At 34.6% G+C, this 60,948-nt stretch overlaps 6 protein-coding genes, 1 long non-coding RNA gene and 1 pseudogene across 7 annotated transcripts; 3 read left to right on the top strand and 5 right to left on the bottom strand.

The window, feature by feature from the left end:
• Window positions 1-11,100: 11,100 nt before the first annotated feature.
• Window positions 11,101-12,806, bottom strand: LOC146907199 (uncharacterized). Its single transcript, XM_085727247.1, has 2 exons — window positions 12,415-12,806; window positions 11,101-11,384 (listed from the first exon to the last, which is right to left on the bottom strand). The coding sequence occupies exons 1-2, from the start codon at window positions 12,527-12,529 to the stop codon at window positions 11,185-11,187; spliced, it is 315 nt and encodes a 104-aa protein (XP_085583373.1). The 5' UTR covers window positions 12,530-12,806; the 3' UTR covers window positions 11,101-11,184.
• A 974-nt stretch (window positions 12,807-13,780) lies between these two features.
• On the bottom strand, window positions 13,781-16,020 carry LOC146907198 (transcription factor HY5-like). The gene is made up of 4 exons (XM_085724457.1): window positions 15,804-16,020; window positions 14,648-14,843; window positions 14,121-14,277; window positions 13,781-14,000 (listed from the first exon to the last, which is right to left on the bottom strand). Exons 1-4 carry the CDS (start codon window positions 15,916-15,918, stop codon window positions 13,953-13,955), a joined length of 516 nt encoding a protein of 171 aa, XP_085580583.1. The 5' UTR covers window positions 15,919-16,020; the 3' UTR covers window positions 13,781-13,952.
• Window positions 16,021-19,524: 3,504 nt separating this feature from the next.
• On the top strand, window positions 19,525-25,766 carry LOC146907197 (Leucine-rich repeat protein kinase family protein). The gene is made up of 16 exons (XM_085723839.1): window positions 19,525-19,648; window positions 20,051-20,591; window positions 20,993-21,444; window positions 21,742-21,859; window positions 22,236-22,304; window positions 22,395-22,463; window positions 22,544-22,612; window positions 22,723-22,794; window positions 22,922-22,990; window positions 23,190-23,425; window positions 23,503-23,708; window positions 23,948-24,074; window positions 24,178-24,246; window positions 24,337-24,526; window positions 24,609-24,741; window positions 25,267-25,766. Exons 1-16 carry the CDS (start codon window positions 19,573-19,575, stop codon window positions 25,483-25,485), a joined length of 2,715 nt encoding a protein of 904 aa, XP_085579965.1. The 5' UTR covers window positions 19,525-19,572; the 3' UTR covers window positions 25,486-25,766.
• A 52-nt stretch (window positions 25,767-25,818) lies between these two features.
• On the bottom strand, window positions 25,819-30,433 carry LOC146907196 (uncharacterized). The gene is made up of 10 exons (XM_085723840.1): window positions 30,218-30,433; window positions 28,603-28,941; window positions 28,005-28,077; window positions 27,790-27,902; window positions 27,621-27,705; window positions 27,040-27,112; window positions 26,854-26,909; window positions 26,453-26,518; window positions 26,260-26,325; window positions 25,819-26,170 (listed from the first exon to the last, which is right to left on the bottom strand). Exons 1-10 carry the CDS (start codon window positions 30,385-30,387, stop codon window positions 26,090-26,092), a joined length of 1,122 nt encoding a protein of 373 aa, XP_085579966.1. The 5' UTR covers window positions 30,388-30,433; the 3' UTR covers window positions 25,819-26,089.
• A 1,739-nt stretch (window positions 30,434-32,172) lies between these two features.
• LOC146907195 (mitogen-activated protein kinase kinase kinase YODA-like) lies at window positions 32,173-33,818 on the bottom strand (annotated as a pseudogene).
• Window positions 33,819-36,311: 2,493 nt separating this feature from the next.
• On the bottom strand, window positions 36,312-37,605 carry LOC146907194 (uncharacterized). The gene is made up of 3 exons (XM_085727518.1): window positions 37,076-37,605; window positions 36,702-36,975; window positions 36,312-36,631 (listed from the first exon to the last, which is right to left on the bottom strand). Exons 1-3 carry the CDS (start codon window positions 37,361-37,363, stop codon window positions 36,447-36,449), a joined length of 747 nt encoding a protein of 248 aa, XP_085583644.1. The 5' UTR covers window positions 37,364-37,605; the 3' UTR covers window positions 36,312-36,446.
• A 10,442-nt stretch (window positions 37,606-48,047) lies between these two features.
• On the top strand, window positions 48,048-50,024 carry LOC146907193 (scarecrow-like protein 8). The gene has a single exon (XM_085729707.1). It carries the CDS (start codon window positions 48,048-48,050, stop codon window positions 50,022-50,024), a length of 1,977 nt encoding a protein of 658 aa, XP_085585833.1.
• A 2,413-nt stretch (window positions 50,025-52,437) lies between these two features.
• Window positions 52,438-53,741, top strand: LOC146907192 (uncharacterized). The gene is made up of 2 exons (XR_015019957.1): window positions 52,438-52,784; window positions 53,610-53,741. It is a non-coding gene; the product is annotated as an uncharacterized LOC146907192 (long non-coding RNA).
• Window positions 53,742-60,948: the final 7,207 nt, after the last annotated feature.

Below are 60,948 nucleotides of genomic sequence, written 5' to 3'. Positions count from 1 at the left end.
TTCAGACAACAACATTTGCCAACGTGCAATCTTTCCAGTAACAGCAGGCTTCTCAAAGATGTACTTGATCGGATCCATTCGGGATATCAACCAAGTTGTGTGATTCACCATATAATGACGCAGGCGTTTGGCAGCCCAAGCTAAAGCACAGCAAGTCTTTTCAAGCATTGTATACCGAGTCTCACAGTCGGTGAACTTCTTGCTCAGATAGTAGATAGCATGCTCTTTCTTACCAGTCTCATCTTGTTGACCGAGAACACAACCCACTGAATCATCTAACACTGACAGATACATAATCAAGGGCCTTCCTTCCACTGGCGGGACAAGGATAGGTGGTTCCAACAAGTATTCTTTAATGCTATCAAAAGCTTCCTGACATTCATCATTCCATACAATAGGCTGATTCTTTCTGAGCAATTTGAAAATTGGTCCACAGGTAGTAGTTATGTGAGATATGAATCTTGAAATATAATTCAGACGTCCGAGGAAACCTCTGACCTGCTTTTCAGTTTGAGGGGCCGGCATCTCTCTGATGGCTCGGACTTTGTCAGGATCAACTTCAATGCCTCTTTGACTGACAATGAAACCTAGCAACTTTCCAGATCTTACACCAAATGTGCACTTGTTAGGATTCAAACGCAGCTTGTACTTTCTCAATCTTTCAAACATCTTTTTCAAATATACAACATGCTGCTCTTCATCACTTGATTTCACAATCATATCGTCAACATATACCTCAATCTCTTTGTGAATCATATCATGAAACAGAGTGGTCATACCCCTTTGATAGGTTGCACCAGCATTTATCAAGCCGAAAGGCATCACTTTGTAACAGAAAGTTCCCCATGGAGTGATGAAGGATGTCTTTTCTCTATCTTCAGGAGACATTCGTATCTGGTTATAGCCAGAGAAACCATCCATAAAAGAGAACACTTTAGACTGAGCAGTACTGTCAACAAGCACATCAATATGAGGCAATGGGAAGTTGTCTTTTGGACTGGCTTTATTCAGATCTCTGTAATCAACACACATTCGAACTTTCCCATCTTTCTTTGGCACTGGTACAATGTTGGCAATCCACTCAGGATATTCAGCTGTCATGAGGAAACCCGCATCAATTTGCTTCTGCACCTCAGCCTTGATCTTAAGAGCCATGTCTAGACGAGACCTTCTCAATTTCTGTTTGACGGGAGGACATTCAGGTCTTGTCGGTATCCGATGTTCCACAATCTTGGGATCCAGAACCGGCATATCTTCATAGGATCATGCAAAGACATCTGGATAATCATGGAGAAGCTGGGTAATCTTCTTTTTCACTTCTGGCTCAAGTGCAGCACCAATCTTGATCTCTCGCTTGTTTTCTTCAGTACCCAGGTTGATAAGCTCAATCTCTTCCTGGTAAGGTTGAATGGCTCTTCTTTCTTGTTCAAGCAGTCGAGTGATCTCATATGGTATCTCTTCATCATCTTCCTCATCTTCAGCTTCATACACAGGGAATTCAAAATTTGGAGGAACCATAGGGTCACTGTGTTCAACGGGTTTATTATGGTTCAATCTGCATAATATGATTGGGATGATTTTAGAAAAATGTTTTTTCATGCAGATTTTTGAAATTAATAAGAAAATACAGATGATTTGGTTTTTTCTGGCATTACCATTATTTCCAAGAAAAAGGCACTAAAAAGTATAAAAACAAAGAGTCGCGGAAAAGACGACAACTTTTATTGATAACGGCAATGCCGAAACAAACATGCCCTTACAATGATATTACTTTCGCCTTGGGCAGAGCGAAAGGATTGTTATTTTGAAAACAAAAAAGCATGAGCAACAAGACACATTACATGGAAGCATGCATGACTAAAGGAACATCAATGGCCTCCCAATTTCTCACAGTGCCTCCTGGTACAACAAACGTAGGCACATAACTACTCTCAGCAGCATCTTCAGCAATAGCATTGATAAACCCAGCACTGTAGAAAGTTCCAGTTGAAACGCCTGAGATCAGGGAGAATCCAAGGCCCTCTTTACGCTTGTTTTCCAAAATCTGTATCACTTTGCCCCAGCCAGCAGCTTGTCCCTCTTGAACAGCTTTTTGGGCGTCTTTCAGTGAAGCCATACTAGCACTAGCTCTCCAGGGTTCTGCACCTTCAACAGTCAAGCCTTGAAATGACGTTCCTTCAACGGACCCTGCTTCAACACAAGAGAAAGATGACACTTGGCTAACCAGATACGCTTCTTCACCATGCACAGTGACAAGCTTACCATTCCTCACAAACTTGAGTTTTTGATGTAGAGTAGAAGTTACTGCCCCAGCGTCGTGAATCCACGGCCTTCCGAGGAGACAACTGTAAGAAGTATTGATGTCCATGACCTGGAAAGTAATCTGAAACGTCTCAGGACCAATGGTAATCGGTAGATCCACCTCCCCAAGAACATCCTTGCGAGATCCGTCGAAAGCCTTAACCAAATAGCTACTTCCCCTTAGAGAAATTCCATGATGACTCAATTGTCTCAGTGTAGACTCAGGCATTACGTTTAAGGATGATCCAATGTCCACCAACACATTGGTTATCATGTCAGACTTACAGTGCACGGAGATATGCAAAGCTAAATTGTGGTATTTCCCTGCTTCGGGGAGCTCATCGTCACCAAACCCCAAGTTATTGCAAGCAGTAATGTTACCCACTATTCCATCGAACTGATCCACGGAGACTTCATGATCAACATAGGCCTGTTCCAGTACCTTCATCAACACTTTTTTGTGAGCTTCTGAGCTCAAGAGCAGAGACAAGATGGATATTTTTGACGGAGTTTGCAGCAGTTGGTCTACGATCTTATAATCGCTCTTTTTGATAAGCCTCAGAATTTCGTCCAGATTAGACTCGTCAATAGATTGGCCTGATGGGCTGGGGTTCTTGTCAACAAGAGGAGCAACCGGTGGAGTTATTGTAGCAACAGGCGTGACCACCTTCTTCTGGAACAAGGGTGAACGGACCTTTCCGCTTCTCAGAGCTGTAATTTCTCCCGCAACATTATCAACCGTAGCTGGGGATACCAGAGGCACTTCCACCCCATTCTCAATCATGGTTGCATCATACTTGTAAGGGATTGCCTTTGTAGAGGCATAAGATATCGGACCAAGTAACCTGATCACCAAAGGTTCAACATTCCTTGTCTGAGATGTACTTCCAGCAGGAGAGTCATGAAACACTGGCACAATCACGCAAACATCACTGGCAATCAAGTGCTTGTCATCCATCAGGCTCTGTATATCATCTTGCACCACACAACAACTGGACCGTCATGATATTCCTAAAGAGACTTAAATGTCCTCCAGAAAGTCCACTTCTTTGTCATCATCACTTCGCCTTGTCCTAAGACTTGTGCTTGGGGGGCTGTGGACCGTCATAATATTCCTAGGGTCCTAGAAGACCTCCAGAAGGACTCCAAAACCTCCTTAAGGGGCGTAGAGCCTCCAGAAGGGCATGGGCGCCCTCCAGAAAGACCCCCCAGGGCCTGGCGCGCTCTGCTAAAGGCGTTGGCCCATTGGCCTTCTAGAAACCGCCTAAAACTCACATAAATACATAAATACCCCTTCGTACTTGGAAACCAAGTAACCAAAGCCCAAGCCCACGGCAGGCTATAAATACCACTCTTGGGAGCATTCCCAAGGAATCTAATCATCAGTCTAAACCCTGGCATACGATTCTGAACCCTAGAATCCCTTACCGTACTTTTTGCAAGTACAACAACCCATAGGACTTTGAAGACATTCTGAACAAGAAGCATGATTGTGATTGAACAAAGAAGCCTGGCAGAGTTTGACATGTAGCGGTACCAAGGGAGTAGCAACATTACGGACATTCAACATGGGAGCCCCTCTGGGAACAGGCACTCCTTCGAAAGCTTCAATCATGTTAACAGCAGCATGGTTTGGAAGTGGATGGTCAAGAACATGAGGAACACTATTTTCAAAGGTCAACCGTCCTCTATCCATCAGGTCTTTTACAATATACTTCAGAGCATAGCAACCTTCAACATCGTGGCCTTGAGCGCCCTGATGGAATTCACATGCGAGATCCTGTCGGAACCTAGGAGGCAATGGTGTAGGCGGAGGCTTGCCTGGTCTGGTGACGCAGTGGCCCTTAGCAAGTAGAGTTGGGAGCAGATCAGCATACCACATTGGTATTGGTGGAAAATAAGTCTTGGGTCGAGGACCCTGTTGTTGCTGCTGCCGCTGTTGAGCAGGAGGCTGTTGTTGTACTTGTTGAGCAATGACATTAACGGGCACTGGTGGTTGACCCGGTGGCAGAGGATATTGCTGGTAGAAAGGCGGGAAGAAAGGATGTTGAGAGTACTGCATATACTGGTAGGGCAGGGGTAACTGAGCAGCAGCTGTAGACTGGTTACCAGATACCATCCCTACTTCGGATTCTTTCTTCTTATGGTGGCCATTACCATACTTCTTTGGTGCACTGGCTGAAGATTCACCCTTCTCAAGAACAATGATACCCTCTCTGACAGCCTCCTCTAGACGAGTTCCCATAGTAACCATGTCGGAGAAGTTGTTTGGAGCAGAGACTATCATTCTTTCCTTATATTCCTTCTTCAGAGTTTTCAAGAATGTCTGTGTTAATTCTTCCTCATCAAGCCGAGGAGAAACACGGGCAGCTGCCCCTCTCCATCTCTGAGCATATTCACGGAAGGTTTCATCTGACTTCTGAGACAAAGACTTAAGAGAATCCCTATTTGGCTTCAAGCGGGTATTGAACTCATAATTACTTTCAAAAGCAGCGGCAAGTTCTTCAAAAGTATGGATGTTGTCTTTGCTTAAACCGGTATACCAGTCTGCCGCATCTTCCATCAAACTATCCTGGAAGCAGTGGATCATCAGCGCATCATTATCTGCGTAGTTGGCCATCTTTCGGACGTACCGAATGACATGGCTATGTGGACAAGAAGTTCCATTGTATTTGTTAAAATCTGGCACTTTGAATTTCTTAGGGACCTCAAATCGGGACACCAGGCATAGATCACGAGCCTTAGCAGAAACACTGTTCCCACGGCTAGCTTTGACCTCACGGAGTTCTCCAGCCAACTCTCTTAACTGTCTTCTCATAGCTTCCATTATAGGGTCTTGTCCACGCGGAGTATCAACATCAATTACCTGTTGCACAGTGAGTACAACAGGGTCGGTAACAACAGTAGTCACTTGAGGCATAGAAGTGGGTGTAGTAGCAAAAGTTGTCACAGGGATCTGTCCTTAATTGCCAATACCAGAAATAACAGCCGCAGTATTAGGAGCATAGAAAGCTGGGAGTCCATAAGGATGTCCATTGGGCATAACAAACCGAGCATCAGTCATCACAGTAGATAGTGGAATAGATGGAATCACTTCAGTAGAAGCTGGAACAGATGTGGTTGGTTGTTCTTGTGCAGCCATCATAGTGGACATAGCGTCATGAGCCTTAGCCAAGTCTTCTTTCATAGCAGCCAATTCGGCACGGAGCTGAGCATTCTCTTCTTCAAAGTTAGCCATGTTTCTTCTCTTGTACAATCTTGTTTGATGAACTCTATCTGGTTGGTAGACCTTACGAGCACGAGCCACTTTTCAGACTGCGGCAGAAGAACCAGGAGGCAATGAGCACGAGAGAAGTCTTTTGTGACCAATGAATGCATATGATGCATGATATGTGTTAATGCATATGCAAAAAGACTCTTTTTTTGTTAGAAGACTTGTCAAAGTGGTTGTGAACATCACGGAGAAACACGGTTTTATTTGAAGATCTTGAGCAAAACTAGAAGTTTAGTTGAGATGGTATCACTTGGTGTTCACATCCGTGATGTTCAAAAGATGACTTGTCTAAGTCCTCCGATAAATGCATGAAAAAAGTTTATGCATGTATGCATGTATGCATGATCACATTCAAGTACGGAGAAAACATGGTGGGTTGAGGTTCAAAGTCAAGGAGTCATGGGTGGACACGGTGTCCGGTGAAACTAGGGCTTTGGATAATAGTAACCGGGTTCTAAAAAGGTTCCCAAGTTGCAACCTCTCCGACGTATATCATGGTGTCACGAGACAAACACTCGTTCCATGATTATCCGTAAGAAGGTCTAACTTGAGTGTAGTATCGCGTGACGACTAAAACTCGAGACAACACTTGGTTTAGCCTCCGCACTACATCCTAGAAAATGGCCATGGATGGGTTTGGTTATCTACGGTTCATAGCGTCATAGAACAATTAGAAGTAAAGTGCCTAAACGCGACAACACGCGCCGACAACATTACCCCCAAAATGCCTTAGCTATGTGGGATTGATCGCATAATCCAAAACACGAGGCAACCCCCGGAATGAATTGTCGATTATATCCCTCCTAAATCCTAAGTTCACTCAGCCCGGGTGTAGGACTTTTGATATTCTCACCCCACATGTTTGCAAGAAACTAAACATTTATTCACATAAGAAAGCAAGTAAAAGAAACAAGTAAAAACGAAGCGCAAGCGTGGAAATAAAGACTAGGCGTAACTCTCGAATCTCCCCAGTGAAGTCGCCAGCTGTTTTATCTTGGTTTTCGGGTGTCAAACATTGATTACGTTTGAACCTTTTTAACCGGTGATATCTCATTTTTTCTTGGGAAGGGAAAAAATAAGCAAAACCCTTGAGAATCGAGGTCCGGGAGTTGTTTTCGCTACGGGAAGGTGTTAGGCACCCATAACGACTATAGTAACCTATAGGAACCGTCTTTACTTTCTACGCGCGCGCTTTATTTTTAAATGCTATTTGAAAAATGATATTTACACCTAAGGGTTTACTAAGTGAAGAATTGGAGGGAGAAGAAAGTGTTTGAATTTTTATTTTAATTTAATTGAAGGAATTTTGATTCCTTGCCTACGTACCCTTTTAAGGGATCAAATCCACCGTAGTTCTCTTCCAAAAAATGTTTTTTGTTTTCGTTGATTGATTTTAAGTTTGAAAATTGGAGTTTGAAGAATGAGAGAGAGAGGCCTCAAGGGCATAAGATTGTGAAATGGTGAGGTTTGATTAGTGATTTTGGAAAAAAAAAAGTCAAGTATGATTAAGATTCATTAAAATTTGATTAAGAAAATAAAAGAGAAAATGCAAAGGAGTTTTGACTCCTATATTTTTTGGAAAAAGGTTTTCAAGTGATGTTGTTCAAGTTTTTTTGGAAAATTGATTTTTTCTAAGTGTAAATCCTAAGCATTCATCTAAACATTCAATCCTAAACATACATCTAAACATGCATATCCTAGCCATACATCTAAAGTAACCAACTGAGGTGTGTGCTAGTGTCGGTGTGAGTGTCGGTGTACATATTAAGAGTCCATTGTCCTTTACATTGGCCTAGATACATGCTATGGTCTTGCAAGGAATTGAAATTGCATGGAATAAAAGTACAAAAATCCCTAGGTTTTTTACATGCTAAGTCTTAGTAAAATTAAAATGCAAGAAATAAGGAACTAAAAATATAGGATGGAGGATGGAAAGCTTATGAATGAATGAAACATGAAATAAAAGAGTTAGTAGGACAAGATGTAAAATGAAATGGAAGCAAACAAAAGAGCATAGTAAAGTAACTAGAATTTAACAAGGAAATAGCCAAAAAACTTAACCAAAAGAAAACATGGTGAAATGGTACTTAAAACTACTAGAATTCTAAGGCAAAACTAAGGCCTATAATCCTCACATCAATGGCAATATTCCAAAGGTTTTAATTCAATCATGATATGAGAAATCAAGGGAAATTAGCATGCAATACAATCATAGTATTTTCAAGCCTATTTGTACTTTATTTAACACAAGAAACCCACATTATTCACATGGTGAAGGACCCATAACAAGAACAGCAAGCATATACTAAAAAGAAGCAAAATCACTCCAAAGAATGACATACTCAAAGCCACATTTATGTACCAAGATTCAAGGACAAAATCACATCACAATTTTCACAAGAAACATAACAAAAAGTAAGCAAATACAAGAATATATCCTACATATTTTTGAAGTGAATTTTTACATGTAATTGCCTTCCAAAAGATAGGTCTCAAATGCTAAAATTACTCACGCAAAAACTCACACAATTTTCAAAGGTTTTTTTCACAAGTGCTTAGCAAAATAGAAAAAAACAATGAACAAAATATTTTCCTATACATCTTTAACCAAGATTTAACATGCAAGAATTATCAAGGATCAAAAAATATCAAAGGAAAACAATACGTATTTCTTGGAATTTTTAACATAGAAAGAAAAAAAAAACATGCAGGAGGTGTATATAGCAGTTTTCAACAAGAAAAGCAGGAAGCAGGGGGGTACACATAGCAACAGATCCTTCAGGCACACAGAATGGGCCTTAGGGAGAGTAACGGGCCGGGTAGGGTACTGGCAACGGGTCGAACCGGTTCACAGGCCTATATAAGGCCTTGAACCGGTTTTCTCTCATTTTAGTCCCTTCTTTCTCTCTCTAAAGTTTACAGACTCTCTTCCTCTCTCTCTCTCTCTCTAGGACTGGTTGAACGGAGAAGATGAAGATAGGTGTTCCGGCGCGGTGGCAGCTGGTTGTTGACGGCGGCGCCGCCGCACCGGAAGTTTTAACTTCCTTTTTTTAAAAAAATTTTTACACCATTCGGAAGCTCTCTTCATCCTCTATTCAATTTTGAAAACGGTTTTCGAAAATCAACAACAAAGTAGTGTAGATCTAAACTTTTAAAATCAAACACAACCACAAACAAAACTTCTACCTTCTCGAATCTGAACGCGCTTGCTGCCGTTTGAGGTTTTGAGTGGCCGGTCCAATACGTGACGCTTGTGTTGACGGTTTGAGCTCGGATTCGTTTCCGCTATCACATTCCTCTTCTGCTCGATCCAGTTCCGGTTCACACTACTTCTTCTTTCACTGATTCGATTCAATTCGGATCTGTTATTCTTTACGATTTTGATTCAGCTCGTCACAGACCTTCTTTGTTCGATCCGATCCGATTCCGATTGCTTCTGTTTGTACCGATTTGACTTGATTCTGGAACGGTTGGAATGATTGAAACGTTTACAGTGATATGTTGGACGGATTTAGTTTTGAGAAGTTAATTTGGTGATGTTATGAGTCTGTTAGGGTGGTGGAGTGACGGTGGTTGAAGGTGGTTATGGTGGTTGGATGAACATTCAAGAGTGTTCTTGAATGTTCTTGAGTTTTTTTTGTGATTTTTAGTGGAGTTTGATCGAAAATGCAGAGAGAGAGAGAAAAGAAAATATGTTTGTGATGATGTGTACTGTAATGAATGGATCTGTGTGACTTGGCCTGTGACTGGGCTATTTATAGCTGATGTGTATGATGACTGGACCAATCTGCTGATGCCATGTGGCACTGGACTTGTAACAAACTTTGACCAACTTTGACCTGCAAAAATAACAAACTAAAAGGACCAAAATGCAAATAACAAAACTTTAAGGGCTAAAATGCAATTAGTAACAATTTTTAGGACTAAAATGAAAATAAAAAATAAAATTGAATTAAAATTGGTAAAATGGAAAATAACGTAAAGTGAAACGATTAAAAATGACAAAACGGACTAAAACGAACCAATTACTTAAATGAGGTACTTTAAAGTAACCTCTCTTTGTCAAAATTTCGTGTGAAATGACCAAAATGCCCTTGGGGACCAAAACGACTCAGATGCAATTTTAAAATGGATTTTATCATGAAATTAAAGCAAGAGTTTATTCAGACAAATTGAAAAAGACTCAGAGACAATTTTTAGAAATTAAACAGAGTTTCAACACATGAAAAGACTAAAATGCCCCTAGGGGCTAAACTGACTCAAAATGACTTCAAATGCAATTTTTGAAATGGATTTTGACATAGAATTGAAATAAAGACTTATTCAAACCAATTGAAAAGACTCAAACAATTTTTAAAGGACTAAAATGAGTTTGAATGCAGGAAATGACTAAAATACCCTTTTTCATGAATTTTGCAAACAATATTGAAATAAAATGCAGAGAAAGATGCAATTGATCAGAGACAATTTTAAATGAATAAAAATGCAAGAGAAGAAGAATTGAGCTAGTCTTTTTAGGTCCAAAATTAGGGTATAACAGTTTGCATGTGTTTGGACGGTCTGAAAAGAAAGAAACAATCGGATTTTCAGCAACCAATTTTTGGAGCTACATCAATTTCTAGATTAAGTCAAATTACTTTCTTTTAGAAGGCTCAAGGCTAAATCGATAAACTTTTCCTACACTTACCATGAGTGGCTGCGACACCCATTAGTATGTATGGGCATTTCTATGTAATTACTTCGTTGCTTTGCGGCAGCTCACCTTTGCTTTTGGCTTTGCTACCGTTATACTAACTCTTGTTGACTTCCCTTAGCAAACCTTGTGTGGGAGGAGGTCACTTTTCCTGTGTTAATATATATTTCATTTTGACTTGTTAAAAAAAAAAACTTTACAAAAAATGTGGTTTTTAAAAATATTCTTTTTTCGTAATCATATGATTTTTCCTTTACATAACAAGTCGTTTATACATTTATGTTCTCATTTTACTAATAATTATTATAATAAACAATAAATAATTGTTATTTTATTCTTATTTTATATATAGGCAAACCAAAATATGTTGGGTGATAAATAATTTTGTTATATGCATTGACAATAATTTGTAAATAAATTAATTTACGAATAATTTCCATTAATAATTAAAAATTTAAAATTTGTAATCAAAATTAAAGAAATAAATATAATAAAATATACACACACGCATAGTAAAAAGAGAAGACAGATGGCCACTACGTCCCCGTCCTTCCGCTATTAATAATTATACTAATAACTCCTAAAAAAAAATATAATAAATTCTTTTAGTGCTAACCTATGATTCTTATCATTTTCAATGATTCATAGTGTAATTTGTAAATAAGTTTTAAATTACAGGGAGATATTTGCCCATTTTTTTTATAAAAATTATAAAAAAAAAATCAGTTACCCCCTATGACGTGGCATAACGTTCATTCCACATGTACATTTATCTGTCACGTCATAGGGGTTAACAACCAAAACAAACGGAGGGGTAATTGACTAATGTTTGACAATTTTAAGGGTTTTTTGAAGTTTCTTAAAAGTCGACTATAGGATGTAAGGTATAGCTAAAATTTGTTTTAACTTGTGTCCCTCACCTTTCGAGACTTCTATGTTCCTTGTCTGCAGGGTTTCTTCCACGGCGGCGCTTGCCGGGGAAGCCTGCTTGAAGTTGAGCATCAGTTACATTGCTTTGATTGTGGTTACTATTTTGATTTGTTGCTTCAGACTGGACACTTTGACATTGTGTACCTTCCACATCCGGAACTTCAAATAGATCTTCATCGCTATCGTCTAGGATTTGCAAAAAAATCATGACTTATTAACATGACATATTTAGTATTGTAAAAACAAAACATGTCACGTTTAATATGGACTAGATTGAATTGGCTTACAATGTCAAATTAAAATTTGAAGGGTCATAATAACTATATTGTGTACTAATGTTAAAAAACCTAAAAGTAACAATTTTGGATTGATAAAAACAATATTTTGACTTTTAAAAAGTTGAATTTACAAATTTTTATATTATGAGTACATTAACATGTGCTAACATTAGCCAAATTTGAATTGCCATTTGCTTGTGGTCGACAATCTCCTGCATTCAATCATACCTAAAGTTTGTCAGTGAAGGCTGGATCTAGATTGGAGCTCCAAAATTCAATGCAAATTTTGATTAATTTTTAAAACTAAAATAAATTTAAAATCTAGACTGTTCGATCTCGATCTAATGATAATCGATGTATCGATCACTGTGGATATGGATAAAATCCCTAATATGATATTGTAGATAATCTAAATTTGTCAAATTGTTGATCTAAAAACGGTTTATACATACATTCAATCATATCTAAAAAAGAATGTGCAATGAAAGTGTAATTGTTATAAATACTCCCTCCGTCCCGCAATAGATGACCCATTTGAAAATGTGTAATTTTGACCTAACTTACTTTGACCATATTTTTCTACTAATATACAAAGATAAATAATATCATATAAGATGTCGTTAGATTTGACTCGATGAGTATTTTCAAAATATCAAATTTTCATAATTTTTTCTAATATACTTAATATTCTTCTTAAGAAAAACAATATAATTAATATTTTTTTTTTTTTGACAAACTTTATGAAGAATCTAGTAAGTTTGGACTTTGGATTAGTTTATCATATTTTTTTAATAAAATATTAATAGACTCTTGACTTAGGATTATGTCAAAAATAAAAAAAAATAAAAAAGACCTTAACTTTAGGATAAAATATGAGTCAAAAAAAACTTTAGCATAAAATAAAATAATAATAAAAAAAAAATGAAAATGACGCTTACCAAATCTATGTGGAGGCATAGGAGGTAACCTATTCCATGAAGAAGATGAAGATGAAGGTGCTCCTGTTGTTGCAGCTTCCTTCATCTCAGTATCATTGGCTCTTGAAAGAGACATCTTTTGTTTTCTATTATGATTCTCTTGTTTATGATACCTCAAAGAAATTTCAAGTAACAAAAAGAAATGTGTGTGTGTGTGTGTAACATGTTAATGCACTTGCAATGTTGGGTTGTGTTGAAATGTTTTACAATAATTAATACATATATTTTACCCTCTTGGGGTAAAAAGTTATTTTCACCCTCTTCGGTATATGTCAATAGCTCTTGGGGAAAATAGTGATCAGTCCTGTTGGAAAAACGACATCAAGATCCCTTGAGGTAAATTTAAATTTGGTTCCTTTTATACCTCCGTGATGATTCTTTTTACCCACGGTAAAAAGATTTTGGGAGTAAAAGGAAGCAAACCTAATTTTACCTCAAGAGATGATGTCTTTTTCCCCAACTCGAATGACCACTATTTCCCCCAAGAGCTACTAGTATATACCTAAAGGGGTATAAAGAGCCTAGAGACTAAAGAAGCAAAAAAAAAAAAAAAACAAAAAGAAGAGAAAAAGGGGGAGAGGGTGGGAGGAGATAATGTGAGGAAAAGAGGAAGTTTGTGAGGGTATTTATAGGTAAAAATGGTAACCTAGTTTGTATCTACCATAAATATGGTCAAAAAAAACGTGTAAAAATGGTAAAAAAAAACGTGTAGATTGAATGTTGAAAACTGACCAAAGACCAAAAAACGTGTGTTCTTCAATTCTGATCACCGGCCAACTTACGTGAGTTAACTCACACAAGTGTTAAACCCATCGCGAGTTAACTCGCTCAAAAATTTTGAACTTGCGTGACTTAAGTCACACTGACTTAGTTTTGCCATCCAGCACTTTCTCACTTGCGTTACTTAAGTAACGCAGCTTTACTTAACATACGCAAATTTTTATACTTGCGTTAGTTAACTAACGCCAGAGTAAAAATGGTATTTTTACTGGGCGGGAGCAATATCTGCTGGGTGAAGAGCAGAATTCCAACAAATTAGTTGGTCAAATGAAGCGATCAGAGTTATCTTTCCCAATTTTATAATGAAATCTAAGCATTCAATCATCTAATAATAAACACAAAAGTCATAGAACACAAGAGGCATTCGTGTGTAACCCCAATCCTGAAGCACTCACCAAACAAATGCAACTGCCGTCAAAGGAGTAATTAAACCCAATCCATTGTTTGTCAATAACTTAAATTGTTCATAACTCCCCTAATTCGCATTCTTGCTTCAACATAATTTCATCAAACAAATGCACATTCTTAAATACAATGAATTACACAATTTAAAAGTAAAAACGTAAACCATCAATATTTTTGAAATATAATACCAGTGTTCATAATGAATTGGCTAATGAATTGCACAATTTTATAAATATGTAATAGTGGTACACATGTGAGGTACATAATACTGCCTCACAAACAACGCCCTAATTTAGAAAAACTTATATCCCTGTCTAACCTTCATTGCTCTCATCAACTTTGGGTCTAGTGTTCATAAGAACCTGTACAAGTAAATACCATCGAATAAATTTCCATTTGATCAACATGATGTTATATAATTCTATAGTAAATAGTAAGTGACAAACAATTTGTTAAAACATATTTAGTTCAGATTATGTTACCTTTCGGAGCATGGCGTTCTCATTGATCAAAGTTGAGATACGTTCTTCTAAATTAGAATTCTTATCTTCAAACTCTTTAGCTCTTGATTCTAAGTCATTCACGTACACTTTTTTTCTTTCACGGGCTTGTTGGGCCGAGACCCTATTCCTTAGCAACCTATTTGTAACATAAGTCATTTATTAGTTTCAGATAGTTTAATCCGAAGATCGGCGCAAAGATAAGTAAAGTTAGATTAAAATTGTTTTGATCAAGTATCCTGAATGATTCATCTTTCACTGACGTTAAGTAACCGTATGAGTTCAATAACTTAATTACTCTTGAATAACATTTTAATTGTAATATGTATCAAAATCTTCTTAATGTGACATGTATGATAATATAATGTACAAATTAGTACAACAGTCTATATTATATATCAAATACATCATCAGTTATTCAATGAATTTAAAAAATGATTTTTTTGTTTATAATAGTGATTATAGGGTGTATAGCATAGCTAAAATTTGTGTTAACTTATGTCCCTTACCTTTTGAGACGTCTATGTTCCTTGTCTGCAGGGTTTCTTCCGCGGCGGCGCTTTCCGGGGAAGCCTGCTTGAAGTTGAGCATCGGTTACATTGCTTTGATTGTGGTTACTATTTTGATTTGTTAACTCAGAATGGACACTTTGACATTGTGTACCTTCCACGTCTGGAACTTCAAATAGATCTTCATCGCTATCGTCTAGGATTTGTAAAAAAATCATGACTTACTAACATGACATATATAGTATGGTCAAAACAAAACATGTCACGTTTAATATGGAATGTCAAATTAAAATTTGAAGGGTTATAGTAACAACTAGTGCACGAATTTTGCATTGATAAAAATAATATTTTGACATTTAAAAAGTTGAACCCACGAATTTTTTAAGACAAATATTTATATTTTGAGTACATTAACATGTGCTAACATTAGTCAGATTTGAATTGTTTGTTTGCAATCAACAATCTTGTGCATTCACACCTCCAGTTTCTCAGTGGCGGTTGGATCGAGATTGGAGCTCCAAAATTCAATACAAATTTTAATTATTTTTTAAAGTTAAAATAAGTTTGAAATCTAGACCGTCCGATCTCGATCTAATGATAATCGATATATCAATCATGAGAAGGTGTATAAACTCCCCTGATTTGATATTGTGGATAATTCCAGACAAAAAGAAAAGATATTGTGGATAGTCTAAATTTGTCAAATTGTTGATGTAAAACGGTTTATGCATGCATTCAATCATATCTAACAAGAATGATGCAATGAAAGTATAATTGTTAAATAAAAAATTTAACGGGTAGAATGTTAGACCAATTTAATATATTGTGTGTATATTATAAGGGCGCCCTTAATATGGACCAACTTATGTCATATATATACCTCTACTTTTCATGAAACAAATTGTTTTTAAATGATCGGAATCCAACAATATACATAATATTATTTTATTTTGACAAACTTAATACTTTATGAAGAATTTTGTAAGTGACTTTGGATTAGTTTATCATTTTTTTAATAAAATATTGATAGACTCTTGACTTATTATGTCAACAATAAAATAAAATAAAATAAAATAAAATAAAATAAAAGAATATGAGTAAAAGAAACGTTAGCATAAAATAAAATAATAAACAAAAAATTGAAAAGGACACTTACCAAATCTATGTGGAGGCATAGGAGGGAGCCTATTCCATGAAGAAGATGAAGATGAAGGTGCTCCTGTTGTTGCAGCTTCCTTCATCTCAGTATCATTGGCTCTTGAAAGAGACATCTTTTGTTTTCTATGATTCTCTTGTTTCAAAGAAATTTCAAGTAACAAAAAAGAAATGTGTGTGTGTAACGTGTTAATGCACTTGCAATGTTGGGTTGTGTTGAAATGTTTTCATCATGAAACATTGTCTTTGAAAGAGTAATGGGGCCTAACAGATTTTTGGTTCAGAAATGAACACGTTGATGTGCATTGAACCAAACCTTTCTTCTCTGTTTTACGTGTTTCTGTAGCCTCATTTTACTCTATTATTATATTATATTATGCTCTTTCCCTCCCTTTTATAATTACGACAATTTTTTTCTTTTTGGTATAACAAAATTGACTTGTTTTTTTAAGGGAATGAAAAAGACTATTGCTTAGCATTTTTAGGGTGTATTAAAAAAATAATGACTTTTATTATTTTATAAAATTATTGTTATTAAATTTTTAAGGAGAAATAATTGTCATAAACACATAGTGAACTATAATGAATTGAGAGTAATTTATTCACAATATAAATTTTGAAAAATAAATTAATTGTATCTTTTTTTATCAAGTAATTTAAGGACTAAAAATTTGCATTTAAGTTGAATACGAAGTTCGAACGCGAATATGGGGTTTGAACCCGGAACTCTATGTATATATAATGTGATGTCAATGTCAACTGAATTATGCTTTCGAAATTTAATTGTATCTTGAAAACACAATACGTCCAAAAAAAATTATTTTAAATATATTTCAAAAGAGAATCATTCTTTTTTTCAAAGAAAATAATAATCGTTAACAAACAAAATTGATGTATTTGTTCAAATTTTTAACCATATAACATCAATTTTGTTTGATATTTTCTTTTGTTTATAATTTTTGTTCTTTTATTTATATTTGAGACTGGGTATGGTGCACCTCTCATATAGCTTTACCACGACTTAGTTTGAGTCTAGTTTTGAAAGCTCTTTATAGTCATGTAATCATTCCAACTTCAAAATCAATTTTTAAGGTAATGAATGTTAGCAATACATTATCTAATACATATTTTTCAACGTTCTTTTTGTACAATGATGAGCACTCTCCATTGCCAACCACCTCCGACGCAAAACTCTTCCTCAGCTACCACCGTCAACCGTACTTCTTTTTATAAAAATAAAAATCATTTATAATTAAACAACCTTTATAATTAAACAACCTCCATCGTGCTTAATTATGATATTGATGATTTCACTAACTTAGAGTCTAATTTATAATCACTTTGCCTCGTTTAGACTACAATCAGTCTATCAACTTGTTTCAAAATCATATGAAAATTAACAAAGCGACTAGACACAATAATTCAGTAACTATATACCGTTAAAAAAAATTACACTCTAAGCTAAATGATATTTTACCAATCCTACCATGCATTAATCAAATATAGATCTTAAAATTTTTAATATTTGTACATGCTTAAGGTTGAGTAAAACAAATGCTAAAGTAGTAAAAATATGGTAGTTTAATATTGGGATAGCTCATATAGTCATGTCATATTCTTCCTTTTTCTTTCTGCAACCACTTCTTTTTCTTTTGAATCTAAATTTTTAAATCCGCAAGTCTTTTTCTTTTGAATCTAAATTTTTAAATCCGTAAATCTTACATAATTTTAGTGATTGATCTTTAGTATGAAGAGGGGTGATATGAACACTTTCTAACGCTCTCTCTAATAGTCATTCATTCATTGAATGAAATTCACGTGGATACCATACTTTCAAAATGAGTATCATATAAATTGGTGAGACTCGAATGAATTTTATCCAATAAAAAAGTGGGTATTAGAGAAAGTGTTAGAGAGATATGATGAACGAACGCTTAATGTCGATAATATGAAGTTGTATAACAAAAATAGTGATTCGTACAGTCATAAAATATAATATAAAGGACAAAAGGGCAAGAAGAGAGTTTAACTTAAAGGTTGAAAGTATAAATGTAGTATAAAATACCAATTCTGAGAAAAATATATTTTAAATGCTAATCTGGGTTAAACTATAAACATGATTTTGCCAATAATTCTTTGTTAATATGAAGGGCCAATGCATTAATTGTGCTTTGATCAGAAGTTACTTTGATATGATTGTTCAAAAAAAAAAAATTACTTTTATATGAAGGGCCTTTTTTCTACATGAATGATTTAACCCGATCAAGTACCACTAATGTTACCACTAGTCTTAGTCAAGACTTGCACTCTAAGCATTGAATTTGAAGATTAGGTAACCTTCAGAAGTAGTAATAGTTTATCCTTCTTTTATAGACCAAAAGTATAATTTATATTTGTTTTCAATTATATCTTTGGAGAGTGACTCCACGAGTGCTTTTATGGTTTTTCATAATGTATCCTTGGTCCCGATTATGATGCGTAACAGGTGGCACAATGCCCGCCATCGTGGTGTCCAGGTCATTTCATCTCATATTTTCAGAGAGGGCAACTGTTGTGCGGACAAGTTGGCAGCCATGGGACATGCAGCTCAAGGCACTGTTTGGTTAACCTCGTTACCCCCAGATGTGACTTCTGATTTTTTCAGGGATAGAGTAGGTCTGCCCAATTACAGATTCTCTTAGTCTGTTGCTTCTGTTTTCTTTCCTTTATTTTCCATATTTTTCTTTTTGGAGGGTTTTGGCCTAGTCCCCCCTCTTGTATATATTTTTCCCCTTTTTTTAATAATATTTTGAGATTGGCGGCATAGGATGGAGGTTCTCCAGGGTGTCAACCTAGTTGGGATGTTGGAGCTTCCTCTTGATGCATGTTCTTTCTCCTGGTTTATCCAAAAAAAAATTATATCTTTAAATTGTTTGCAGAGATGTATACTCTTCACTTTGAAGATATGAATTGGTAAAATAATTTATATATATATATATATATATATATATATAAAAGAGGATATTTTGGTTTCAAGATGCATTAACTAAATGATTTTTAATTTGTATCAAAAATCTTAAACAACTTTTTTACCATGAGTTTGATAAAATATCTGAAACCTTAATCAATTGTTACACATTGTAATTTGATATCTCCTTTAGCTCTATGAATATCCTAACAGGCAAATGTTAATAGTAGATATTAAACATCCATCTTCTCCGTATAACTCTTTCAATGTTTCAACCTAAACCATTGAGCTACTCTTTGGAGACGCCCGCATTTATATTAAAAATTAATTTTTTCATAAATAACACTATTCAAACTTCCTTCACTAAAAAAAAACACGATTCAAACTAGATATGGAAGATTTTTTTTTTTTTTTCAATGTTTCCAAAAGGAACACTAAGTAGAAGTTCTAGGAAAATCTAGTTAACACTTACATTAAAGAAACAAATTAAAATAATATAATAACTTTCCCATCTTCAATGACTCTACAATCCTTTAATCATCATAACCTCAACTATGCACTTTTCCTTTCTTCATCTCTATGATCAACAACTTGGTCACTCTACCAAACAAAGACACTTTCCTGAATTTACACTTAGTGTTCTTTTCCCTTCCTTAAAGCTTTATCATGTTTCTTTCGTATAATGTTGTAACAATTGTTCTTTCTCATTATTACACACACCTATGACATTAGTCACACTACTTTTATTTATATACACTTTTCTTCCTTTGTTTCTGTAAAAGATAAACACAACATTTGGAATTTATAGTATGCATCACAATTCATGGATTTTACAGATTCATGGACTATCTTCTTTCTTCTTCATAGCTTCTTAGTTGTTGCTTTCTCTGGACAAGATGGTATGTCTTATACAACTTTATAAGATAATGACATTTTTCTTAGCATGCTTTTCATTATTGAATGTTAACTTATAGAAAAATCTTTGTCCATCCTCAACATTTGGGTTGGTCTGATAGTATTGACTTGAGACCTGAGAGTGTGCATTTTCAAACGGGACAAACACCGTATTTTTGTTCAGAAGTACACATCTGGACAACTCAAAAACTACGTTTTTTTCCGAATGTGTACATCCGTAGTATCATAGAGGGTGGGAAAAGTTCCTCCCTAACTTATATACTCCTGATTTCATGGCCATTTTCTAAGTCCAATCCTTGTTGAATATTAATATCTTTCACAAAGCCTATTAGATTACAAACATGAAAGTAGTTTTCACTATTTTCTTGTTGAATTTCATGAAACAGGTTTCTTGAGTCTATCATGTGGTGGAACAACAAGCTTCAATGATTCATCAAGCATTTCATGGTTCTCAGACACTCCTTACATAACCATAGGAAAGACAGCCACCATCAATTACAATGATGGTTCCTTGTCAACAAATGTCTCGGCTCGGTTCTTCCCTCATTCCAAACGTCGTGCATGCTATCGGATACCAATGAACAATGCCACTAGTTTGATTCTTGTTAGAGCAAAATTTGTTTACAAGAACTATGACGGACTTGGAAAACCGCCTATTTTCTATGTTTCTCTCGGAACAGCTATTGCTGCTAAGATAAATCTAGCTAAAAAGGATCCATGGATAGAAGAGTTTCTCTGGGAAGTCAATAAGGATACATTGCCATTCTGTTTGAACTCAATTCCAAGTGGTGGTTCTCCTATAATTTCTTTACTTGAAATTAGACCTCTTCCGAAAGGTTCCTACACAAAGGGCAAGGAAGATTTTCCGAATAAATTACTTAGGATGAGTTATAGAATTGATTGTGGACACATCAATGAGTCTATAAGGTACGAACCAAAGCATTGATTTCTCATTATGCAACTAATTTTATAATTTAAGGTTATGAATAGTCATGGTTTAGCTCATGGTAAGCAGTGTCTTATTATGCATTTCAGTTTTATCTCGATTCGATGCAAAACCGAATACAATCACTATGAATCTCTAGTGTGCAACTATACGGACAAATCTCATGTTGAATCCTGATTCATTATGATGAATTCAGATTCACTATGATGAATCTCACTTCACTGTAATGAATCATTACCTAAATTTAGTGTAGTCAGACACTTTTTTTGTCAACTTTTTATAGTCAGACACTTTTCTTTTCTATTCATAATTCAAAAAATAAGTCTTCCGGTTCATGATTTTAATTTCGATTTGATAACATGGTTTAGCTTCTAAAAAACAGGTACCCTATGGATCCATATGACAGAATATGGAACAGTGATAGAAGTTTCATACCTTTTCATGCTACAAGTGGGTTTAAGATCAAGAATAGCTTCAATCAATCCGATATTTTAGAGAAACCACCGGCTTCTGTTCTTCAAACAGGAAGAGTCTTGGCGCGACGAAATATAATGGCGTATAACCTACCCCTTGAGGGCTTAGGGGACTACTACATTATCCTCTATTTTGCTGGAATTCTTCCTGTTTTCCCTTCATTTGATGTATTCATAAATGGAGATCTTGTAAAGTCAAACTATACAATAAAAAGATCGGAAATAAGTGCTTTATATGTTACAAGAAAGAGGATAAGAATCTTGAATATAACACTAAGAAGTATCGACTTTTACCCTCAGATTAATGCATTTGAGGTATATAATATGGTTGATATTCCACCTGAAGCCTCGTCAACCACAGGTGCCTCATCACCTTCTTTTCTGAACTTACCAACTAGCATAAGCACTTGTGAGACTGTTCAGGAGAGCTTATGGAAACAGCTTATGATATGTTCATAAGTTATTTTCAGATTATTTCCATAAGATCTCAAGGATAACTTGTGAAAGCAACTTATAGCTTGTATGAAAACAAACTGACTATATTTTATCTTTTGTTATAAAAATATCTTATACATAAGTGCTTAATTAAGTTGTTGATCCAAACAGGGTCTAACTATTATTTGTTTTATACTTACTGTTTGCTCAACTTGAATTCCAGTTTCAGCAATGCAGGTTATTCAACAGTCCACTGGCTTGGATCTAGGATGGCAAGATGATCCATGCTCTCCTTTCCCATGGGATCACATACATTGTGAAGGAAACTTAGTGATATCATTGTGTGTGAACTCATTACATTCTTTTATGATTAAACCCTATACTTAGTCCTTCAACTATTAAGTTGTCATCACATTATTTATCCAAAACTTTTGGTTACCAAATCAATCCCTTAAGAGAGTAGTAGCATATCACCATTTTAGTTCAGTTCCTCGAAGATCTAAGGCATCATTATATTCGCCGTTATAGAAGACTAAAGTGGTGACGAAAAAGGATACATATGGTGACTATGTTTAATCTTTGAGGGACTAATTTGGTGACATTACTTGACCACTAATGTCGAAAAACCTTTATCGTTAGAGTTAGATGACAAAGTAGAGTTGTGTGCTTTTACACGCTTTAGAAACAAAGATCTAACTAGTAATGAAATATTTTCAGGGCTCTCTCAGACATAAATTTGAGATCAATTAGTCCTACATTTGGTGACTTATTGGACCTTAAAACATTGTAATTATCTTTCTCCTATTTGGACATAATCCATATAATTATTGCTCATATTCTGTCTTACAATGATAATTGACCTTAATCATTTATCAGGGATTTGCACAACACGTCACTTGCCGGTGAAATCCAGAATCTGGGTAGCTTGCAAAGCCTTGCAAAACTGTAATGCTCCAAAACCATACACCTTGAACTTAGGTCTTAATTTCTAAGCAAAGATTGATAATGACTGCTCAAACTTGCAGGAACATTAGTTTCAATCAGCTGACATCCTTTGGTGAAGAACTGGAAAACTTGATTAGTCTTCAAATTTTGTGAGTCTCCACAAATACAGAATTATCACTTCAAATAAGCCAGAACATAGATTCCAAAAATTATATTAATTTTATCGCTTTTTTATACTTTCTTTTTGCCTTACATGAAGAGACTTACGAGATAATAGTCTCCGGGGAGTAGTGCCTGATAACTTGGGGGAGTTAGAAGACCTCCACTTACTGTAAGTGAGCTTACACAAAATTAGTTCAAAGATTGAAATCCTTTTTCCTTTTCATATATAGTTTTAATTTAACTTTCTGTTTCTTTTACTATTTGTATAAGTTAGGACAATGTCTTTGATTCTGCAGGAATCTGGAAAACAACAAACTACAAGGTCCACTTCCACAGTCTTTGAACAAAGACACTATAGAGATCAGGTATGGAGGTATCATTACAAAGTATAGTTGGATTCGTCTCGGTTACAGGATGGTTCCAGTAGGAGAGAAAGACGCAGCAAATAATATAATATTGCTATTTTGTTTATCGTGTCTTTACCTCTCCTACTGAAACCATCTAGTAACAGGAGAGGATCCAGACCCTAAAAAGTATGCATATTAATATCTTGATCTTTTGCAGAACATCTGGAAATTTGTGTCTTACTTTTTCCACAACCACGTGCGATGATGCATCATCCGATCCTCCAGTTGTGGCACCACAACTGATTATAATTCCCAAAAAGAAGAACCATGGACAAAACCATCTAGCAATAATACTAGGCACAGTTGGAGGAGCTACACTTACCATTTTCCTGATATGTATTTCAGTATTTATATACAATGCTAAAAGAAGATATCGAGCCTCACACATAACTAGTATGTATTCTTTGACACAATGTTTATATAGTTAGCACTTCTTTCATGTGTTAAGGTGGTACTATTTTTTGGCTTAGGGGAAGAAACTGATATGAGGAACTGGGGAGCAGAAAAAGTTTTTACCTACAAAGAAATCAAAGCAGCTACAAGCAATTTTAAGGAAATCATTGGAAGAGGAGGTTTTGGATCTGTTTACCTTGGAAAGCTTCCAAATGGAAAATCAGTTGCTGTCAAAGTTCGGTTCGATAAATCCCAACTTGGGGTTGATTCCTTTATCAATGAGGTTTATTAACTAAACTCTACTTGCATATACCATTAATGCTTTTGTAACTTGTAAGTATATCTGAATAAGTAAAACATGTGATAAGTATTGGTGTCTGAGTTGGATCCTTTGCTACGCCTCCTGCCTCTTGAATGAAATAACGTTTGTTGGATTAATCTAACGGCTAAGTGATTAACACTTAAAGTCGTCTGCACATGATTTCCTCTAATTTTTCCTTTTCTATCTTATGTTGCTCCTAGATTCATCTCTTGTCGAAAATCCGTCATCAAAATCTTGTGTCTTTGGAAGGATTCTGTCATGAAGCAAAGCATCAGATATTGGTTTATGAATACTTGCCTGGTGGATCCCTAGCTGAGCACCTCCATGGTAACAGATTCTTGAACACAAATACTTGCTAGTTCATAATCACGCCCTTTTGCTTCAGTAGAGTTTTCTGTTTACTAATGACCTTTTGTTCTCTTTTGTATAGGTGCAAACAGCCATAAAACTCCCTTAAGCTGGATTCGAAGGTTGAAAATTGCTGTCGATGCAGCAAAAGGTACTGCTTTAAGAGGGTCTGTTTGGATTCGTTTATTTAAGCCTATATACCGGTATAAACTACAACTTAAGCTCACTTCACTTTGTCAAGGATTGGATTATTTGCATAATGGAAGTGAACCAAGAATCATACACCGCGATGTCAAGTGTAGTAACATCCTCTTGGACATGGATTTGAATGCCAAGGTCTGTGATTTTGGCCTCTCTAAGCAGGTAACCAAAGCAGATGCAACGCATGTCACCACTGTTGTCAAGGGAACTGCTGGCTATCTAGATCCAGAGTATGTTATTGCAATTAATCAAGTTGTTATAGTTACCTTAAACCCTTATTTCATATTTATCATGTCGATTTTCTCTGTATAGGTATTATTCCACTCAACAGCTTACTGAGAAAAGTGATGTATATAGTTTTGGAGTTGTTCTTTTGGAACTCATTTGTGGAAGAGAGCCATTGATTCACTCTGGGACTCCTGATTCATTCAATTTGGTTTTATGGGTAACCTAAAGTCCCTTCAATTGTTGCTACAATGCAATAACTTCACATTTTTTTCTCGTAAAGGCATGAAGCACGGACATTCCTCGGATTAGGCATGTCTCAGTGTTCGACACGTGTTGTGTCCGACACCGACACAATACCGACACATATGATTAAACTGAATTATGTGATTTTCTCAAATTATTAGCAGTGTCGGCATGTCCGTGTCTGTATCCGTGTTTCATAAAGCTCATATTCCATAGGAAAGACAATAACTTCCATCTCACAATAAGTGTTGTTTTAGCAACAAAAAAAAAATCTTTGCAGAAATGTGTATTTTTCAATGTAACATTGAGTATTTTATCCCAATTTTACACTCAAACTAAGTGTGTTTCTTTCCTTAATTTGTTTGCTTATATTTAATGCATGTCTACAATTTCCAGTGTTGTTTTTCCTCTCTCTTTTCACATTTATGACTTGTGCAATGCAACTATAGTATAAAAAAATTAGGGATTTACGTCGCTGTTTCAAACTTTCCTACTGCAGGCCAAACCCTATTTGCAGGCTGGTGCATTCGAAGTTGTTGATGAAAACATACAGGGAACTTTTGATCTAGAAAGCATGAAGAAGGCGACACTCATTGCTGTGAAGTCAGTGGAAAGGGATGCATCACAGAGGCCGCCTATTGCCGAAGTATTAGCAGAACTTAAGGAAGCTTATGGTATTCAGCTCAGATTTCTTGAGTCTTGTCAAAATGAAAATTGATTTATAATGCCAAAGAAGTTTGATTCTTCTCACGGTAGAGAAACAAGGAGAGGGAGAGATCTAATCAAGTTCTGAACAGAAAGTTAGTAAATTATTCTACATAGCTTCTAAATTGTGCTATAATCTATAGATGAGTATTTATTCTGAACAGGAAAAATTACATATGCTTTACTATCTATTTTTGTAATATGGCCAACGCAATAAGCACATTGTGGCAACACGGATAAGACAAATCATATTTTAAAACACATGCTGTGTGCAGAAGAAATCATCATAAACAAGGGTTTTCTGTCAATAAGCTAATAACAGTTAGCAGTTTATCCTCGAGAAATATTAAACAAGCTAATTTTTTATTTAATACATTCAAGTACCACAAAGGGAATTGTTAATAAGTTATTCTTCATTTACAAAAGAATCTTAAATGCTGAACCCTAGACTCGTATATATGGCTAATCAACCATAGTAATTTATCATTACCTATAACAGAAATTGTTGACCTGACTGATAAGATCGAAAAAGTTCAATAAATGGATGAATATGTCACTTATCTGCATATACAACTTAGGAATCAATATTCTGAATACTCTTATATGGCATTCAAGGACTAAGATAAGTACTTCCGCCTGACATAAAAGAATAACGCAGTTGAAGCAGCCACAACATATGGAAAAATTGTCCAAATTCCCTGTATAAAATTAAAAAATAAAAAGGTAATGTTTAGTTACATCTTTGAATAAACAAGAATTTTATTGTTCAAATTCACATTATTATTACCATTACGGTTGCGACAGTAGCAAGAGCAAATATCGGCCGTTCCCTCAAAAGGAATCCTATTCCAAGCTGATCACATATGAAAAGGAAAAGTTATGTTAGTCACCGCATTAGAAACTTGCTTACTCCTTGTATATAAAAAAATTAAATTAAGATTAAAATTCTGTTCTTGTAATGATTTGTGCTTCATATTCACCTGAATGGAAAGTGTGAACAGACCCCCAAAACACACCCCTGCAAAAAACAACTCTGGAGAAATACCCTGCACTTGAAGAAAAATAATTATTATCCATATAAAAGGGCCAAGTTTTTTTTTTAACAAAATTACCATGCAAAATCATCACCATGACCAAGTTAATTATAAGCAATTTTACTTTGGGATAGATATACTCATCTGGCTTCAGCTTGGTGTCCAACTAATGATTCATTTAGCATGAATCTTTTTGTGAAAATAAACTTAATGTTGCATCTATATTCTATTTTCCAATGTATTATTCACAAACCACATTAAAGGAGCCCTTGTTAATATGATTTCTTTTACTTTTTCTTTCCACCTAACTTTATCAAATATAAAAGGGAAAACTATTAATCACTAACCAAGGCTCCTGCAAGGAAAGCTGTAGGGTTTCTCACTCCAAGAGAGAATCGTTCAACTGCAAATTCAGTCACAAGAACATCATAAATAACAAAATATTTAAGTACAATTTCACACACAAGACTGTATACTTATACATAACGACATGGGCAGGTTTAACACACAAATAAAAAGCGCTATGAGCTTACCAAAACCAATAAGATTGCCATACTTTTGTACAACGTCTGTGATTTCTGTAGCCTTCTCTTTACCAATGCCTAACTGTTGACACCACCAAAAATATTTGTGAATAAAATGAAAACATCAAAACAATTAATTAAAAGAAAATCACAGAAGTTTAAGCATTAGACCGTGTTTGGATAAACAGCTTAATTAACCAAGCGCTTATTATATAAGTTCTCATGTTTAAGCTGTTTCTATAACAAAAAAGAAAAAATAAGTCATATTATTTTCATAACTAGGCTATTTCCATAAGCTCTCTCAAAAAGGGCAGGGCAGCCCGGTGCACAGAGCTACCGCATACGCAGGGTCCGGGAAGGCGTCCAACCATTTGGTGTATAGTACGCAGCCTTGCCCTGTTTTTTACGCAAGAGGCTGTTTCCAGGAATTGAACCCAAACCTTTCAGTCACATGACAACAACTTTACGGTTGCGCCAAGGCTCCCCCTTGTTTATGTCATTAGATAAACCCCTAGTTGGATTCGATCTCCAATGTATAAATCTGAACTAAACTGATTCAGGTTCCGAAGGAAGTATTATGTACAACTTACCCTTGAAGTAACATCAGCAGATGCACCAGACTTTCTGAAAAGCTTCCCCAAGTAAAAGGGTATCATGTCACTAATGCAAACTCCCCTGAAACAATCAGTAGTTTTTGTTTGAATGTAAAACAATGTGTATAAAAGATGAAAGCAGATGTTTGATTGAGCTGCTAATTACCAATAAACCCATAGAACGGTTGATATGATGTACGGAGCATTTCTTGAGAAAGATTCAGCAAATGACTGCCATGTTCCGTCGAGAGACAGAAGCCTTGCTATTGAAGTACCAACCTATTAAATATCTTAAAAACAAAGGTGTTTTCAATTCAACGGGAAAAACAAGAAGCAAACACATAAGGATGTAAAACAGAAGTACCAGTGAAAAGCACAGACCCAAATATTTAAAGCCTCTTCACTGATGAAAAGACCGCAACCTGCAGCCATAAGCAACCAGAAGTAGATCCATCTGCAGGGAATTCAGATACATGATAGAACGTGTTAACTTACAAGAAAGTTTAAATACTCTTAACTGCAATATGATGAACTATGCATGCTACCATAATGCCACAATAGGCTGATTTTTTACATGTATCCTTTGTCGCTATAACAGTAAAATGCCTATGAGTTAACAACAAAACAGTCTTGTAGAAAGAGAGTTTTTATTATTGTCAAAAAGTAAACTTATCCTCTTTTTCTATTCTATATAAGAAATAGTTGTCATGCTACTTCAACTTTGGCGTGTTTAGTCTCTAACTGCTAGTTCTCGATGCATGGATGAATTACAAGTGGCAGACATGGTAAACAACAACGCAAAATCTTAATCTACATGAACACAAAAATATGCAGAAATATAATGAAGAGATTTTCCATAACTATTAAGCAGTAGCTCAACCACAAATAAAATTGATATAACTTTAAGAACAGCTAAGTGTAGCTGCCAAACTGTTGAAACAAATGACAAAGAAAGCAATAGAAGAGGAAGAAGGGGTACCCTGGTGCACATTGCGGAATTATAACGCTGAATCCAAAAACTTTGAAAGTGAAACCAGCAGCAACAGGAGCAACTGCTGAAGAGGAAGAACCTTCTGACAGAATCTGCAGACCAGACGGTGATCCTAGAATAGGCTGTTGGAGAATGGATGCTATTGTAGCTAATGCGGCTATGCCTAACGCAATCGCAATCATAGCCAGGAACGGGATCTCTGTCTTGTTAAGTCCCTCTTTACCATCTGTTTGCACCTCAATTCTACCTTGTGTATCTGATACATCCTTAGATTTTAACACCTCGTAATTTTCCTCACCCTCATGTTTAGAGCATTTAATTCTGCTTCTGTAATGCAAAGGTGACTTCATTATGCCAAACACAGTAGAATCAACTAACAAAGAAAGGGAAGCTGAATAACAAGGAAATTACTAAAAGGGCCAAAATCCAAAACTTCATTCTGAAGGGGATATGTCATATAAACAAACTCACTTCTTTCACAGATACACCATAGACCAAACATAAATAAAACATAGACCTCAAACATATGTCCTAGAATTTCAAACTTAAATTTTTTATAAAACATAGAGAGGAAAACAAATTTCAATGAGCTAATACAAAACTTAAAACTCATATATATCTCAAACATCCTAAGTCAAAGTTTGTAATTGATATGAATAACATCTCTGAAATGTGTAACCATAGATGAGATTAGTACTCATATTTGGAATTGTTCTGGACCGGCTAGAACGTCCAATCCCATAAAGTCACGTGGACTTACTCCTCAGAATGAAACAGAACGTCCTGAGGGAGCACACTAGTTCCGGTGTGGATCACCGTCCTGGAACACGGCCTCACCTTTCCTGCACCGTAAATGTGGCCTCCAACGGCTCCCTGATGAGGCGCCGCATTTCACAGAAGCTGTTAGCGCTCTCGCCTATATAAGGGTGACTCAGCATCACCCTCAAGATACGATTCATTTGCACACACACTTACACATATTCAACCTCATTTTTCTCACTGACTTGGGCGTTGGAGTGCCAACGTACTCACAGGCACATTTCACTTCGCCATGAAGACTACTCCGCCACCATGCCGGAACGCCGCACGAGGCCGTTGCCTCTATCTGATCACTACTGGACAGATCAGGAATCAATAAGCTAATATCTACCACAACATGTAGAGGAGAAAAGTTGTTCTACCCATGTTCTAACCAACATGAAAAATCTATGAATTTAACTTAGGTCAAATTCAACCCCACAAAATCAGCTAAAAAAGTACACTCCTACAAGTAAACATACCCCTACACATATTATGTCGAATGTGAGACTTTCAATACACCCCTACTGCCCTACCCCCAAAACTAGCCTTTGCAGCGAGCGGAGTCTAATATAACTCTGATTCCATCTTAAAATTTCGGTATGTTATAACTTAAGCCTGTTTTAAGGTGAGGGAGAATATCCACTTGTTAAAGAGTCCCACATCGAATAATAGATGGTCCCTGACAATGTGTTTATAAGTCGGGCAATCCTCACCTCACAAGCCGGTTTTGTGGGGTTGTGTTCGGCCCACAACTCAAAAAAATCACATGCATCAACAAATAAATGAGAAGCTAGTTAGCTACCTGAAGAGGTGAGAAACGTGTGCATTTGTATTCCAATTTGCAAATAACCTATGAGGGAAAGCTAAAGAACTAAACAGTCTAACAGTGACAGGTTTTGTTCCATAACCTCTGAGATTGGTTGTGGGAATGTTTAACAATGGCCCACATGAGAAAACAGGGGTTAAAGACATTGTTGGAGCTCAAACAGCAGCTCCTGTAAGTGACATTGATGATGATGAAGATGATAGGTTGGAATAAGGTGAGTATGTATGATGATATTGGTGAAAGGTGAGTTTTTGTGGTCCATGTGGTTGGATGAGACTTGAGAGTTATACCAATTTTGGGAATGTAAGGAATATGCCTTGCTATGTGGTGTGGTTCCAGTTGGTCAAACTTTAGTCATAAATAGCTAGCTACTTCCATGACATGACACATAAATACATAAAAAAAGTTTGAAAAAAAAAATGATAAAATCATAGTACTACAATATAATAAAGCAATGTTATTTCTTTTGCAAATTTTACATTTGTCATCTTTTGAGAGTTTTGTTATTTTTTATGGGTTAAATATTTTCTGTTTCTATAAATATATCAACTTTTTGTTTTAGTTCTTTTAAAATTATCCTTCGACTTTTAGTCAATAAAATTTTCAATCACCGCTTTTGGTCCATATTTTTAAAACAAATCATGTGTAGCTTTTGTATTTTTCAATGAAATTGTGCAAAAATGCTTAAAATATTGTAAAAATCTCTCCAAAAAAAATTAGAATATTTTAACAAAACATAAATTAAATATAAATTTTTTACAGCAAAAAATATAAAAATTCATATTTATTTCAGGTTTTGTTAAAAAATTCTAATTTTTTTGGGAGATAGATTCTTATAATATTATAAACTTTTTTTGCAAAATTTTATTCAAAAATATGAATTCTACGTGAGTTTACGTAAAAGAAGGGACCAAAAATAAAGATGAAAAAATCTTGAAAGACTAAAAGTCAAAAAAAAATTAGAGGGACTAAAACGAAATATTGATATATCATAAGGACAATGCATAGCATATGCAAGGTCTGGGTTCGAATCCGGCCACCACCAAAAAAAAAAATAAGGACAAAAACATATTTAAACTATGTGTTTATTGGTGCCTGTTTTTTTAAAGCTGCTGCTGCTAATAAAAATTTTCTGCAGATCAGCCCAAACTAAATGTGCACTTATCAGAATGGCCACAGCTTCCATTGTTATACAGAAAACTAAATAAATAAATAAATAAAAATTATACCACCAAAAGTATATTTTTTTTCCAAGAATTATCCTGACCAACATATTCAATAAATATTATTTCAACTATAATATTAAAAATGTAAGAATGAAAACTTTGATACGTCAGTTTAAATATTTATGGTGTTAATTGAAACTGTGACAAGTGCTAGTTGTAACTTGTAAAATCACCTAATTTTGGAACAAACAAATACATTAAACCAATCATGGATAACCATATGAAATTCCTTAGATTTTACAGTTGAAATGTACAGAAAAGATACAATGACAGTAACATAAGCTTCTACAAATTTTTCACTTGCCATGAATAAAGCTTCCATCTTCTGTACAACGATGACTTACCTACCAAAAAAAATAGTGTACAAGTTAAAAGTTGTGTCAATTCATCTTTGTTTTGACATTATTCGGTGTTCCGAAAAATGCATTTGTCATTCGTTGCATAAACTCTATCATTTCTAGTATCGTAAGCACACGACAGAAATCTATGCTCCTGGCTTCTCGCATGTTGATGCTGCATCTTCAATATGTTGCACCCAAAAACAAATTCCTCTTGCTTGAGATCAGGAAGTTTCATTATATCCTTACAAATATAACAATGAACGGATCTGTGTAACTGAAGGTAAGTTTGGAAACTTCAAAAGCAGCTCAGATTAGAAGTGGTCAAGGTAAGTTCCTGATGTAATAAACCATTTGTCCGGTTGAGCTACGACGAGCTGGGACTTGGATCAAATGATGGGTTAATCTTAACATGATCACCAAGAAGCTGCTGGCCAACACGATCAGCCAAGACTGACTGAAAGTCATATGGTTCTGCATGAGGAGACCTTACGAAATGTTTGCCGAGAGCATCATTATCACTGGAGATTAGTTCTGATTTAATGTGAGGCTCGATTTGCATTCTTTGAAAAATGTCAATATTTGAATCGTGGTGAGAAAGAGGTTAATGTAGATACCATTTGGGGAATTTGACATGCTTCCGAGACACTCTTGAAAGTAAACTGATTGTTTTAAGTGGTTACTGAATCGAATGGCACAACTGCCGCCAGTGAGAGGTGTGGATGCACCGGAAATAACAAGATTTATATTACTCCTAAAATAAATTATATTGAACTTTCGAAATAACAAAATTCTCCAGCCTAACTGAATTCCATGTATATACTTAAACTTGACATGAAATTCTAGCCTCATCTAATGAAAAGGGAAACCAATTTAAAAACCCTAGAACTTTATCGTGTTCCAACCAATATCCCACTACCCTCAACCTAAATTATGTCTTGAGCTATCGTCTATGCTTTTCCCTTATGTGTCATCCATGCTGCCTCATACAAAGAACAATTTCCTTAATAACATACACAGAAAAAGGAACGAAAATATAGATCACACAATTGACTCGATATTCTGGACTTGATGCATCAAAATATATATATTTATGTATTGTTAACAGCATGAATAGCCTATAAAATATACACACCACAGGGCTACCCCTACTAGGTATTGGAGAATACTCAGGGCTACCCCTACTTGGTTGCCAAAATAATGGTCCTAACATGCCTGGAATTGTGACCAGAACCTGGACTAGAGCAGTGGCCAGATCCGACGAAATTGACCTCTGGATATGGCTTTCCAGCCCAAAAAGCAGAGTTGAACACCTGATCAGTACCAAATGCCCTCAATGGACTTCTTGATGGACTTGACAAGGAACTGTTGGGACCCACTATAGAAAACACCACGAGGTGGAACTTGAAGATTTGGAACATGGTGGCATAATGGCCTCCGTTTTGATGAAGTAGAAGGTGTGTGATTACTAAGAATGTTTGCCGTTTCTTTTACTTCTCTCGAATTCGGTTGAGAAACAGCAGATGATTGATCCTTGAGCACCAAGCTTCATAAACAGGGAAACTTTTGAGTGAAGTTGAAAAGATACATATTTCTAGTGCAATCAATCACATAAATAATTAAGGCATGCATGAAGGTTTTGGAAGTGGAAGAAATAATGACGGCTTAGAGGGCTTTTCCAGTCTCGATTTCGCTGATATACTAATTTCAGAATCACTCGACCTAAACTTGAAAGGTGCAGATCAGGAAGCGGAAGGGGTTGAGCATGAGGCCTTTCAGCAAAACTTTGACACCTTGCTACTTTGGAAGGTGAAGGGGATCTTGATTCAGATGGAGAACGGTCCCCCTTCCTGAAATTGTGTCATTGCATCATCTACGAGATCCTCTAGATATAGTGCTTAGTTTACCCTCAGATGGAAATTTAAATTTTCGGTTCAATGTGTCAATAATACTTTCCTTACATGTTTTCTTCTTGGTTTCTTTTGATGATGGTTTTCCCCACCATGTAGGCATATTTGTACTTCATAAATTGAGATCTCACAAGAAGGTTTCTTGGAAGGATTTAGTTCAAAAAATTTATCATTTCACATCAAAAAACGGATTCTTAAAAGGAATGATCCAGCCATAGGACATTCACAAATTCCAAAAGCAGTAACATTAGAGTGAGACAGCAATCAGATATGGAAAGTTATTGCAAAAAACCTGCAGCCAAGGAAAATGTGTATTTTCAATAAGTAAAAAATGAATATATCATATATATGAACGTATTTTGATTCTTAATCGGTAAATCGCTCGCACGACTGTCTAAAGTGATAAACTGTATTTGTTCTGGTCGAAGAACCTAACAATTCAATGATTCTTGGTATACACATTAGTCCCCTCCCCGGTGTTTTTACCGGGAACACCATACACCTGATCTAACATGACAGAGGTTAAACTAAGCATTTTAAATTTGATAATAATTCAGCTCCATTGGCTAATACTAGGTCCCCCAGTCTCCAAGCTTGATGCAACAACCCTAAAATTTCCTTAGGGCTGAATATAAATTGATGCAACATGCAATCTAGGGCTGAATTTCTATTGCATATAGATTATAAAATTCCCAAAACTTGAATAACTTTGAAGACGGAAACATTCTTGCACTACTTGTTATCGGCTCAAGCAACCTCAAGGGACGAAGTTCATATGCGATCAGGACGTTGGTAAAGTGGTCATCCATGTCACTTTATGAAGGACATATACATTTTTCGGATTAGATGTGTCTCGGTGTCTGACACGACACAAACACATAAAATTACACTGAATTATTTGATTTTCTCAAATTATTAGTTGTTTCAGCGTGTCAATGTATGTGTCGTGTTCGGTGTCTGTATTTGTGTTTCATAGGTGTCACTTTTTTTTTGTCAACTAGCCTAGTGGCTGGAGGGGTTCGAACCTCTGCCCCTACATAAATTACGCATTAACCCTACCAACTGATCTAAGCTCACGGGGACAGTGTCACTTTAATTAATTAATAATAACAATAGTTTTTGACTTTTTCAATTTAAAAAAATAGATATAAATATTCCTTAATGGATGGCAATTGAACACAGGCCTGATGGGTACCCACAAAAAATACTCACAATGGATAGGGTAAAACTCCACTTTCATGGATCCGAGCTTGGGTCCGAGTATTACCTGCAAAATTAAATTGGTAAGGGTACTATACTTCCTAACTCTGCAACCCGAATATACATATTTATATAATATGATAAATAATTTATCTATTTTTGGTGTATAATTAATTAATTTATTTAGTTATTTAAGCTTAAGCTTAAGCCTAAACCTAAAACTGCTTAATACAATAACCGATCCTTCTTGCTGGTATACAAATTTTGAAGGATGTTTTGGATGTTTGTTAAATACTACGATTCGTACTATTTTATAAGTTGATTTGAAAAATTTTGAACCATAGTTTTATTTCAATTGTGATATTTTTATTGTATTTTCATAATTAAAGTGCGGGTAATGAATGCGGGTATGAGCTCATAGGGCATACGGGGAAGGACACTAAAATTGTTACCCACGAGGGTATGGGCTCAGATACGAGTATTTTTTATAAACGCGGGTATCGAAAAGGGCATTGTAGTATCCTACCTATAAGATACCCATTGCCATCCCTATTCCTCATTATCAAAGTTCTAAAGTCAAACAAACCCCACTTAATATCCCAACCCCAAAGTCTTTTCTTGACTCTAAAGTCTAACCAAAAAAGGGTGAGAAAAAATTTGAAATTATTTGACCTTAAAATGTTATAATAAAAATCCAAAATTTCAAATCCACTCTTTCTAACTCCACCAAATTTCTTAGTTAAATCAACTACCCAGTTGATGATAGAGTGAAATCATGCAAAAGGGTAGTCAAAAATGTAAAAAAAATTGAAACTTACTTGAATTAATGAAATGATTAAAACTGAAGTTAAAAAATCAGTGTTGCTCAAATCTGAGTGATGAAGCGGTTTGGAGCTCGTAGAGAGGAGTCCATCTTTGCTCCATTTATGTTTCCTCAATTTACCCTATTTCAAATCATAGATGTGTGACATGTGGAAAAAATAAAATCAATGGTTGTGATTAAAAGGTTTGGAAAAAGCAAATCTTTAATGAAAAAGAAGCTTATGCGCGCGTGTTCATTCTACTGTTTCATCTCAACTTCAACTGTGACCCTTCTTCTTTCTCTCACCCTCATCACTGTTTCTCCCTTTCCTTCTCGTCGGCGCCACCGCCACACATTAAAATGAACATGACAATAACATTTTAGTAAGTTCACACTTCATTCATACCACAAAGTAAATAAAATCTAAAAACGATCCATATCCATAAAATACTTTATTTTTATTGCCTATGTCCTAAATTCTGTAAACATTTGTTGTGCATGTGCATCCCTCCCTTGAGTCCATTGGCTGCTAGGTTCAATAGTTTCCACTACATTAATGGGTTCCTCATTCGCAGGTACCTCATCTTCTACTAATGGAGCAAATTCTTCTGGATCAGATGCCATGTGCATGCGGATGAAGTTATGCAATAAACCACAAGCAAGGATCAGTCGGCATTGTGTCTTAATGCGATAAAATGATGGACTTCTTAATATAGCCCATCATTTCTTCTATAGGTCAAAACATCTCTCTATTACATTCCTTGCTCGAGCATGCCTATAATTAAATAACTCTTCACGATCTTGAGGTGAACGTCGACCGACACCCCACTCTTGCAAGTGATATCGTTTACCTCTATACGGGGAAAGAAAGCCTTCCCCGTTAGTATATCCACCATCAACAAGATAATATGAACCTAAAAATATTAGAAACTATTAATTGTTAGTAATCACGTTCATCTAAAAGAAAATAAGAATGTATCTTACCAATTGGAACTACCAATCCATTTGGCCTTTCTATTGCATTTCGTAATACCCTAGAGTCTGAAGTTAATCCTTCCCACCCTGCTGGTATATATATATATATATATATATATATATATATATATATATATATATATATATATATAAACATCATATCTCTTGTACAAACACCTAAAACATTTGTTGCAAGACCACCTTTCCTCGTACGGTATCTATCTCTGTCAGAAGCACTTGGTGTAACTTCTATATAAGTTCCATCTAAATCCCCTAAGCATCCCTAGAAAGTATAATACATGATTCAAAGATAATTAGGTCACTTAACTACAATAATATGAGGTAGCTAGGTGCACATTTTTGGTTATTGAGAAATGTATTACCTTAAACCACTTCCATCTTTCATCAGTGAAATCTTGAGGTATTGGTTCAGGTTTGGCAAGTAAATCTTTACGTAACCTCAAAACTACAACCAACACTCTATGACAGTACCTGCTTATCGTTTGTCCTGATCTAGATAGTCTAACTTGAATACTTCTATTTTTTGTGTGATGAACGAGTACATTTAAAAATACTGCAACTTGCTCTTCAACAATCACTTGTCTAAGTTTCACTAACCCTCCTCGTACCCTTAAAACCTCACAAAGATGTGCAAATGTATTTCTACACATTCTTAGTTCCCATATGCAATGAGAATCACTTGCACTGATGATAGAGTCCAAAACATCCCTCCTTGACTCATATCTAATTAAAGCTCTTTCATTCAAAGATCTTCTCTCATATTCATCCCTAAAAAAGAAATTCAAGAAGAAAAAAAACTAGCAGCATATATGGCCAAAATATGGATATACATCCTCCATAAAAGAGAATAATGAAAAACATGTTCATCATCCATTACAATTTACAACTACATAAAGAAAGACAATTAAAAAATTAAATATAAAAAAAATACTATATAAAATAAATAATACTATATAAAATAAATGAATCAAAGAATACATTTTTAAAAAAAACATTACGCATGCATAAAATAGGAATAAAACAAAAATCAAAGAAAAGATTGTATCAAAGATGAACATGTCTAGTGTGAGTAAAAATAAAAAATAAATAAAAAAGGTGGCTTTTGATCTTTGACAAACACGTGATTCTCTATTGAAGGAACACACAATACACATAAGACTATGTACAATGGTTTCACAATTCAACACCCTCCTTTTTTACTTTTTACATTCCACATCATCTTCTCTCTCTAATTCAACACTCATTCAACTTTTACTCACTACAATGGTTTTGTTTACAAAAAATTCAACACCTTACCCCACCATTTTTATTTCATATTTTCTTTTATGTTTTTGTTTTTGTGATTATATATTAATTACAATTATCGATTGAAATTAAATTAAAATAATTAAGAGTTAAATTTATTTGAATTTTTTTTAATTTTATATTCTTAATTAATTAATTTTTTCTTGCAAATAATAAAGACGAGATATAAGGATAGTCATTATTAAAACAAATAAAATTACAAAAAAATTAGAGGGAAAAATGTCGTTTTTTTTTCTATGTCCAAATCAAATGAACCAAGTCTTTATTTATAAACAAAAAAATGATGAATTTTGGTGAAAAAAATAATTTACTATGAAATAATTGACCTCGAATGATTAGGATGAGATAAAAATCTGAAAATCACAACAACCAATAGGATTTTACCAAGTGTATTAAATTAAACCAATAGGAAATAATTGGATCCCACACCCTCCCCCACTATCTCCTCATTCAATAGTTGAAAAAATTCAACCTCAAATAATCTACATGTTTTTCAACATGCTTTTTAACATGCGGACAAAAATGCTGCTACTTGTCCTGTCCTTGGTTATTTATTTTGGGGTTAATTATGTTTCTAGTCCCTATAAAATAGCGACCTTGTAAGTTTAGTCCTTACTTAATTTTAATAGCATTTTTAGTCCCTAATTTTGTTTTTTTGCCTTGAGTATTAGTCCCTACTCAATTCAAATTTGTTTAATTTATGCTTAAACTCTTAAATTTTTGAACAATTTTTTGCAGACATGTTTAGAACATTACTAAAAATTCCTCCGCAAAAAATTATCGCAAAATTTGATTTCTACATCCAGATTTTATTACTTTTTATCTTTAACTTTTGTCCTTTTAAAAAATTCATATTTAATTCATTTCATGTCTGAAAATTCTAAATTTTAGTAAACGAACCTTTCATAGTGTTCTAATCTTGTCTCAAAAAAATCGTTCAAAAATTTAAGAGTTTAAGGATAATTAATCAAACTTTGTTTTAGCAGGGACTAAAATTATAAGTAAATTTTTTTTATAGGGACTAAAAATGCTATTAAAATTAAGTAAGGACTAAACTTACAAGGTCGCTATTTTATAGGGACTAGAAACATAATTAACCCTTTATTTTGTGATGTCCTTTTTTATTTTAACAAATCAAACGCGGTATACATATTTTTGTCTTGTCCAGTCCCTTATTTTTTTTAACTAATCAAACGCGCCCTATCAGTATTTTAAGATGTAAATATTTAGTACAAGTATACATTGTCCAAGTTATAGTATAAAAATATATCGATCTCACATAAATTGGGCCGCTATAGCTCTCTATAGCTTTCCGATAGAAAACTTGTTTGCAAGAAAATAAAATAAATCATTTGTGACAACAATAAAAATAAAAGTTAAAGGTTGGGAAAACATTTAAAAAGATTTTGAAATTCTCAAAGTAAAAAGTGTAGTTTAAACAAAGTTCAATTATGACAGAGCTTTACTACGATCTACGGAGCTATAGCTTTCTATGGCTACCTGGCAACCTGGTGGCCATTGGAAGTGTTTCACACTCAGCCTTCATATTAAGCCTGTGAAGACTACTTCCCGGTGTACAATCACACAAAAACATAATAGACAGCGTTGCTAGGTTAGGATCTCAACATTTCCCACCAAAGTGTTTTTTTTTTGTTGAGCCTTTGGTCTATGACAAGAGTCCTAATTAGATCTTAGCGCATAAAGCCTCCTTAAAGATCTAGTACTCGTGCAAAGTAGTCTCTTTTGATCCTCATACCTCCTGATGCATAGGAACTAACTCATATCAAACAAACATGTTCCATTCTCATACCCTTCCAGTTTTAGGAAACTATAGCATTTGAAGTAAAAGCGGTCAATTTTTGCTTCTAAAGATTTTGAGTTAAATCAGTTTGTTTGAAAGAAACACGAAGTTATAGCTTTATATATCGCAACTAAAGTGTGTCATAACTTCACCATGTCTAAACCATAAGAAGGGGTTTAGCTCATGGTGTAACACACTATTTTCCGTCGATAAATATTAATAATAATAATATATTTAATAACAAGGATGTTACACAACTCGACATTATATAACCGAAATAACATAATAATACTTGCTTAATAATAAATTTACCGTAAAAGAACTAAGCGGAGGGCAACCCTCATCTCCACCTTCTAAACGTCCCACAACTATTCCTCAAGATACAGTCACCACAAAGGAAACAACACAACAAAATAAGGGGTGAGAAATCCAGCCATAACATAGTACTAAGGAAAAGCATGCACATTAAATAAATATCTTAAGAATAAAATTTCCATCATCACACCAATCTCAACATTTATTGTAGGGAAACTTATTATAACATCCCCTTAGTTCTCGCTAAATATAACATACCTCCCCTCTATTTGTCCAAGCATCATTTACCTCCCCTACCGTTACATCCGTCAAATTGCCGTTAGGAGAAAACACATTTTATTCTTTCCAAACCTTTTTGCTTTCCCGTTCACAACACATGCCTAAACTTGTGTCAAAAAAACACATGCCTAAACTGAAACCTTTTTATTCTTACATTACTTCCTCATCCCGGCTTTTGTCTTCGTCACTAATCGTCTTCGTTTTTGTTATTGTTCTCCTTAAATGTTGGTGTTGCGCTCTTGTTAGGTTAAGCGTATACGCATAACCGTTCTCGCCATTCACTTGCCACTGGCAACTTCATTGTTATTGTTCTTGCAGTGGGAATAGTAAATTGGTTTGCAGAGAAGAAAGTCAGAGAAAACATATCGAAAAAGATTATTGAAAATCTGGCATAAACTAAAGCCAACATATCTGCCTTCTATTGTCCCAAAGTGGCTGCTGTCATTCACAGTTTTGTTTGGGTCCAACAGAGTTCTAATAGAAAGTTGAAGCAACACAACAATAGTAGTATTATATATTGAAATTCGGTGCCGCTTGTTGTACTCAATAGCATGTGGAGGATCTCTAATTTTAGAGCAAATTAGAGATATGTGTCTAATGTGAATGAATCCTCCTTGTGTTTGACCTCTCTGTGCTCTATTTTGAATGTATTAATTTCATGCATTTAAGTGGTTTAACGGAAACACAAACAATGTTAACCAAGAAGGGAGGTTTCATCTATTTAATGAGAACTTAAGGGAGGTTAGTGTGCATTTGAAAACTAGGAGAGGTGTTTGTTTCATTTAAAGATATCTTAGGGGAGGTTAATGTAATTTGTATATTTCTCCACAATTCACACATCACACCGTCTCATCAATTTCACACTTAAACACCAATCATAATACATCATCATATAAATGCACATGGACTCTCCTAAAGACCTACATGAGCGTGGTACCACTCATATCTCATCATTTCGCCAGAGTTATGTTACTGGACTCTCGTCATCATAGTTTGCCAAAGTTATGTTACTGGACTTCTTCATCAGTCATGCACTCCATCAGTCTTAGACTCTATATGATTGCATAGATATAAATTTGACAAGTACCACACGTATACACATATTCACATAGTTCACATATTGATACAAGACTCCCCCTAATATGCACGACTCTAATGCAAGCACATAAATCATCACCACTCTCATCATATCATTATAATATAATGTCAGCAACTCTCTCTCTCCCATAACATCATATATAAACATCATTCTCCACACCATCATGACTCTATGCGACTTCGTTATCATCATCTTAATTATATATATGTTTTGTCGTCATTCTCATCATCAATAATTATTAGACATCATCATATGCATCATCAATATAAATTATACATCATCAATCTCACCATCAACATATATATTTAACAATTTAATTCATCACTATGCACGGGGGTCTCGACTCTCGTCTTTCACCATCTTAATCTTCTCCTCGCATCTCTTTCTACATCCTTCTCTTACTCTCTTGAACTACTCCATGTTATAGATACACCGTTGTTTAGGACTCACTCTTAGGACACCTAAATATACTTCTCCTGCATAATTATTATACTTTCACAACTTGATTTGATGTTTACATCGAGCCCATAACATTTTTGGACGGCCAAGGGGTTCTAAAAACAGCAAAGTATGAAGACAAAAAATGGTTTTACATCATCGTGTCACGATTCTGCAAATTGTGACACGATTTTATGTCCAGAAAATTATTGGGCTACTGCCTACAAAATTGTGACACGGTTGCCAAAAATCGTGATATGATTCTAGCAGCATCAAAACACACAGGTTTTGCGATTTTTTGCAATGGGAACTCTCCTTTGATCCCAACACACCCAAATCGTCCCTAAACAGACTCATTTAATGCGGTCAACATTAGTTGACTTTTTACTTTGCAGGAATTGAAGTTTTTTTCCTTCAACTTGAGAAGTTCGACGAGATGTGGACTTAGCGTGAAAGGGTCTAAAATCCCTAGAGTTCGACAAGATGTGAGTCAAGAATGCAATATCATCGAAGCCAAGCAATTCCTGTTGAGGCAGGAAGACTTTGAATTTCAAAGAGAAGTGTTTTTGTAACACCCCGCTCGTCCACATTGGATTCTAGTAATCGAATGTGTATCAAAGAATGAATGTCCAGAAAGGTTATGGTAAAACGAAAGATACTTTTATGCATGTCAGTTAAACGCGGGTTATGTATCAGTGTCATGCTAAACACGATTAAGGCGAAGGGCAAAATGGTAAGAAGCCGCAAGGGCTATTTAAGGCCACAAAGGCCATTTTTCCTTCATTTTCGCTTCACTTTCTCTCTCTAGGTTTTGAGAAAATAATTTATCTCCTCCTTATCTCTAGAACCGCCCCCATCCTTCACTCTTCAAGCAATCAAATTTTATGCAAATGGTGATCAAGCATGGATCATGGTAACTTCATGAACAAGAAACAATTGAAAGAGAGTTGGATTGGTATTGTATTGGAATGGGATTGGATGAACCAAGGGCTAAGGTTTGAACTTGGGAAGCTTGAAGCTTGAAGGAAATACAAGAAACATGTTAAGGTGAGTTCGATAGATAGTTTCCCACCTTTGGGTTGTGTAAATTCTTATGAGAATTTATGGATTTATGTTATGTAGGGATTAAGAACCCTAATGCCCCTTTGGCCAATTCTTGTTGATTATATGTTAAAATTGTCATGAAATATGTTTATTATTGTCTCTATATGTTGCTGGATGTATATGGTGCATTGCAGGATCAAATTGGACGAGTTTTGGGTCAAAATTGCAAATTCTGCACCACAGACCCGAAGAAACTCGCTAATAGCGAAATAATTTCGCTAATAGCAAAATTACCCAGATGGATTTCGCTAATAGCTAAAAAAAATCGCTATTAGCTAAACTCTTTGCACATGCCAAATTTCTTTTGGCTTGTTGGCTCATCTTGGGGCCGGTGGTGCATCCTGAATGCCTTTCTTTCATCGATTTATAACTTTATAACCCTAAAACAACATTTAAGCAATGCACATAACATCAAACGATTCATGAAACGAAAATCATGGCAATCTTAGCTTATATGGCAAGAACAGCTTATGAGAGTTTTTACGAACATGATGGGGTAGCAATGAACTAAGAAATGGAATGAATGTAGAGCCTCGACATAGCTTGTCGAGAACTAGGATGCTAAGCATGAATCCTAAGTATGTTAAGACACGAAGTGTTTATAGTATTCTCTTCGCACATGAACAAGTATGTAGTTTACCACTAATCGGATCGATCAAGGATCCGAGGTAAATGAGAAAGCATGTATAGGTTTAACCTTTCATGAATGAATAAGACCAAGACTATAATGCAACATGTAGGTGTCGAGTCTCTTGTGATCCACGCCAGGTTGGGATCTCAAGGGGTTCTCTTCAAGGGAACGGGATAAGCTCCGCAAGGGGGGCCTGCACGTCACTGAGGGCATAATGTAAGATGTAGGTGTTGTGTCTCTTGCGATCCATGAAAGGTTGGGATCCTGAGAGGTTCTCTCGCCAAGGGAACGGGATAAGCTCCGCAAGGGGGGGCCCGTACTTCACTTAGGGAGTCTGATGTACCTTAGCTAGGTTTTCATCGGTCATTTATGGGATTGTACTCGGGGTTACTCCACCCGGGGCTCTCTGTAAAATGAATCAAGATAATGATTGTTTGTTCAACGCTAACATCTAACCTAATGAATGAATGTATGAATGAACGAATGAACGAATGAATGAATGAATGAATGAATGAATGAATGAATGAATGAATGAATGAATGAATGAATATGACTATGTATGATACGATATGATCATGATATGATATGATGTTAGACATGAGCATGTTAGACATGATATGATATGATATGATATGATATGATATGATGTTAGACATGAGCAAGTTATGAATGCTATACCGATGACGATCTTAGGTTCCCCTAATCGTCCGGTTTAGGATCGTGTCATGAATATGTTATGTTTAGGCCTCGTTGTGTTTAGCATATCTTGGCATAGCGGACTTAGGTTCCCCTTTTCCACCATGACACGTATGATGTAAGCAAGACATATGACAAGTTAAGATGAACCTACGACGGATCTAGTATGCACGACCATCTAGGCAAGCATGACCACACACGTATAATCAACCGTCAGGTTGTACTGTAGACACGTGGTGACCGTAGGTTTTCCCGAGGTTACCTATAGTCTAGGATTAGGTAGAACTCACTGAGACATTATGTCTCATCCCAATCCTTATTTGTTTCAGATAAACAGGTTGGCATGGCAAGCTCGTAGCCGGATGGATATTTCAGCAAGTGCTCGTTCGTACCCGCTGCAGGATGTCATAGAATTTAAGGATACATTTATTATGTTTAGTCAAGTAGTGTTGTATTATTGATGTACAAACGCGTATTGTTGTATAAGGTAATCATTCGAATGTATATAAGTTGTAAATTTTAATGTATCCAATATCAAGTTAATGCACATGCTAAACTTTCTAGATACGTTTAGTATGGGTGTTACAGTTTTCCTCAATAGAAACCTGGGAGACAAGCGGTTGACTACATGGAAGAAGTGTTGATCGTGGAGTTAGGCTTTTTCCAGTTATTTTGCTATGTATAAATAGTAGTTTTCCATAGGGAAAACGGGTCGGCAAATCACTTATAGAAATTCTACAACACTCAAAGTACCGGCGCGAGAGAAAATAGTTATACAAAATGTATGTAAAGGATTTGTCGAACCACCTTTATTTTTAATGCAATGCAATTTATCTTTTCTTTAAGTTTCAACACTTTTAACTTTTAGCCTTTATCTTGCATTTACTGTGTTTTCTCGTCTTGTTCATAAAGCGACCTATGAATTTGATGAACGCGAACTCTTTTTCTTAAAAAAAAAATGCACAACATGTCCTAGGATTTTTGGTTTGGTCCTGCTCGTAATAATCAAAACCAGTCCATATTGTTTACCAAAAACACCGGTAAACAGAGGATAGTTGATAACCCTAAAAAACACGTGACCTAATCATCAAACTTAGATTTAGATAATCGAACCTAGTCTCTGCAGAATAGTTAGAACATATCTGAAATATGTATAGAATAATGCAATCACATCATCCGTGTCCCTCGCAGGCTCCAGATTATGCTGGATGGCATTCTCCCTAGTTGGAAATCTACATGTATGTATGTAATTATAATCAGATAAGTTGTGTCCCTCGCAGGCTCCATATTAGGTTGGATGGGATTTCCCACAGAGGAAATCTACAAAAGGATAAGAGGAGTACCAGTTATAGCCCTCAGAGAGGTTACTCCACTCAGATCCATTCCGTAAAATGAACCCATATTGCAATTGTTTGTTCAACGTTAACATTCTAACCATATAAAAATCAATACGATACAAATACGCTTATGATTAAGATCAAACTTATGACAAGACATAGAGAGAGAGAGAGAGAGAGAGAGAGATCTTAGTTTTTTCCCTGATCGCTCAGTTATGTAGACAGAACAGTAAAAACCTAAAATAGGTTGAGTATAGACAGATGGCGATCGTAGGTTTAGGTGGAACTCACTAAGACATTTTGTCTCACCCTAATCCCTTTATTTATTTTAAGATCATTAGGTTGTTCATGATAAGAGAAGACAGACATGAAGTTGGTTGAATTATCATCATATGCACATATCGTACCAGCTTTAGATTAATTCTGATGTATTTAAATATGTATCAGATATATGTATTTGACAATTGATTTTTATATCAGATGTACAAACTTGTAATGTATATATATGCATTCGAAAGAATTTCTGTTGTAATTTAATGTATTCAGCACTAAGTTTAACGCATATGCTAAATATTCTAGATAAATTTAGTATGGACATTACAGTTACACTTTTATTTTAATATTTAAATTTATTCTTATCTATTTGTTACATGTGTTATTTGTATTGAAAATTGAAGGCATTTTTGGAAAGAGAAAAAGTCAGCCCCAAAGAGCTGAAAAAAGTTATTTTCTTTATATATTAATGTAAGATATTTGATTGTAAATGGGATTTATTTGTTTAATCAATAATTTATTCGCTTCTTTGTCGGAAGAAGAGGGTATTCATAGAAATTGGTTAGTGTCGATTAAGAACATGTCATCTCAAACCATATCATTTGAATCATACGATGAGTAGTCTCCTCTAGTTTAACTATAAATTTTGTGTTTGAATTCAACTCTAAAAATACAACGGATTATCTCTTTTTTTTCAAAGAGATTTAGTCATCTCACAATCATATGTTATAAAATATAGACTCAGACACGAATACCAAACACTTCACAGAAACGTTGAGACATCAATAATCATTTAGAACACAAGCTCAACATTGACATTTTTTTTTGACAAAAAAAATGTCGACTCAACATCAACGTATTTGTTTGTCCAATTAAAATATGTCGATGTTGAGTCTAGGTCGGACACGATACATATTGACGTCGGGATACGTCTAATCTGAGAACTGTAAGTGTTTCATAGGTCATGTCCAACTCGATAAACTAGTGAATATAGTTACATGGATTTGGAATCCAACAAGTATAAGAGATGATAAAGGCAATTGGATCCTACCATCCTCTCTCCTTTTTCAATTTGTGTCGGTCTCTCTTTTGATGTTCTCTCTCTTGATCTTATTTTTTTATTCTATTTCTTAATCTTCTCTCTAACATTTAGAAAGAAATAGATGCAACTTGGTGAAGGATGGAAGACAAGAATGAGAAGAAGGAGAGGATCCAAATACAAAGGTGGGACAAAGTTCACTAGATCGCGGAATTTGATTTAGTTTGTTTTTTCTTGTATCTTTTCCCTTCTAGAAGTTACTTCCTAGTTGTTCTTTACCACAACTGATCACTTTATTTTTCGAATAATTTTTTCATTTTCATTCTCACCAAAGTACAACTTTTTCAACACACTCTTTTTAGGGAACTTTTTCAACACACTTCTCACGCGCTTGTTCACACAACATCACATTACTCATCGCCAGTTGTTTTTAATAACTTTTTTTTAATTAAAAAACTAGACTTGATTCAATGTTTCATTTTATGTTTTGAAATAATTTTTTATTATAAATTTTAAAAGGAAAATCTAAAACATTTAATTTAGTTCCACTTTATAACTTTCTAGATATTTTATAAAAATTTATTTTTTTACTAAAAATACATTATATTAATTTTAAATTAATGATCAAAAGATATCATTTTGATATTCCCTAAAAAAAATCATAAAATCATATTGATATAACCTTTTTCCTGAAATAGTGAAATAAATATAAATTTAATCCCACTTATAGTACTTTTTTTAAAGGTATAAATAGTATGAAAAATTACATACTCAAAATGTTTTAATGAAAAATAGCAAATAAATATATTTCTATATAAAAATATTTATATAAGGTATTGATCGCCTCATCACCGTCCGATGAATAAGAAATACCTTTACTCATTTTCCTAATAAAAATTAAAACCTTAGCTTAAATCCACAACACTGGTTATTATCAACATATCAACCTCATACGAATCCTCTCTTTCTCTCTCTCTTGCACATCACCAGATCTTTTAGCTTCTTTTTTTCAGAGTTATGTTTTCACCAAGATTCACTGGCGGTGGAGGATCCTCCGATTTCTATGGCGGATCAACAAGTAATAGATCTATCAAACTTCCATCCAGCATGAACAACAACAATAACATCTACAACCATAATTTCTCAACCATAGCGCAAAATCTTCACCACCCTTACTATCAAACCAAACAAGAACAACAAATTCCATCAATTTTCATCAACCCTTCTTCCCATTTCATACAAAGCCAAACATCAAACCTCATCGGAAAATGTACCTTCGATGAATTTCAATCCCAAAACCAAAACATCCTCTACAACAACAACAACAACCTTAACCTTCTCAATTACAATTACCTCAATAACAACAACACAGTCCTTTCCAACCTATTAATTCGTTCTGTCAAACCTAGGAATTTTCAACATAGTTCTCCTATGTCACCACTTACTCCGATGGATTTCACAAGTTCACCACTTGAATTCATAAGCCCTTCTTTTTCTTCACCCCACTTAGGTATGTCTCTTCGCTCAAACCCTAATATTCAAAACCCATTACCTATGAACAATTCAATCCTTCAAAATATGAATTTTTCCTATGAAAATTCTGATTTTGCTGAGATTCAAAGCACGGTAGTTCCAACAAGTTATGACCCAGACAAGAAGATGATGTATGAGTTGGAGAAAAAGCTTCATGAAGACATTGATGATGAAGAAGGATGGTCACTAGTTGTTTCTGGGATTATGAACACCAACAACGAATGGTCAAAAACAATTCGTAATTTGAATAGTTTCGAGCAAAACCCCATCCAAAAACCTATTTCATTCTCACCTTCTTTTTCCACCACATCACTAAATTCATCTCCTTCATCTATTGTTTCGCCAGCTTCTGAGTTTTCCAAACAATCGTTAATGGAAGCTGCCACTTCAATTTCTGAAGCCAAAATGGATTATGCGAAGGAGATCCTCTCTAGTTTCGCACATACACAAAACCCAAAACTAAAATTCGATAGTTGGTTATTGGATTCCATTGCTTCAGCACTGAAATTGCGTCTGAATAACATTGAAAATCCACCTCCAGTTGCGGAATTGTTCAGCAAAGAACATGCCGAGTCAACTCAACTTCTCTTTGATCACTCTCTTTGCTTCAAGCTCTCTTTCATGGCTGCCAATATCGCAATCCTTGAAGCCGCATTCCAAGAAACAACAAAGAGTGTGAAGAATCTCTATGTTGTGGATTTTGATATTGGTAATGGAAAACAATACATCAATCTGCTCCAAGAACTCCATGCGAGTCTCAATGGTTCACCAGTAATGTTGAAGATCACGACTGTGACGGTGAACATCCATGATGACAATTTGAAATCCAACGGAGAACTTTTGGGTCGAGAAGCTGAGAGTTTAGGAATCAGGTTTGAATTCAAACCGGTGAACCTAAATCTCACCGAACTAACTCGCGAGTCATTGAATTGTGACTCAGAGGATATTCTTGCTGTGAATTTTGCGTTTAATCTATACAAAATACCAGATGAGAGCATGTCAACGGAGAATCCACGTGACACACTTCTTCGTCAAGTGAAATCACTCTCTCCAAGCATTGTCACAGTTTTGGAGCAAGAGATGAATACAAACACAGCACCATTAGTTTCACGTGTGGCTGAAACTTGTTCTTATTACAGCACATTGCTAGAATCTATTGAATTTGCGATGGATCGTGATAGTTATGAGAGATTAAAGCTTGAAAAAGGACTGAGCATGAAGATGAGAAATGCAGTTGCTTGTGAAGGGAGGGATAGTGTGGAAAGGTGTGAAGTTTTTGGGAAATGGCGTGCACGCATGAGCATGGCTGGGTTTAGGTTAAACCCGATGAGTCCGAAAGTTATTGAGTCAGTAACTTCAAGACTCATCCAAGGTAGCAGAATTACTGTGCATGAAGAGAATGGTGGAGTTTGCTTTGGTTGGATGGGAAAAACTTTCAATGTTGCATCTTCTTGGTGTTAACTTCACTCATCATTGAGTTTCTGTTTTTATTCTGTATGAATAATAATAATAATATATTTTATGTATCAAATTGTTACTGTAATATTTTAGAGCATTGTGTTGCTGGATTGGAACAATGTACTCCATTGAACAAAATTCAATGTTCCTTCGTTTTTAGTTCTGCCAAACAAGGTTAATAAAATGTGTATGGTTTTCAAGAAAATATATGTGACATTGTTGTAGCATTAATTGATATCACCATTAATTTATGTGTTTCTATCATATCATTATAACTTCGTTGTAGGGAAGAAATTGGTCTCTGATAGGTAGAGATCATAGTAAAAATCCTTTCGGTTAAAATATAGGATAGTATTTTAATCTTAATATCTAACCTTTTTTACTCCATTTGATTACCTCATTTTTTAAATTTCTCATTGCCTATATATTTTTAATTACTATCTCACCTTTTTTGTAACTGTCGTTTTGGAAATATTGTTTATGCATATCCATTATTTTAGTGTGTGTATATTTTTTAAACAAACAAGGATGCAAAGATTATCACAAGACTGGCCCATCTATCATTTCCATATTATTTATACATATCAAAATATCAAAAAAAATTGATGAAATTATTTATTTTTTAATAACATCATTATTTACTATCTTATTCCATATATTTTTCTCTTTGTCTATAATAATGAATTAAGTACTTTATTGACAAAATAATAATTTATATTGCTTGAAAATATAAAAATGACAAATAATTTATATTGCTTGAAAATATAAAAATGACGATCAAATGAGAACATAAATTTTCTGCAAAAGTAAAAGTTAAAAGATGGGGAATTTTATTTACATAAAAGTAATAGAGAGAGCCTTTTATTCTCATGAAGAAAATAAGTAAAAGTGAACTGAGGGAGCATTTTATTCTCATCAAGAACACTTTTGAATTTATTTTTTTTAAGATCAAAAATATTAATCACACATGATTAAATTTCTTTCTTTGAAATGACACTTGATTGAACTTCTTGATAAAAAAAAAATTTACTCAATTTCTTTTTGACAGGAATTTTTTTATTCAGTTTATCAATAAACATATCTAGAAGGAGTCTTTATAATTTTTAAGATCAAAAATATTAATCACACTTGATTTAATTTCTTTCTTTGAAATGACACTTGATTGAACTTCTTAATAAACTTTTTTACTCAATTTCTTTTTGACTGGAATTTTTTTACTCAATTTATCAATAAATATAAAGTTAGTACTTTTGGTATATCTAGAAGGAGTCTTTATAATTTTTAAGATCAAAATATTAATCACACTTGATTAAATTTCTTTCTTTGAAATGACACTTGATTGAACTTCTTAATAATCTTTTTTACTCAATTTATTTTTTACAGGAATTTTTTGACTCAATAAATATAAAGTTAGCACTTTTGGTTAGCTCAGGCAGCACTATCCAATCCTAACCCCATGTTATAGATGATGTACCTTCGTGTATTTAGGACATTTTAGCTAATGAAATGCAATGAATTTCTTTCTTCAAAAAAAATCTAGGAGTGTTCATATATATATATATATATATATATAGTGCCATTTAAGTGTTTTGGCACTTTATTAAAAAAAAAAAAAGATTTTTTCCCTTCATATTGATTGAAAAACAACAAATGATTGAAAAATGTAACATTTTTACCAAATAACATTTTTACGAAAATAATTAACTATCTTTTTTTGGTGGTGGCCGGGGTTTGAACCCGGACCTTGCATATATTATGCATTGTCCATACCAACTGAGCTAAGCTCACAAGGACAAAATAATTAACTATCTAGTATTAGGCATATCAACACTCAAGTGAAAAAATTATTTTCATAAACGATAATAGACTATGTGTATCAACTGTATTAACAATTGATTTGAGTGAAACTAAATTCAACTTCATTAAAACAAAGCCTTAGATTGGAGCTTTTGAATAGAAAAGGTGTGATTTAGATGAGATATATCACTAAAGATGAGTAGTGCTAGCAACACTCTCTTTTCAACACTCTCTCAAACATTCACTTCATTATTGGCTTAAATCAAGGTGGATCTCACACATTGAAAATGGGTTCCACTAAAAGTAGTGGAACATACATTAGTTTCATCCAATAAGAGAGTGTGTGTTAAAGAGAGTGTTGAAAAGAGAGTGTCCCTAGCATTACTCCACTAAAGATAATTAGTAAGGTTCTTCGATGAAGAAAATCAGTTACAAAATTGATGGATACTTTTTACTAATATTAATTTGTTGTCTCCCCCTACTATAATCCCCGAAAAAAAAGGTGCACCGGTTGTCCATGTTTTTTTATCATCTACATATCGAAAATTATGTGCGGTACATGTGAGTATTGTTATGCCCTTCCATATAACCAAAAAATCTATGTCCATAATCATTTTCCTCCCTCTTTGTCTCCTTCCTTCTTCGTTTGTCTCTCTTTGAACTTCATCACCCATACCCGAACTATGTCATGAATGTGTCATCTTCTTCCTCTCACCATTTTCAGAAACCCTTTATTCTCAATTCGTTCATCCTATATCTTTCACACATCATTGGTGATATTCGAAAACCCTAATCCCTTTTGTACAAGACATCAAGTTAGGTAGAGATAAACCCATTATCTACAACCCACGTCTATAAACCACACAGTTCACCTATAACATCTAAAAGATGTTGGAAAGGCATAAATGGCAGAGACGAAATCGTACATTCGTTGTCCTCCTGATTTTGTTATGATGTCTTATTAATGTAAGTGATTCATTCGCAATTTTCCACGAAGAATGTAATTATTAGATTTGTCATGTCTTTTTTTACCTTTTACTGTAAATTTTTGTATTTATTTATTTTCTGGTCTTAGAATGTTTGTGTCTCATAAAGATGTTGATGGATGATGGTTAAATATGTTTTTCACAATTTGTTTGTGTAATCTTACTTTAATTCCAAAACATAATTGAAGTAAATAATGTGCCTTTATTAATTTTATATATTGCATTGGAAGATAAAATATGTCTGGAGCTTTGTTTGTTGCTAGGAGCAATAATTATACATCGGTAAAGGTTAGAGTAAGATGATTCAATAAGCCATAGTACATTATATGTGGCAATCAGTAAATGATTGAGAGGAATGGGAGAAAATGTGACAATAAGAAGAGGATTGAAGAGGAATGGGAGAAAACAGGTGGAGGGGTTAATTATAGACATAAAATTATTTTCTAGTAGTAAGGTTACAAGTAGTGGGTGTCCTGTTGTTCACAAGTGGTGCAATTATCATGGATGTGTTTGAAGTCATGATGTGTGTGATTTGAAGTCAATAGTTGATTTCGTTTGTTTTGGTTCCGTTGTTAGTCATGAAACTTAACTTGTATTAAATTAGGGGAATTTTCCTTTCAATCTTGTAATTAATATTCCTGCATAATAACAGTCTCATTTGGACTTAGCATAAGTGTACGTCATAGCTATTTTATTTAAAAGTCTTAGTGGTGCTTAGGTTTTGATTGTGGGGCATTTTTAAGATAATCATTGTGTTAAATTTGTTTGACAAAATCAAATTTAACAACATAAGTGTCTTTTGCAGATCTGATTTAGCACCTATGGATTCAGTACCTATGGATGCAGATTAAATTTAACATAAGTGCCTTTTGTAAATCTCATGTAACCAGGGCAATGTCTTAACCTTCAAAGAGACAATTATGATGTGTCATTGCTACACTGGACTATCATGTGTCTTTTGAAAACGGTGAGAAAATTTATATATCAATTTTCATTTTGTAATTGTTGATGACAAAAATTCTGCAATTGTCTATTTGATTTTGTTTATTTGATTTCCACAATGAATGGTAAAACAAGTTCATTAAGGCAGATAAGTACGTCACTAATACAAAAAGTGTGGTTAACATAGTAGGGCATATGTTACAATTGATTCACAAAATACATCCAATGCTAATAGTTGCAATAGAATTCAAGACAAACCACTGTGAAACCACATCATTAAGTGATAATTCAAAATAAACAAACGACACTAATTTAAATCAACTAGACAAATTAAATTAGAGAAATATTAAAGTAAACATGAACACAAGATGATAGTTTGCAAAGTCTTCCACAAGAATGTCCTTCCAACTATTGTTCTTCCAACTAGGCAAAACGTTTGGTATGTCAAGCTTTTGCAACAACATCTTCCAACTTGCTTTTCAGAAAATTGTGGTCACCAAGTAGTAGACTCATTGTCAACATCATCCTTATGATTCTTTTTTCTTCAAATTATTGTAGTGAATATGATTTAGAATTAGGTCATTGTCAAAAAAAGTCAAATTTGTATTAAGAGGGTCAAATGTTATTTAATGTATCTTTCTGGTCCATCCAGTCCAACACATAAACAATTGAATGTGGTTGTTATTCTAATGTTATACAATGTTAATATATTAGCAATAATGTGTTGCTTACAATAAAAAGTAGTTACAAAAATTACCAAAAATCAGTCCATAATTGACCCATTAGATAAGAAAGAGACTACATATCTTCATTGAGTTTATCAGCTATGAATTTAGTATGAAAATTAGGAGATTGAGACATTTGTGTTATGGACTACCATTGTATGAAATTATTTTGAACATAAAATTTGTCATATACAAGTTGAATTGTAGTTATGTACTATGACTGGACCAACAAATACCATATTTTGAATGGTGTCTTGTCTAGGATAGATATCCAACTTCTCAAAGTAAGGATCAATGTGATATAACATTTTTTCTTCAATAGGGGTAACCTTAAGGTACCATAAGCAACAACAATCCTCAATTCGTACATATGTTTGCGGAATTAATTAAATAATTAAAATTTTAAAGGTTTGTTTTATGAATAAATGATATGAAATATTTTACTCTTAACTGTAAAGTAATCATACATGTTTTAGATATTCAAAGGGTCGCATCCAAAAATCAGCAAACTCGTTGACAATATCATCTGTTGTATTTTCCATGTTGACAACTTTCTAACAAACCACAAATAGTGTACAGTTAAGTTAACTAAAATTTTGTAAATACACATTATTCATTGTGATATTAAATTTAAAAACTACCATAAACGCTGGTGGAAGTGCCCACTTTGTTGGTGATGAGATATGTTTTCGAGTTCAGTTGATTTTCATGCTCATCATATGCACTACCTACTGGAAATAAATAATACAATGCAGATTTATACACAAATATAAATTAACATATAAATTTAAAAACTACTATCATATGCATAACCTTTTCATCAACAATAACTGAAGGACACAAAGATTGAAAATTTTCCTTAAGCTTTCATAGTCATGAACTTTGAACAATGGTTCCCTAAGTTGATTATACTTTTGTTAGGTTTATTCATGTATTTTATGAACTACAATGAAAAGCTTATATATTATTAGTTTTAGTAAATAATAATAATAATAACAGTAATGCATATTTTTATTGTTTTAACCTTTGACAAAATGTGACATGTTGTGTTTATATTGCTAAAGTTGGTCCACACATCATGAGTTTGGTTCACCTTATTTTTTAAACTGACTTGTGGACACGAACAAGTAATTTTCTCTATTTTAGGCACCTAAAATGTGTTGATTTTAGGTGAAGGCACAAAAAACAGTTTTCTATCAACCATGCAATCCATGTTTTAACTTGTGATTTGTTGTTTTTGTTGCCATAGTATAAATTAAAAGTTAATAGCAACACAGTAAGTACTATATAAAACAAATAATTTTGTTAAGAATGTTATACTTAGATGGATAACTTCCACGACTATTAGCCCAATGAAATTATTCGCAACAACAAAAGATTTCCCATTGGATTTCTTCTGAGCTAAACCAAAATCATGGTAAGGTACATCATTTTCAGTTTGTTTAGGTGTTTTCTTGGGTAAGTTTAATTCATTGTCTTCTTGAGAAGAGATCATAACTATAATGTTTGATATGTCATCTTTTGCAGCATGTGCACTACCAGTGAAGTGAACTGGTGTGGTGTTAGTGTTAGGAGACAATACAATTTTGATGATATTAGGTGTAGGGTTAAGCAACATATTCTCTATGTTTTTGAGTTTGTTCAGGAGTGTATTGCAAATATCATGCATGTCACTTGTTCGAGCTATGTTTGTCATGACCCAAAATTCACAATCGTGACCGGCGCACGAACTAGATCATCCTAGTCCGGCAAGCCTATTGACGACACTTGACAAACTATAATTTAAACAATTTTCAAATCGATTTTCAATTCAAATGATATTCACTGAAATTTCGACAGAGTATCCTCTGTATTTTGAATATTTTCCAAGATATGAATCCTGTCTATAAACATGTATTATCAGCCAGAATCTCAAAGTAACATAGCTAGATGTTTGTACAACTCAACAAAACAGTTCTAGACTATCAATAGCTGCAGATACATCGACCATTCAATTTATACACATAGGAAACCTACCAAAAGAGTGATATTGATAGATATTTAATCCTACTAGAAGCTTTCTACACAATTGACTTGGAATCTGGAAAAAAAAATAGAAAATAAAAGAGTTAGTCACAGGGACTTAGTGAGAGACAACAACCACTACCAACTAGAAGGGAAACACACAAGAGCACGATTATTTTCTTTTCTCAAAATTTAATGTCAATTTACAAATCTAGTAGCCGTATAAAATTCTAATAATCCGCAACCGTTTATACGCATGAAAATCCACACTTTGAAAATATTTCCAATCAAATAGGTATACTTCAACTAAAAGTCCGACATCGTAAGGACATGAAAATAAATTTACAAGCCTTTAAAAATAAATTGCCGAAAATCAAAATAAAAGCCTTTAGAAAATATATTGCCGAAAATCATAATAGAAGGCTTCAAAATTAAATACAGAAAACTCCATTTAGTGAAAATAAACAAAATGGGTGAATCGAGAACTAGCTCCATCTCGTTGATAGCCCTCTCCTCCTAATGGTGGCCTTTCCATAGGGGCGGCTCCATCTAACGGATAGCTCTTTTCTCTCGACTCAAAACAAAATGTTTTTAAAGTATAGCCAACTCAATTTAGTAAAAATAATCAAAATGGGTGAATCGAGAACTAGCTCCATCTCGTTGATGGCCCTCTCCTCCTAATGGTGGCCTTTCCATAGGGGCGGCTCCATCTAACGGATAACTCTTTTCTCTCGACTCAAAACAAGAGTAAAACATTTTCAATTAGGTAGTTTACCTCTCATTGATAGCCCTCTCCTCCTAATGGCGGCCTATCCATAGGGGCGGTTCCATCTAACGGGGTAACTCTACCTAATTGAAATCACATACTAGGTGCACCTAGGTTGTCGTCATTATAACCATAATTTTCAAAACACCATTCTTAAAATACACGTTTAAAATCATATTTCGCAACATCACAAAACTTATGTCAAAATACGTTCATCAAAACTCAATCGAAAATCTACTTCTTATCATCATAAGTAAATCCAAATCCAAGTCGCATACAAATTAATATCGAATCCTTTCAAAAACGCATATTTCAAAACCACATTTCACAACATATCAAAACTACTATGAAAATACATACAATCAAATTCTCCATTTCAATCCCTCTACTTTATAAATCGCAAGTAAAATCCAAATTCAAATAAAGCGCATATTAATATCAAAAGTTTCCAAAAACATATATTTCAAAACCGTATTTCCCATATCTCCAAAACACATCTCATAATATATGCAACCAAATCTCAATTTCAACCATTTGCCCAATAAATCATAGATAAATTCAAATAGAGACCATAATAATATTGATGACTTTAAACATGAGCATCATTGAGAAGAAAAAAGTTCAAAGGGTGTGTTCCCCATTTTTATAAACACTTTAACATACAAAATTATCAAAATATCAATAATATTAATAGTGCAAATATGCAACAATAATCGTTATCAACTCACTAATATGACGAGTCAACTCCATTCCTAGCAATGCCTTTCCGAATAACCACCACATCACTTCTCACCGAAACTGAACATCATACATTGATTTCAGCTCTTGTTAAAACCTATTTAAGATCACATTACCAATAGATAAAAGAATAAGATAAAACCCCCAACTTGTTACACTTAGAGTTTGAAAGGGACTCATGAAAGACTAAAATTTTACTATCTATAATAGTTCCACTACTCATCCAAGCTAGATATCCACTATAAATTCCATGAATCATAAAGTTTTACCTCATAGAGTCTAAATGAGCAACTTCCAATAGATGGGTATTTTTCTCCTTCTCTTAGAGCACTAACTCCAACTCCAAAAATTTACCCAAAATCACTTGTACTGTGAAAGAGCTTGCCTAGAGGTATAATTTTTCCTTGTGGGTGTTTGATTTGGTGATGGAACTTAAGGGTTTGTCATATGAAGAAAAAAGAATGAAGATGGGTATGAGAGTTACGGGAGAGAGAAATAATGTGAGGTAGTGTGTGTTGGAACAAAAAAATGAAGAGAGAGAAAGTAATATGAAAAATTAGAATAAGAACGAAAATTGAAGAAGGTTCTCGGTGCGTTTCATTCTTCCCCCCTTAAGAAAATTCGTCCTCGAATTTTAACCACTGTTGTCCTTGGTATCAAATAAGCATCGGTCAGGCTCTGCACATAAACATCTCACTTTCTTTATCCCATGATTGGTGTAAGATAAATTCTTTCCCAATGGTACATTTTCATGACGATCTCATGATAAAGGTATAAGGTACTTCTAAAGCACAAATATATAAAAGAGCATATGCGCTCTCGAGAAATCCAATGGAAGTGCAGGGTGGTAAGCTACAAGTCCAAACTACTGCCAAATCTCAAACGTTTCAATAAACCTTGAACTAGTTTGCTCAAGTTTGCAAAACCATCCTACATTGGTGAAAATTGTAAGAGTACATGTTCTCACACTGTGAACTCTAAGGGACGACGCCTCTCGTCATAATAAGATTTTACCTATTTCGAGTTGTCACAAAATGATCTCAAATCAACCAACATTTGCAATGACATCTTGAATAACCTCTGGACCCACTAATTTAGACCCTCAACTTCAAACAATCTTATATGAGACATTCATCGCCTATTATACAATGCTTAAAAAGGTATCACTTTACTACTAGATTGGTAGCTCCATATATTTTAATTCCATCATAGGCAAACATAGGTCCCAACTCCCTCTAAGATCAAGAAACAGAAGCACATAGCATTTCCTCTACATTTTGAATAGTTTTCAGAAATTGACCATCAATCTTAAGTTGTACTAAGATTCAAATGGGTTTTCAACTCATATTTGAAAGACTTCAAAAGCTGAACAATAATTTCAGTTTTGCGGTCTAAGATAATGGGGAACACCACACCATGCAAGGTGACAATCTCATCTAAATAATTTCTAGCATATTGTGATGCACTACTAGTAGTTTTCATAGATAATAAATGTGCAGACCTGGTCAACCAGCCTATAATCTCCCACACCGAGTCCTAAACTTTTTGAGTTAGTGGTAAATCTGTAATAAAATCCATAGCAATGCATTCTCACTTTAGTTCACCTATTTCAACAAGTTGAAGTAAACTTGCAGGCTTTTGGTGCTCACCTTTACTTACTAGCACACCGAGCACTTAGAGACAAAACATGCTACATCCCTCTTCATCCCTTCCCACCAGGGTAATTCTCGTAAGTCTTGATACATCTTAATAAAACCTAGATGGATGATATAACACGAATGATGAAACTCCTCTAATATTTTTCTCCTTAAATCACTAACTTATGGAATACACAATTGAGGATTTAACTGTAACACCACCATCAAAATCAGCTAAGAGATCTTATTGTTCTACACATTATCTACTAGTTTTACCAAGTCTAAATCTTGACTAAAGTTTCCCTGATATCATAAACTATGGTGGAACAAATTTACACATGACCAATAATATCCTTGAATGATCAAGCTCAAATTTAATTCCACATCCTAAAAGTTCTTGTAATCCTTTAATTATAAGTCATCTTTATTTCGACTAAATGAGTAAGACTACCCATGTACTTCCTACCTGAAGTATCTACAACAACATTTGTCTTCCCAAGGTGATACAAGTCCGTGCAACCAAAAAAATTTCAAGATAGCTCCATCCAACTTCTTTGCCTTAAATTTAAACCTCGTTGTTGAAAGGTATACTTATGACTCTATTGATCGGTATAAATCTAACAAGTCTCGTTATATTGATATACATCCAAATCTTAAGACAAAAATTACTACTGCCATATTTAAATCTTGTGTAAGATAGTTTGGGACCTTCTTTTCTTTTCTCTTGGAATAAACAAAAATATTATCATTGAATAATATCACAAACTGATATAAGAATCTGATTTATCAAATCCATAAAAACTATTGGAGAATTTGTCAGCCCATAAGGTATAACTAGAATTTTTCAATACTCGTAGCATGCGCAAAAAAAGTTATCTTTGATGTATGTTCACTCTTAATATCCAACTAGTGATACCCCTACTTCAATAAATCTTGGAAAACACTAAGCTTCTTGAAGTTGGTCAAACAACTAATAAATACATGGTAAATAATATGTATTCCTAACTATCACCTTATTCACTTTTCTATAAACTACACACAATCACACATATCTATCTATCTTCCTTACTTATAATTAATACCATTAATCCTCAAGGAAACGAACTTAGGTCAATAAATCTCTAATTGAGAAAGTCTTGTGGTCAGTCCCTTAACAACGTAAGTTATTCTAGGTCATTCAATAAAGAGATATGGATGTGGGTTGAGTGGTAGGAACCAAGTCTATAGAGAATCTAATCTCGCTATCAGGTGACAATCTAGGAAGTTCTTCAGGATAACATCAAGAAACCCAAATGTTTTTGGAACTTTTTATGATTCTTCTTCACTCACTTG

The sequence above is a fragment of the Medicago sativa genome, chromosome 7 (assembly GCF_051527215.1).
Source record: "Medicago sativa cultivar Bolivia chromosome 7, Bolivia_mono, whole genome shotgun sequence".
Taxonomy (NCBI): domain Eukaryota; kingdom Viridiplantae; phylum Streptophyta; class Magnoliopsida; order Fabales; family Fabaceae; genus Medicago; species Medicago sativa.
This window is presented reverse-complemented; position numbering and strand designations above follow the sequence as displayed.

What these genes read in the sequence shown, in the direction of transcription:
- LOC146907199 (XM_085727247.1), bottom strand. Translation starts at nt 12,529, where the DNA reads ATGTCTCTTTCAAGAGCCAATGATACTGAGATGAAGGAAGCTGCAACA. An exon ending in TATGCCTCCACATAGATTTG is followed by an intron (nt 11,385 to 12,414) that starts GTAAGCGTCATT and finishes TGCAAATCCTAG; the next exon opens with ACGATAGCGATGAAGATCTA.
- LOC146907193 (XM_085729707.1), top strand. Translation starts at nt 48,048, where the DNA reads ATGTTTTCACCAAGATTCACTGGCGGTGGAGGATCCTCCGATTTCTAT.
- LOC146907197 (XM_085723839.1), top strand. Translation starts at nt 19,573, where the DNA reads ATGGATTTTACAGATTCATGGACTATCTTCTTTCTTCTTCATAGCTTC. An exon ending in TTATTGGACCTTAAAACATT is followed by an intron (nt 22,305 to 22,394) that starts GTAATTATCTTT and finishes ATCATTTATCAG; the next exon opens with GGATTTGCACAACACGTCAC. An exon ending in TGCTGTCGATGCAGCAAAAG is followed by an intron (nt 24,247 to 24,336) that starts GTACTGCTTTAA and finishes CACTTTGTCAAG; the next exon opens with GATTGGATTATTTGCATAAT.
- LOC146907194 (XM_085727518.1), bottom strand. Translation starts at nt 37,363, where the DNA reads ATGTGTAGAAATACATTTGCACATCTTTGTGAGGTTTTAAGGGTACGA. An exon ending in AAAGATGGAAGTGGTTTAAG is followed by an intron (nt 36,976 to 37,075) that starts GTAATACATTTC and finishes TATACTTTCTAG; the next exon opens with GGATGCTTAGGGGATTTAGA. An exon ending in TGGATTGGTAGTTCCAATTG is followed by an intron (nt 36,632 to 36,701) that starts GTAAGATACATT and finishes TAATATTTTTAG; the next exon opens with GTTCATATTATCTTGTTGAT.
- LOC146907198 (XM_085724457.1), bottom strand. Translation starts at nt 15,918, where the DNA reads ATGTCTCTTTCAAGAGCCAATGATACTGAGATGAAGGAAGCTGCAACA. An exon ending in GAACATAGACGTCTCAAAAG is followed by an intron (nt 14,278 to 14,647) that starts GTAAGGGACATA and finishes TGTTACAAATAG; the next exon opens with GTTGCTAAGGAATAGGGTCT. An exon ending in AGAACGCCATGCTCCGAAAG is followed by an intron (nt 14,001 to 14,120) that starts GTAACATAATCT and finishes TTACTTGTACAG; the next exon opens with GTTCTTATGAACACTAGACC.
- LOC146907196 (XM_085723840.1), bottom strand. Translation starts at nt 30,387, where the DNA reads ATGTCTTTAACCCCTGTTTTCTCATGTGGGCCATTGTTAAACATTCCC. An exon ending in CACGTTTCTCACCTCTTCAG is followed by an intron (nt 28,942 to 30,217) that starts GTAGCTAACTAG and finishes TTTGCATTACAG; the next exon opens with AAGCAGAATTAAATGCTCTA. An exon ending in CTACTGTCGCAACCGTAATG is followed by an intron (nt 26,171 to 26,259) that starts GTAATAATAATG and finishes AATTTTATACAG; the next exon opens with GGAATTTGGACAATTTTTCC.